Here is a 72,089-nt window from a genome sequence, read left to right as displayed (position 1 = left end):
AATTTGCATAGAGGCTGGCTTCCCCAATGGCTCAGACAGTAAAGAATCTGCCTCCAATGTGAGAGACCCAGGTTCCTTCCCTGGGTTGGGAAGATCCCCTGGAAAATGGAATGGCTACCCACTCCAGTACTCTTGCCTGGAGAATTCCATAGACAGAGGAGCCTGGTGGACTACAGTCCACAGGGTCACAAAGAGCTGGACACAACTGAACAACTAAGACTTTCATATAGAGAAGGTTTGGAAGTATGCTTTATCTGATCTGAGTTTTCTCATACTGGATCAGTTCCCCATCACATTGGCAAACTGAGGCAGATCATTAAACATGTTTACTTCAGATTTTCACAGGAAAATTATCTACATGACCACTTCAGTTCAGTTCAGTCACTCAGTCGTGTCCGACTCTTTGCCACCCCATGAATCGCAGCAATAGAGGAAAACAAATTTCTGCAGAAACTGCAGTATATTCAAATGCTGCTTTGTATCTCATAACACTCGTACCCTGACACCATTATTGTATTACTAATTGACACTGACTTGTATAAAACACCAGAGATGAATGATAACCGTGGATGGGCAAACAGAGATAAAGAAAGCCCTATGAGATGCACATTAGTAAGAACCCAGTGTGGTGAAGAAAATGAATCTGACCTGGGCTGAAAGATAATAGTAGCATTAGCCAAGATATCACATAACTATTGATATTTAGAAGTCAAAGACTTACTCTCAGTTTGGATAAATGTTTCTCTCACACATGCATTTAAATGTCTTTTTTTCCTCAACAAAATGAATGGTATTTGTCTTTTCTTTTCTCCCTACAGACTGCCAGATTATTATAAAAGAGCATTTTATATAGGTGAGTATGGTACACCAATTGAAACACAATTGTATCATCATTTCAAGCTCAATAGGCACAAAATACATCTCTTACTTGGCAATTCCCAGACTGTTGTCAGGAAATAGACACAAATCAACTGAAAAGCTTGTATTTATTCATATCCAAGAAAGGTTTTCTTGTCAATAACTATGTATGAATTTTTCCCTAGTGATTTAAACAAAAGGAAGATCCAGAATGTTTTGGTAGTTTATTCTTATCTTCATTTGTATATCTACAAAAGAAGAGTTAATATTATATGATGCCAATATATTTCGAGCAGAGTAATACTCTCAGCTCAGCTATGACCTTTTCCCCTGTAATTAGTTCCAACTGAAATTAGATTCAGTAAAAGCATGGCTCCAATTAGAGCTAAATCAAAACAAAACTCAGGGCTTGATTACATATAGCAAAAGTGTGGAGGGAAAAAGAGGGTAAAAGAAGAGGCGATATTCTTCCAATTTAGTTCTGCAGATTGAACCATATGGTAAATCCTTTGAACTCTGGAGAAAATGTGCATTTATTTCCATACAGAGTTAGGTTAATATTTTCCATGACTCACAGAGATTTTGCACTCTCACCTCAGTTGACCAGTTTTCCAAAACTCTGCATGCAAAAAGCAAATCAAAAATTTTCAAAGTTCTGACCTAGGAAAAGATCTAGGTTCTCTAGGAGAAGAAAAAAGGGAAATCTTCAAGCTTGTTTTGAATAACCTTATAAAACACAAAGCCAAGATTATGAGAGTTATTGGAATGCATTTACTTATCTCACACTGAATAACTCTACATAGCTGCCTGACATGCAAGTCTATAATACAGCAGAATTTCTTTCTAAGTTCAGTTTTCTTGCCTGTAAAACAAACAGACAAGTAAGCAAGTAAATAAACAAAAAGGATGGTAAGAGTAAGTCCTGATTCATCATACTATAAACGTGAGTTACATTTCTTCTCTTTCTCTTATCAAACTTGTGTTGAGGCCCAAAGCCGGAAAGTCCACAGAATAACCAAAATATAGGCTTCATGAAATACAGCAGTGGAAAAATGGGCTTCAGAAAAAATGTTTGGGACTAATTATTGGGGAAAATAATCCAAAAATCCAAGTTAAGAAGCTGTGACAAACATAAGGATGTGTCTCACCTACAGGAACAAACAACTATTTCAGGTCTGAATTTGCCTTTTATTCACAGAGAGCCTATTTCGCACTGCTACCTGGGGATTTATGAACTCTCTAGTCCACAAGTATGAGATTGCATATTGCACAGCATCCAAAGACAGGACTCACTTTACAGCAAAAGAGGTGTAGGAATGGGCCCGTAACTATAGGATTTGCTAGTCATAGGTCATAGCACATACTATGGCAATGCACTCCAGTGCTCTTGCCTAGAAAATCCCATGGACAGAGGAGCCTAGTGCAGGCTACTGTCCATGGGGTTGCAGAGAGTCAGACATGACTGAACAATTTCACTTCACTTCACACCATCCAAAGGCAGCCAGTTAGCTTCATAAAACACTAGACAGTGAAAGTGAGGGCTTCCCTGGTGGCCCAGATGGTAAAGAATCTGCCTGCAATGCAGGAGACTCAGGTTCGATCCCTGGGTCGGGAAGATCCCCTGGAAAAGGGAATGGAGCTTCTAAAGGCACAACGTGCCAGCCTGAAAGAAACACTCCAAAAGGGATGAAGTGTCATCCTTCAACACAGAGTGCTGCTGCTGCTGCTGCTAGGTCACTTCAGTCTTGGCCAACTCTGTGCAACCCCATAAACGGCAGCCCACCAGGCTCCCCTGTCCTTGGGATTCTCCAGGCAAGAAGAACACTGGAGTGGGTTGCCATTTCCTTCTCCAATGCTTGAAAGTGAAAAGTGAAAGTGAAGTCACTCAGTCGTGTCCGACTCTTAGCGACCCCATGGATTGCAGCCCACCAGGCTCCTCCATCCATGGGATTTGCCAGGCAAGAGTATTGGAGTGGGATGCCATCGCCTTCTCCTCAAGACAGAGTAAACTTACTTAAATTAGAGATCTCTGTGTGACACTGTCTCTCCAAGAGAAGGAATACATGGGTTAGGGGATGAAAGAGTGGAAGCCTGAGACATCCCTGGTGGTCCAGTGGTTAAGACTCCCCTGCATGGGGCCTGGGTTCAATCTCTGGTCAGGGAACTAAATCCTACATGCAGAACTATAAAAAGATCCATATACCACATCTGGAAAAAAAAAAAAAGAGATCTTGCATGCCACAATGAAATGGAAGATCCCATGGGCTGCAACTAAGACCTGGCATAGCCAAATAAATAAATATTTTTTTTAAAAAAGAGTGGAAAAAAATAAAAATAAAAAAAAATAAAAAAGAGTGGAAGACTTAACCTCTCTTCCAATGACCCACCAGGTGACCTTGTGCTTTCTGCCCCTATAATTCTGGGGCTATGCAAGGTTAAAGATATTGGTCCCAAGAAAGGGCAAACTCTAATGAGCAGACAGCCCCCGGTTTCATTCTAACTACAAAATACAGCCTGCCCCAGGGCCATCTGGACTCCTTGTGTCCAGAGGCCAGGAGATGAAACCAGGAGGCACCATAGTGGCAGGGGCAGTCAACCCTCCTCAGTAGGATATTAAACCACCACAACCCACTGGGCATCTCCAGGTGCTCTCTGGCCTCAGAATGACCATGAGCACAGACATATAAAAGCCCTAAAATATGAAGAGTACTGCGTGTTCAGATCATTCAAGACAGAAGGTTTGGTCATGTCACCAGGTAAGCCACACAGACTTGCCAAAGTGCAAGTCAAGAGAATTCAAGAAGTGATCATAAAGGAGCAAAAAGTGAGTATCAGCAGCAGCCCCAAGATCAACTTCAGTGAAAGGAGTTATAGTTCATCTCATTGGCCTCCTTCTTTTTGAAATTCCCCTCAAGAAGAAAGGCTGCAGAGTTTGGGAGTTTGCAACTGATGTCTGTACACCATTGAAACTATATATAAAATAGATTAACTAATGAGGACCTACTGTGTAGCACAGGGAACTCTACTTAATGCTCTGTGGGGATCTGAACGAGAAGGAAATCCAATAAGGAGGGGATAAATGTGTATGTAAGTTGGAGAAGACTCTTGAGAGTCCCTTGGACTGCAAAGAGATCGAACCAGTCCGTTCTGAAGGAGATCAGCCCTGGGATTTCTTTGGAGAGAATGATGCTAAAGCTGAAACTCCAATACTTTGGCCACCTCATGCCAAGAGTTGACTCATTGGAAAAGACTCTGATGCTAGGAGGGATTGGAGGCAGGAGGAGAAGGGAACGACAGAGGATGAGATGGCTGGATGGCATCACTGACTCGATGGACACGAGTCTGAGTGAACTCCGGGAGCTGGTGATGGACAAGGAGGCCTGGCGTGCTGCTATTCACGGGGTCACAAAGAGTCGGACACGACTGAGTGACTGAACTGAACTGAACTGAAGGCTGATTCACTTTGCTCTACAGTAGAAACTAACACAACATTGTAAAACAACTATAAGTTGAGTTCAGTTCAGTCGCTCAGTCATGTCGGACTCTTTGCAACCCCATGGACTGCAGCATCCCAGGCTTCCCATCCATCACCAACTCCAGGAACTCACTCAAACTCATGTCCATCACATTAGTGATACCATCCAACCATCTCATTCTCTGTCCTCCCCTTCTCCCGCTTTCAATCTTTCCCACAACTATACCCCTCCTCATTTAACTTATATGCAGAGTACATCATGAGAAACGCTGGACTGAAAGAAGCTTGTGCTGGAATCAAGATTGCCGGGAGATATATCAATAACTTCAGATATGCAGATGACACCACCCTTATGGCAGAAAGTGAAGAGGAACTAAAAAGCCTCTTGATGAAAGCTCAACATTCATAAAATGAAGATCATGGAATCTGGTCCCATCACTTCATGGGAAATAGATGGGGAAACAGTGGAAACAGTGTCAGACTTTATTTTGGGGGGGCTCCAAAATCACTGCAGATGGTGACTGCAGCCATGAAATTAAAAGACGCTTACTCCTTGGAAGAAAAGTTATGACCAACCTAGATAGCATATTCAAAAGCAGAGACATTACTTTGCCAACAAAGGTCTGTCTAGTCAAGGCTATGGTTTTTCCAGTGGTCATGTGTGGATGCGAGAGTTGGACTGTGAAGAAAGCTGAGTGCCAAAGAATTGATGCTTTTTTTTTTTTTCATCTTAGGTTGAGCTTTATTTCACATTTTTGTTGTTCTTTTAAACAAACTTTTTTTTAACTGTACAATATTGTATTGGTTTTTCCATACATCAGCATGTGCTTTTGAACTGTGGTGTTGGAGAAGACTCTTGAGAGCCCCTTGGACTGCAAAGAGATCTAACCAGTCCATTCTGAAGGAGATCAGTCCTGAGTGTTCTTTGGGAGGAATGATGCTAAAGCTGAAACTCCAGTACTTTGGCTACCTCATGCAAAGAGTTGACTCATTGCAGAAGACTCTGATGCTGGGAGGGATTGGAGGCAGGAGGAGAAGGGGACGACAGAGGATGAGGTGGCTGGATGGCATCACCGACTCAGTGGACGTGAGTTTGGGTGAACTCCAGGAGATGGTGATGGACAGGGAGGCCTGGCATGCTGCAATTCATGGGGTTGCAAAGAGTTGGACACGACTGAGTGACTGAACTGAACTGATACTCTGATAAAATGTATTTTTTTTTAATAAAGGCTGCAGAAACCATGAAGGAGTTGTTTCCAAAACCTCTGCAGAAAAGTATATCTGTGTGGCACACAAGTGGAGAATGTGTCAAGCAGATCTCTTATAAAAGTCTCAGAAAAGGTGAGAGCCTTCAAGGACCTCAGCTTTAGAGGTCAATAGACCTTCCATCTAGAAATCTGTTATTACCCTGGCTCAGAGCCCATTTTTCTAGTCTTTATTTTTCATCCTATAAATTATCAGACAATGAAAATGATTGATTCCGCTTGGCTTGGATTGCATGTGTAACTCTGCTCCAGAAATCTCTTCCCAGTCGGGGAGGGGGCTGGTTATGAGTCTCGACCCTAGAGAAGGCGCCCACCGAACAGACCCTCATCGGCTAAGAAAATCAAAAGCAATCCTTTAAATCAATATGACAAAGATACCCTCTACAATTCCTCTGATGCAAAACAATCCACTTTCTTCAGAAGCAGCTTTCCCATCTGGAGATAGTTCTAAATATTTCTCTCTGTCCCTGGGTATTTTGGGAACTGCATGTGGCCACTGCCTCTTAAGGTAACACAGATGATATCTGCTGCCTCTCAGAATTTCAGTAAGTGACCAGAAATCTGTAATCTTTTGAGCTTCTGGAAATTTCATCGTTTGATGTGATTTCAACCACTTTTTTCTGTCATTCAATCCATGCCCCATGCACTACTACAGATGAGGAAAACAGCTTAAAGATAAACATGCCATTCTCCAATATCCATTTAGGTTACTTACTTGCAAGTGTTGCGATGCCAGTGGTTATTTTGGACAGGGCAAATCTCCACTTAAGCCAATGAGGGGTGACACAGAAGGAGAGAGGTTCAAATCTGTCATTTTTTTTTTTCTGCCTGCATTTCCATTCTGTTTCCTAAACTTCAATCTCTCCAGAATGTAGTGTCCATTAGGATCCTGCATCTAAAAGAAAATTTTGATGCTCAAAGCTTTTTATCATTTCTTTCACAAATGAAATTCACAGCCCCACAGTGCAAAACATCACTTGGAGTAAATCCCTTTGGAGACACATGATAGCAGTATTTAAGTTTTATCATAATGGAGCTTCATCTGCAGATTTCCAACACAGAGACATTCTGGATTTCTCTGGCCACTTGAGAAAGTACGAGCTAAGAAAATTCTTGGAACTGTGCCACAGACATTGACAGGAGCAAAAAGAGCCTAACTATCAGCTGAGGGGGGAAAAAAATGGGAAGTAGGCAAAAAGAAAGGAATACTTACGGAAACCCTCTGAAGGCCAGACACTTGGCATCCAAGGGCATTAACTTATTTAACCTTTACAAGGAGCCTGATAGATGGGTTTTAATCTTACTGCCTGCAGGTGAGGAACCGAGGCTCCGAAAGAGTAAGCAACTTGCCAATATGGTCATACAGTTTATACACTGAAGAGATGGGACTCAAAAAAACTCATTCCATCATCAAAGCACACATTTTCAAAAACACAGCAGGGCCGAATCTCTGGTCTTACCAGAACACGACTCTTCCCCTTCCCTTGCTGTTGAATATAAGAAATCATAGGTGCTATTGAATACAAGAAATTAAAGGAGGCAAATATGGCAGGACTCCACAGTGAGTGCAAGTGCTGTGCCTCACAACAATGCTTATAGGGGCAATAAAGACAAAAAAGAAAAGAAAAGACAATTACAGTTTAAAAGCTAACCGAAAGGGTATAAAAGGTTAGTGGCAAGATTATCTAAAGTTCTACCCTTATCCCTACCTTCGTGTATGGTAAAACAGAGAAAAATTTATGTCCATATGGCAAGAACTAGAGTTTATTAAACAATGTTTTGTCCTTCATGTTTTAAATTTTATATCTTGTTTAATCCTAACAATCCCCTCATTCAGAGAATACCGTTCTCGTTTTACAGATGAAAAAACTGAAGCCCAAAGACAGTTTAACAACTACAATTGTTCAGGTACAAGCTACAGAAAACCTGACTCACAGTGGCTTGGGCAAGTAAAGCATTGTTTCTCATGAAACCGGAAGTCTGGGTGGGCAGCAGAGGCTCGTACAAAGAGTCCACACAGCCAGCACGGATTCAGGCTCCTTCTGCCACTCTGTACACCATCCCCAGCATGTGGCTTTTATCCTTATTCTTTCAGCATATCTGCTGGACCTCTGAGCATTGTAAATACATTGCAGGGAGAGAGATAAAGAAAGACGGAAGAGCAAAAGGTAAACAGAAAAGAACCATGCCAACCAAATCTGTCCCTTTTTATCAAAAGGATAACAGAGTTTCTGAAAGCCATACCCAAAGCTTAATCTTCTTGCTCAGAACTACATTACTTAACCACCTATCTCTGTAAGAGAAACCACTGAATTGAATATTTAGAATATTCTAAACTCCACTGCAGCCCTAAATAAAATCAGAATTAGTAACGAGTTAATATTTGGGCAAAGTGCTTAGAATAAGATCTGACTCCTAGTAAGTGACGTGTGTTTAACATATGAAGAAATGAAGGAATTAAGTAACAAAAGAATGAATAAATAGGACATTGGGTAGGCAAACAGAATTATTTAACACAGATAAAAGACTTGCTTAAATTGCCCAACTAGCAAATGGTAGTGATGTAATTCCATTTTGAGTTCTGATTTCAAAGGATTTTTTTTTTTACTTTTTTCTTATTATAACATAAAAATACCCTCTCAGTAATCACTCAGTTGTGTCTGACTCTTTGTGATCCCACAGACTGTAGCCTGCCAGGCTCCTCTGTCCATAGGATTTCCCAGGCAAGAATACTGGAGTGGGTTGCCATGCCCTACTCCAGGGGATCTTCCTGACCCAAGGATCGAACGTGGGGGCAGATTCCTTACCATCTGAGCCACCAGGGAAGCGATCCCCACCCCCAGTCACACACACACTCTTAAATTCCTATGTGACTATGTCTGCAAATGTTATATAATTTTCCTGAGTGCTGCTTAAAATATTAGATTCCAATTGCAGAACTGGTTCTAAGAAAATAGGCATGCCAGTCTAAACAATTTCATTCTCTGGTGGGTTACTTAGCCTTTAAAAGGCAGGCTGAAAAAATATCACAAATAGCACTGGCATTCACAGCAGCTCGGCCCTGGCTTAATTGTAATTGTGTCCCTAAACCTAGTGAAAGTGAAAGTGTTAGTCGCTCAGTAGTGTCCAACTCTGTGACCCATGGCCTGTAGCCGCCAGGAATTTGTAGGAATTTCTAGAAATTTCTATGAAATTTCTAGGCAAGAATACTGGGATGGGTTGCCATTTCCTTCTTCAGGGGGTCTTCCTGACCCAGGGATTGAACTCAGGTCTCCTGCATTGCAGGTAGATTATTTGCCATCTGAGCCACCAAAGAAGCCTAGAGCCACTGATAAACTGGAAGAAGCACATGACTCCCCAGCATAGACTGACAAAGGAGTGCTTGAGTGTAATGTGGGGACTGCCTGTTATTAGCCAGACTTCTAGCCCCTCTGGTTTTTATTCCTTAGGATAGCAAGTGGTCTTGGCGTGCTGTGTCACCTATTGGCAGTGCATCCGTATATCAACAGGCGGGTAACCTCCTTTGTTTGACCTTCAGCATCCTTAAATGTCAAACATCACCCTCCATATACAGACGCATCAGGTCAACTCAGGTTTATCCTAGGTGCCCAAAGAGAGAATCAAAGATCAGCCCTTATAAAAATTCATTACTGATGAATATTGAAATATTACAGGGAAATTAATCAATATTATTAAACATCAAGAGATTAAATGCTGGCTCATTCTATGAGAGATGGAACCAACCACCACAGAAGACCTCTTAAAAGTGCTGATTGGGATTGTTTAAATATACATGTATATGGATGTGAAAATGACTAACTTTTCAAAGGTCAGTCAAGGATAGAAAGCAAACAGAAAGCTGAGTATGAAGGGTTCAGTGGCACAGGAGATTGTCCGCGGCCCTTCTCAGCAGTCCTGTCTCACCCACAGGATTCACACTGACTCTCCCTGAAGTACCCCTGTACTAATCAAGGAACCGGAGCTTGGCCTTTCTCTTTAGCCGAGATCCACTGTGAATTCAACGGCTATCCACTGCCTAGGTCGAGACCTTGAGAATCAAATCAAATAATGAAATCCCATTGGTTCCTCAAAAGAAATTACTGTTTTCTTTTCATGTGGATTATGACTTGTTTAAACCCCAGTGACTGTTCAGTTTCTGCTCACATCAGACAAATATTTGCTAATTAAGGGTAAGAGGAGATAGAACCAGAAGGTCAATCAGCTTATTCCTTGCTAGAAACCATATAAGGAGGTTTATATCTATGAATTCTATTTTACAAAACAGTAGTTCTTGTCTTGTCTTCCATACACACTGACACCGTTCCTGTTCTTTAAAACATGCCTTCCTCTGTGAGATTATTATTGTGAGCCCCAAAGTAAGAACAAAGAGTGATTTCTGTCCTGGACACTCATGAACTATTTCAGTCCGAATCTTAGATAATCTTCAGTTCATGCTCTGGAATTAGATTCTCTGAGTTTGACTATGGTTTTTACTACCTACACCCAGTACGGTCTTGAACAAGACATTTCACCTGGTAAAGTCAGTTTCCTTTTCTAAACCATGATGAGCTTGCTAATATAAATACTGCAGACTTTCAGTTAGATGTAGGATCATACATGTCAAGTGTTCAACCTAACTCTTAGGTACCTAATAAATATCCAATATGTAAGATTAGTAAGTCACTTCAGTCATGTCCAACTCTTTGTGACCCCATGGACTATAGCCCACCAGGCTCCTCTGTCCATGGGATTCTCCAGGCAAGAATACTGGAATAGGTAGCCATTTCCTTCTCCAGGGGATTTCCTGTCCCAGGGATTGAACCCATGTCTGTCTCCTGCACTGGCAGGCAGGTTTTTACCACTAGCACCACCTGGGAAGGCCAAGGTTAGTTATAACTTAAAGCAAAACAAAGCATACTTTTCTAGGTACTGAATCTTCTTATAATGGATTTACAGTGGACTCATATCCAATATTTTCCCCATCACTCTGTTCTCTCAGGAAATTAATAAACTACATAATTATATGAATATGTTTCAAAGATTCCAAATAGATCTTAATTCAAAGCCAATTCTCTAACACTCAGTGGCTCCATCCTCTGATTAATGGCTTTAGTCTTTTCCTTTTATTCTGGAATGGAGTGATCTAATAGAAGGAGGGCAGTTCTACCATCAGAGTGGTGAGCATTATCTATTCCAAGATAAGAGGTATGATCTTCAGGGGATGTCAGAGTCCCCTGCTCATAAGCCTCAGTACATAGATGGATATGTACCAAGGTGCCTCTAGTTTGCTTCAGTAAAACCTCCCTTTGAGAGACATTAATTAAAATATTTAGGGATCACAGCTGAGTCTACAATTTGAATGGAAGCCAGATACTGAAAAAGGTCTCTCTTCCATTGTGCTATTTACTGCTGGTAAAAATATTCCAGCTGAGGCTCAGAATGCTAAAACAACACTTCAAAGATGTCATGCATTTAACATCCTCCTGCCCCACGGGGACCAGAGAAATGAGTCATGATGTAAAGTGGTCCTCCTGCAGACATTCTGGTGCTACAACAGTAAAATGGAGTAAAAGAGACATCCTGGTCTCAACAATAAACCCCATAGCACAAAAGGTCTCTCAAACTACAGTGACGGGTCCAAAGTCCAAGTTATTGTGCCAATAGGCCAACATCTGTGACTTTTCCAAATATCACTGTGTCAAATGCACCAATAAACACTGATGAATCATTTCACTTCCAGAATTCTCTTCTAATCAAGTAATGAGAACTGACATATCTCTCACTCTTGAGTCTCTATTTTACCCCCATTCAAATCTCTCTTTTAAACCTCACATAACCACCTGTCTGTTCTTCAGGAATACCTCACACATTTAAACCATTACTGCTTTGTAGGCTGGCTTCCTGTATGTTGCCTGTTCAAGTACATGGCAGCATGATTTCTCCAATGAACACCATCCATGACTGCTTCTTCTCCCTTAGTTGCTGAGTACAGTCATCATCTTTTCAATGTCAGTTTCTTAAAAATTCATTTTCTACATCCTAATTCCACTCTCCTACTACCTAGGTCCAACTATATCATCATCTATACTTTGTATCATGGAAATAATTTCTCAATTAGCTTCTCTGTCTACTTTTTTCCACCAATGCAGTCTCCACAAAGCCACCAGTCACCTTTCACAATGCATTTCTAATTATGTTGCTCTCAGTTAAAACATGCTAAAGACTTTTACTGCCTTCAGGATAAGGAACAAACTCCTTGCTGCTGCTGCTGCTGCTGCTAAGTCGCTCTGTCGTGTCCGACTCTGTGGGACCCCATAGATGGCAGCCCAACAGGCTCCCCCGTCCCTGGGATTCTCCAGGCAAGAACACTGGAGTGGGTTGCCATTTCCTTCTCCAATGCATGAAAGTGAAAAGTGAAAGTGAAGTCATGCAGTCGTGTCTGACTCAGAGACCCCATGGACTGCAGCCTACCAGGCTCCTCCATCCATGGGATTTTCCAGGCAAGAGTACTGGAGTGGGGTGCCATTGCCTTCTCCGAACAAACTCCTTTAGATTTTCGAAAAGTCTTTTCATGATCTGGCCCCAAGCTCTCTTCTCAAGAAACCAATGTTCCAGATGTACTAAATTGCTTATAGTTTTTCCAGATTGTCATGCTTTTTCTTGCCCATAGGTCTTTGTATGTGATGTTCACTATATTTAGAAAAGTGATCCTTCTCCAATATCTTCATTTATCCCACTAACTCTTACTCACCCTTCAGTTTTGAATCTAGTTTAACTTCCTTAAAGTTCTGACTTCCAGTTGTATCCAGTGCTTACCATATGCCCTCAGCACTTTTCACAGAATAATGTAATTGCCTTTTTATAAATTCCTTTCTAGACCTTTCCTTTTCTAAGATTCTTAAATTCAGCAATTGTGCTATGGCCTTACACATAGTAAGTCCACAATAAATAATTTTAATGACTATCAAGATATTTGTCAAGGTTTGATTACAGAAAGAGAAAATTGACAACTAAGACTAGCTATACAAATGAATAATAAATTTTGGCACATCTTTAAGGTGGAAAATAGTATTTTTCCTTTTCAAAGTAAAAAAGTTTTTTAAATGTTTTCATAGGTGGAAGCATAGAAATAATGGAATACTGAGTGAAAATCACAGATAAAATCTACATTAATAATAAGATATCAACATGATGGGTAGACAAATAACAAAGATAGGTAGGTAGGTAGAAAAATAGATAGGTGATAGGAAAAAAAGAGGATGGGAGGGAGGGGAGAAAAAAGAAGGAATGGAGAAAGAAAGAAAATATACAAATTTGATAACAGATTTATATTTGGCTTATGCATAATATGTGCTTGCTTGTTATGCCCTGAAGTATATCTCTGATTTCCTGTGATGAGTCAAGTAAAAGCATAATAGAAATGGGCCACAGTGAATATTGACTTTATTGTGGCCAGTATCTACAAGCAAAGCAGTCACATTTGCAGATGTTGAACATAACAGCTGGATTCTCAAGACAGAGCTAATGTTGAAAAGTTAGGTGGGTGGCAATTCAGGCATCAGACACTCACATCAAAAGCAGGAACAAAAACCAGAAAGCCACGAGCAAGTACAGAAAGCAGGGCTCAATGGCCAGGGACCAGCTGAAACCATTAACGATCTCGTCCATGGATCTGAGTGGGTCCGCAAAGCTAAAGGGATGGAACCAACATCTCAAGCTCTGGAAGCACAGAAAAATTCAAGTTCTAATTAGGAGCTGAAGTAGACTTGCATTGCATAGATTAGATATGCATGGTCAGAATTAGGGTGATCATAATTTGGGGACATGAAGGTAGGCATAAGATATGTAGACTTATTTCAATAAAACCCATATTGAATCCCACTAGCTAATGGAAATTAATTACCCCATATAAACTTATCTTCCTTAAAATGTGCATAAGGCCTATCCAGGAGATTCAGTAGTAAATGAAAGCATCACTTTTATATTTGAGAAGAGTGGGGAAGTGAGAGGCAGAAAAAGAGAAAGTAATTTTATGACTATTCTCAGATTTTTTAAAAAAATGCCTCAGCATTCTTTAGTAGTTTTCAAAATGGAACTAAATAATAAATGTTCTCTTTGTAAAGAACAATTACCTAGTTAATTTAAAGAGTGTTTTCTTATAAGGGTTGCAATTAAAAATAGAGGGCAAGAGAAATTTGCTTTAGCCATTTGCCATCACCCCAGGGTTTGTTGATCAACTTTATGCTCCATTTATGTCCCCATAAATCATACCGTAGAATTAAAAGTGTGCAGTTGACATGAATATTGCCCACTTTGCAAATGAGAGACAAGGAGGAAGGAAAACCTTTATGCAGAAGCATGAGTCTATCATACAAAAATTCTTTACAATTATTATCTCTGCTTCCCCACAAAAGTGAGATTACTCTCTTGGTAGATGTCATAGAATTGAGGCTTTGAAATGGAGATGCCAAGCTGTAAATTACATTTCTGAATCAATTATGCTTCTATCAGAAAGGCTATAAATAACATGCAGAATTACCAGATGTGTAATTTTTTGTTACACTTGAACATTTGGCACGTTTAGAATGTCTAAGTGAGGGACTTGGGTTAATCTGTGAATTTCACGGATTCATCTGACAAGACAGCAGAAAAGTGTGGTTGAGAATTACGATGACCTTGCTTCAAAGAGATTTATCACAACAAGGTCGAGTCAGGAATTTGCCTGCATTTTTTTAAAGGGATCTGGGTGGGAAATGGTCATGGAAAAGCCCCTTGGTGTTTCCATTGGCTGAATTCTCAGAAGAGTTGAACAAAGGACACATTTTAGTTTCAGGTGGCTTACTTGAGCAAAATATAATTCAATGATGAGCCCCTTTTTTTGACAGCTTTTACATGGATTTTATTTTCTCACCTTGAGATTTCTAAGTGAGAAATTGTTGGGCAGTTTATTATAACCAGTCTCAGCATCCAAACAGTAGGTACAGGAAAGGCCTGGAGTTTATCAAGTAGCCTCGGGCAGTGGCCTTATTCCTGGGTCTGGTACATTGTAGCGTTTTTCCCTTATGGCAGGTTAAGCTTTTATTCCTCTTATTGTTAAGTGCATTGAGTTATTAAATTTAGAAGCTGTCAGTAATAGGACTAAAGAAGAAAACTGCCTCTCTATTTATGAGACGATAGCCCCCACCTTTCCCTGAGAATTTCTGGGGACAGGTAGGATCTATTCTTTGTTACAGCACTGGAGGAAACCTGGCTTCCTTGGCAGAGTTAAGCAAATACCGTGCAATCAAATAAATTTTTACTGATCATGCTAGAACTGACTACCACTCTTAAAGCTAGCAAGTGGATTAGGTGGGTTGTTTTTTTTTTTTTTTCCCTGTCTCACAGCATAATAAACAGGAGTCTGGAATCATCTGGAGCCCAGCAGATAAAATATATCTAGGATTATGGTATTTAAAGCACCACACAGAGATTCTAGCCCAGCTTAGATTCCTCATTTATAAAATGGATATAATGGTATCTAATTTCCAACATAATTTTTAAGGTTAAAATAGCTAATTCTTGTCAAAATGCTTAGCATAGTTCTCTACTTGTAGTTGGTACATGAGGAAGTGGTTCTCGGTGTCATTTAGAGTCTTTTTATATTAATTCAATATGCTTTACCCAAGATTCTTTCTTCTACCTACAACTGCCTGTCCCAAGAAAGGAATGTAGGCTAGCAATTGAGAGCTTAAACTCAGTTAGTTTTGTTTCAATCCCAGTTCAGGTATGAACTCATCAGCTTCATAAGCTCCAGAAAATTATGTTAACTTATCCCTGCTTCCTCCTTCTCATCTGTTAAATAGGGCTAGCAATAGTAACCGCTCCAGAGAAATGATACTTTCCCTACCCAACTAGTGTTTGTTTCTGGATGTAACTGAAATACAAGAGGAAGAGCACTTGGAACACTTAACACAATAAATGCTGCTTCTATTATGAATATTTTTAAATATCTGAATCCATCCTCCCTCTATTGTGTTTTCAACAAACTTCCATTCACATGTTAACTCCATAATACATAAGAAGTGTATTTACTTCCCATTATGGCATTATTTACTTCCATTATTTTGGGGGGCTCCAAAATCACTGCAGATGGTGACTGCAGCCATGAAATTAAAAGATGCTTATCCTTGGAAGAAAAGTTATGATCAACCTAGATAGCTTATTCAAAAGCAGAGACATTACTTTGCCAACAAAGGTCCGTCTAGTCAAGGCTATGGTTTTTCCGGTGGTCCTGTATGGATGTGAAAGTTGGACTGTGAAGAAAGCTGAGCGCCGAAGGATTGATGCTTTTGAACTGCGGTGTTGCAGAAGACTCTTGAGAGTCCCTTGGACTGCAAGGAGATCCAACCAGTCCATTCTGAAGGAGATCAGCCCTGGGTGTTCTTTGGAAGGAATGATCCTAAAGCTGAAACTCCAGTACTTTGGCCATCTCATGTGAAGAGTTGACTCATTGGAAAAGACTCTGATGCTGGGAGGGATTTGGGGCAGGAGGAGAAGGGGATGACAGAGGATGAGATGGCCGGATAGCATCACGGACTCGATGGACGTGAGTCTGAGTGAACTCCGGGAGTTGGTGATGGACAGGGAGGCCTGGCCTGCTGCGATTCACAGGGTCGCAAAGAGTCGGACACAACTGAGCGACTGAACTGAACTGATGGCAGAAAGTGAAGAGGAGCTAAAAAGCCTCTTGATGAAAGTGAAAGAAGAGAGTGAAAAAGTTGGTTTAAAGCTCAACATTCAGGAAACGAAGATCATGGCATCTGGTCCCATCACTTCATGGCAAATAGATGGGGAAACAGGGGAAACAGTGTCAGACTTTATTTTTGGGGGCTCCAAAATCACTTCAGATGGTGACTGCAGCCATGAAATTAAAAGACGCTTACTCCTTGGGGGAAAAATTATGACCAACGTAGATAACATGTTGAAAAGCAGAGACATTACTTTGCCAACAAAGGTCCATCTAGTCAAGGCTATGGTTTTTCCAGTAGTCATGTATGGATGTGAAAGTTAGACTGTGAAGAAAGCTGAGCGCCGAAGAATTGATGCTTTTGAGCTGTGGTGTTGGAGAAGACTCTTGAGAGTCCCTTGGACTGCAAGGAGATCCAACCAGTCCATCCTAAAGGAGATCAGTCCTGGGTGTTCTTTGGAAGGAATGATGCTAAAGATGAAACTCCAATACTTTGGCCACCTCATGCGAAGAGTTGACTCATTGGAAAAGACTCTGATGCTGGGAGGGATTTGGGGCAGGAGGAGAAGGGGGCGACAGAGGATGAGATGGCTGGATGGTATCACCGACTCGATGGACATGAGTTTGAGTGAACTCCGGGAGTTGGTGATGGACAGGGAGGCCTGGCGTGCTGGGATTCACGGGGTCGCAAAGAGTCGGACACGACTGAGCGACTGAACTGACTGAACTGAAAGTAGTCATCATCCATTTTGAGTAACAGGATACAAAGTCCACTAGTGATTGGATATTAGAAGAATACTCTGTGTGTGTGTGTGTGAGTGTGTGCACGGGCGCGTGCTCAGTCCTGTCCAACTCTGCAGCTCTTAGGGCTGTAGCCCAGCAGGCTCCTTTGCCCATGGGGTTGTCAAGAATACTGGCAAGAATACTGGCATGGGTTGTCATTTCCTCCTCCAGGAGATCTTCCTGACTCAAGTATTAAACCCACATCTCCTGTATCTCCTGCGTTGCTGGCAGATTCTTTACCTGTTGAGCCATTGAGGTGGGCAGATATCAAAGTTAATGTACTTATCAGAAGAAAAATCAGGCTCAACTATCATAATAGGATGTACCCAAACCAAATAAGGTAAGAATATGAAGACTAGTAGCAAATCCTTCACAAAAGCAAGCAAGAGACACAAGGAGTCAGAGAAGACCATAGTCATGCACCTGTCAGATATCCTGGAGAGATGTTCTTGAAGGCACTGGGTCTTGCCCTAGAAAAAGGCCTCTTAAATATCCTGATTTCCAATTATTAGAAAATTTGCAGGAAGCTACTAATAAATAAATGCTTCTGATGTCTTAAAAGCATTGTTTTCTTTGATTTGATGGAGAGGAGCCTCAGAACACAATGCATGTCTCCTCAACAAGTACAAAATCACACATGGTTTTGGGCTTGCAATTTCCAAAAGGATAAACTATCTGAATCATTCACTGAGGGTGAAGTTGTCACATTAGAACTTGGCAATGCACCTGCCATCTTAACTGATGTATGAAGAAGTGTTAAACTGAGAGTCAAGGTTTCAACCAACTCCCAAACATCCTGCAATATTGCCATGAACATTTTACATATGGTTACCCTCGGAATGAAGAGTATTTTTTCCCCTTTAGGATAACAGTAACGAGTAGGATCACATTTCTGACTGACGTATAGCTGTCGCATCACATCACACTACACCAATCATTTACACATTAAGCATTTTTATTTGTTTAAAACATGGTGTTTTTCTCCCATCTAAATGACAGCTTTTAGGCAACAGAAGGAAAAACATTAAAATCTTAGTGTTTACTCTTTAAAGCATATAGTTATCAAAACCAAGTCATAAAAGGAAAATTGATGGGGCCAAATCTTCTCTTATGCCAACAGTGAAGTGTGAGTAAATAAAAAGGAAAATTGCAAATAAAATATATAAGTTCAATACAATTCATGCTAATATGAAGCAAGAGAAGGATGGCACCGGAAAAACTAGATGTACTTGCAATTATTGTTCAGTCAAATGTGGACCAACTGACTATGAAGACAAAAAGAATTATTCTCACAACTTAAATATTTTTAAAGATGTGGCCTGGGACTTCCTGGTGGTCCAGTGGTAAAGAATCCACCTGCCGATGCAGGGGACATGGCTTCGAGCCCTAGGCCTAGAAGACTCCACATGCCGCAGAGCAAGTAAGCCCTTGCAGCACCAGTACTGAGCCCATGCCTGGAGCCTGTGTGCTGCAACCGGAGAACAGCCACCACTCGACACAGCTCGAGAAAGTCTGCACACAGCAATGCAGATCCGACGCAGCCAGAACAATTTTCTAACAAGATAGGACCTGTGTATCGTGGGAAAGAATGCACCTGACAAAGCAAAAGACACAGGAGACGTGGGCTCGATCCCTGAGTCAGGAAGAGCCCCGGGAGGAGGAAATGCAACCCACTCCAGTATTCTTGCCTGGAGAATCCCATGGACAGAGGAGTCTGGCAGGCTACAGTCTTTGGGGTCACAAAGAGTCAGACACAACTAAGCAAGTGAGCGCTCATACACACACCCAGCATGAGTAACACACTAGTTAATAATGTCTGACTTAGTTTTCACTTTTTTTCATTGAATTTATTATAACCCTAAAATGAAAGGATTAATCTTGCACTATTCAAAAAATTTATCTTTCACCATTCAAAAAACTCTGAACCATAGAGTTTGAGTAATATGTGAGCATTTTTTGGATGAATGAAAAAATTCCATTGTTGCTGAAAATGTCTAATTGAGAAAATTTTATTAAAAACTACTTTTGATAATTCAATTTAATCTCAACATAGTTTCATGGGAGATGGCACATAAAGACAGGAAGATAGATTTATAGATTTGAAAATAGGAAGCAGTGACTGAAATGTTGCATTTGAACTGGATCCAGCTTTGATGAAGAATGGAAATGAGGCACCTGATGCTCTAATTCAGGCAGTGTTCTGGGAGAGCTGGTTCCCATGGGTTTTTACTAGAAAAGATGTATTTAATCGATAACAATGAGACTCTCAGTGTGAAAAAGAATATTAATGTCGTATATTCTCATTTACAGGGCTTCCAGGAGGCACTGGTGGTAAAGAACCCGCCTGCCAGCGCAGGAGACATAAGAGACGAAGGTTCGATCCCAGGGTTCAGAAGACCCCCTGGAGGAGGGCACCAGCAACCCACTCCAGTATTCTTGCCTAGAGAATCTCATGGACAGCAGAGCCTGGTGGGCTACAGTCCATGGGGTCACAGAGAGTTGGATATGAGAAGGAACTTAGCACACATGCATGCATTTTCATTTACATATTTTAATATCTTGTTTATAATAATATGTCCAATATTTTTTCCTCTAAAATATAGCTAGACCACAGAACTAATCCAGGCTCTGGCTGGCTGATTTACTCTGGTAGGCCCAAAATATAAAATTCAAATTTATTTATCTATTAGCCATAACACGTGGCTTATGGAATCTTAGACCCCAAATCAGGGATTGAATCCATATCTATGGTAGCAAAAGTACCAGGTCTCTACCACTGAACTACCAGAGAATTCCCTATAACTCAAATTTAAAGAATTATAATTAGGCTAATAGCGACTGTAATGTTTGATAATAACTGATTTTATTTTCTTTTCCCCCCTGCAGTTGACAAGGGGTGGAAAGACATGAGGGACAGCCCCTGTCTTTTTCTGGGGAGGGAGTTGGTTTGCCAGCTGTGAGCGAGCCTGCTGCAGGTAGGGTGGAGAGGGTATGCCTCAGGCAGACCCTAAGGGAACAGCTCTGCACCAGGGGGAAAGGCTCTGTGGCCAGGGTTTCTGCTGGGCATTTAGTCCTACTGCGCCCCCAAAGGCTGCAGGTAGGAAAGGCCTGAAGAAGGGATGGGGGCACAGAACTGGAAGGATAGAAAACAGTAGTAATTGATTCTGTAAGGTACTTGCACTAATGCCACACAGTGGGCTGTTTAATATGAACTTGTTCACCTATCACATGTTAGAAACAAGCTCCCTGTGAGATATGTAGACTTTTAAATGAAGCTCTAGACTCCTCCTGGTCCCTTTCTCTTTCCCTACATTTTGTAAGGATGCTGATATGGATTGGCCAAACTCCAGGATGATGAAACATGGCACAGATTTAGAGACTGGGAATTTCAAAGGAGTGAAAAACCAAGCATACTCATTGACTATGGAAGCCTCACTCATGTGGCTAATGGACATGGGCCTTGGAAATATTGGGAGCCACCCAGGGTATGCAGCCACAGCCACCACCATGCTATCTTCAGGTCTGAACTGCTTTCCTCCTTTCTTCAGGTGGCCATGCGCATACCTGAATGATAGGACCTAAGATACATGTTCTCGCTGCAGTAGGACATAGATAGAACTTGTCTAGGTAAAAGGAGTCCTCCAAGAAAAGCTAAAATGCGTGGTTCAAGCCAGACTTCCAACTGGTAATAACATATTTCTACTACTTCCGTACCAGAAACTCACAAGGAAGAATTTCTAAAACCTGTTTTCTAGAGGTTGCTATCTCTCTCTGAGCATTGTTGCTGTTGTTCAGTAGCTAAGCCGTATCCGTCTCCTTGCAACCCCATGGACTGCAGCATGCCAGGCTTCTCTGTCCTTCACTATCTCCCAGAGTTTGCTCAAATTCATATCCATCGAGTCACTGAGGCTATCTAACCTTCTTATCCTCTGCCACCCTCTTCTCCTTTTGCCTTCAATTTTTCCCAGCATCAGGGTCTTTTCTAATGAGTTGGCTCTTTGCATCAGGTGGCCAAAGTATTGGCACTTCAGCTTCAGCATCCAGTCCTTCCCATGTATATTCAGGATTGATTTCCTTTAGGATTGACTGGTTTGATCTCCTTGCTGTTCAAAGGACTCTCAAGCGTCTTCTCTATCACCACAGCCTAAAATCATTGATTCTTTGGCGCTCAGCATTCTTTATGGTCTGACTCTCAGATCTGTACACGACTACTGGGGTAACCATAGTTTTGACTATACTGACCTTTGTTGGCAAAATGATGTCTCTGCTTTTTAATACTCTATCTAGGTTTTCCACAGTTTTCCTTCCAAAGAGCAAATATCTTCTAATTTCATGGCTGTAGTCACTGTCTGCAGTGATTTTGGAACCCAAGAAAATAAAATCTGTCACTGCTTCTGCTTTTGGCCTTTTATTTGCCATGAAGTGATGGGACTGGATGCCATGATCTTTGTTTTTTGAATGTTGAGTTTTAAGCCAGCATTTTCACTCTCTTCTTTCAGCCTTATCAAGTATATGTCAAGACAATTTCCTATCTCTATGAAGAGAGAATTCCTAGAGCATTTTCCTATAATTCCTTTCATGAATGAAGGGAACAGGTTTGAGTTGCACTCTTTATCTTCTTTACATTTTACTTATCTCATATTCTGATAGATGATATAAGGAAGGGACTTCAAGCAAGGTCCCTGTCATTATGTTCATGACAGAATTATTAAAACAACCACAAGAACACAGTTATACAAACATAACTCATAGACTTCCTTAGCCTTTGCTCATGCGGCTAAATTAGCCACACAAATCAGTTTTCAAAGCCTTCAGAGACACCTCCCTATAATTTCACAAATTCTATGCAAAATGTCGGCATCACTAAGGAAAATGCCAACGATCTCCTACTGAAACAATTTGGGCAAATAATTGAATGCCAGCTTATGAAAATAATTTAGACAGAAAATGGATTCAAGTAAACAAACATTTAACAACTTAACCAGTGACCAACTGATCATTTTACCCAGCAATTCATAGAAAATTCTGAATTTGTGTAAAGTTCATTATTCCTCTACAAACAATTGTTCACCATAGTTTCACAGAAATATTCAAAAGATAAACAGTGCGCATTATCATCTGAAAGGCACAAGATAGTTCTCTGTTTTTCACTGCAATAAAGGAAACTAATACTTCATTCATTTTATTTTTCTGGGCTTTGTTGTTCTTTTTTGACAAAGTGCATTGAGTTGAATTTTTTAAGCCAGAGACCTACATTCAACTCCATATTAGTTACTCAATGTTTGACCCTGAGCAAACTGCTTAATTTCTCAAATTTCCACATCTGTACAGTGGGAATGCCTACAAAGTTGACTTACAAAGAAGTTTGCCTAGAGATCTAAATAAGCAAATACCTATTAAAGATGCTCAGCAAATGATGAGTCTCTCCTGCACTTCAGATCTTGTGCCAGGCATGGAAAATCTACAAAGATATTTAGGGATTGTCACTACCTTTAAATAGCTGAGTTTAGTAAGAGACTGTACTCAACCAATTAATTTTTATTATTATCAAGTAACATTATTGAGACCACAATGTGAAGGTTGAATAGGCTGCTATTCAACCACATCTGCCCCTTTCATCATTAGGTTCTTTTTTGCCCCAGTCAGTATCCAAAACAGAGGCCATTATCCTTGATTGACAAATCCATGCCATCCTCGGCAAGTTCACTCACCCTAATATACGTTCACTTGAATACGTGTTCTTTCTTAGTTAGGAAACAGGGAACTAAAGGAACTAACTAAACAGTAACATTTGTGTGAATAGAGATTATATTTTGTTAAACATTTTATTGTTAAAATATAATAGGTGTTTCAATAAATCCTGGTTGCATAAGTGTATATCTGCTTTGTTCCCAATGCTCTACTAGAGGAAGCTGACTGTATGCTTTCTTAGTTAATCCTACATACTACCCTGATACTGAAACAGAAATGCTAGTTTGTGTGGAGAAAACTGAGGTTCAGAAATGTTTATTAATTTGCCAACATCCAAGGAAATCCACCCTGAAGCTGAATCAACCCTTCAACGCTGAAGCTGAAGCTCCTACACTGGAAAAGACCCTGATGCTGGAAAAGATTGAGGACAGGATGAGAAGGGGGTTATAGAGGATGAGATGGTTGGATGGCATCACCAACTCCATGAACATGAGTTTAAGGAAACTCCAGGCAATAGTGAAGGACAGGGACAAGGACATGGCATGCTGCAGTCCATGGGGTCACAAAGAGACACAACTTAGTGATGTAACAATGAACACTGCGTACATTAAGAGACTGAGGTGGCATCTCTGTCAGATCTAGATAACTCCAAACTTCCTGTCTCATCTACTGTAGCATCCTCTCCTCCTGCGTGAGGCTGGGTTAATCACACGATTAAAAGATAGATAGTGCATTAGTAAAATTCTTTATGACTTTCTGCCCAGAAAATAATGCTAATTGACTAAGCATCCCCAATTAAGAGATGTAGTACTTATAATAACTAACCTCCATCATCATCAAGACTTTCAACTTTTATACAGTTCCTTAAAGTTTACAATTACTTTGCACATTTAATTTAGAAATATCAACTGACTTGCGCAGTGTCACATGATTATAAATGATAGGGCCAGATTTCTTCGTGGTTCTGAAGCCCGTCCATGAAATAATCCCTTATTCCCTAGAAAGTGCTAGCAGTGTTGAAGAGGGAGGTACCTTGGCTGCAAATTGCTTGAGAGTTTTCTTACAAACCGAAGGAAGGACTTTCTCTGAATTGTCCTCCTCTATTCGATTCCACTCAGCCCAGTGACACAAGTGAGCAAGACAGTATCTTGTGTTGGCACTGAAGGCTGGCAATGCGTCTGGAAACAGCTGTGAATACTGTAGAGTTTACTTCCTCGACACTTGATTGAACAGAGTGCTTCGCCAGCAAGTGTATTCTATATTCTCTCTTGATACCAACAAACATCTCAAAGGAACCATAAAACATTAATTCTGAAAAATGTTTAGGAGACATATGTAGTCTTTCCTCACCATGTTGCAGATGAAGAGTCTGAAACACAGAACTGACTTTTCCAAGGAAAAGTCAAGATTAAGACAAAATGAAAGGAAAAGTCAAGATTAAAAACAAAGTTTCTTTCCTTCCTCCCTCTTTTGCCTCTCTTCTACAATAATTAGTTGAGCATCTGTCAAATCAATCTAGGAATCAAAGGATACAAATTATTTTCCTATATCGTGTGTGTGTGTGTGTGTGTGTGTGTGTGTGTGTGTGTGTTCCAAACAGGGTCCTTGCCACTGAAGACACAAAGCTGATACTCTAGGAATTCACTATTACTGGAGAAACAAAGTTGTAAGCAAATAATCACTCAAAAAAAGCAGTTATAAGTGTCACAGTTGTGATATTTTCAGGAGAGAATATTGCTCCTGTGAGCCAGATCAGCTTGTTGATGCCCTCTGTTCCTTAATCTACAGCTTGTTTCCTCCCCATGGGTTGATTCTTATCGCCTTGACAATTGCAAACCTCCTGGGAGACCAGAGTGGATGACATGGTAACCTAGAGCGGACCTCAGGGACCAGCCACCATAGCCGTAACTATGACACTTTCCTTCCATTAACCCCCACTGAGTACTAAAGATGGAACATTTTGGTTTACAATTCCCTAAACACCTCTTGAGTTTTAGCTTGCCTCAAGAAGGACCACACATCAGAATTACACTTTTCCTAGCTTCAATGCCTTATACTCTGGTTATGATCCAGGGCATCCAGGTTTCAAACCTGTATTTTAAATGTACTGTTTCAAATATTCGGGAAGTTCTATTTGATTATTTTTTAACTTGGTGGAAAAGATTAAACAGAAATGGCTTTCCACTTAAGAAGAAGCTTAAGTAATTAAGCTTTTAATTACTTATGTAATTATTAATAAATAATTCTATGACATTATAGAAGTATAGAAGCTGGATTCTAATTAGTATAACTGGTGGGTACTCAACTTTTGTTTGGAAGAAGGCTTATTTGCCCACATCATCCAACATTTAGAGTTGATACAGGCCACTAGTGTCCATTTTTGCATTTAGTAAATGGTTAAGGCAAAGGGATTAAAGGTTTAACAAACATGTTCTTCCCTCCTCAAAATAACAAATCCATGATATTGAAAAGTATATAGAGAGAAATTTTAAAAAGAGCAGTTATACCTAATTAGGCTAGCTTGTAGCCAATATTTTTAAAAAGTAATGGACATAGTAGCACAATAACAATCACAAAACTCATTAAATATGCACAAAATATAATTAATATGTATCCACCTGAAACAGTCTTAACATCTAACTGCTGTGTACAATCGGGCCAATTATTTCCATGAGGAATAAGATTCTGTCAAGTTTCCAATACTGACATTTGTAATCACACGCTAACTCTGGTTTCCTAAATACTCAACATACTAAAGATTTATGCCATAGCTAACAATAGTCTCTTAGGCTCAGGAATAGTTTTTTGGTTTAAATCATAAAAACTTTTCAAGTCTGAGAGAAAGACAAACAAACAAAAAGTATGTTGGTGATTTTTGTATTCTAATCCTTATTTGCCATGTACTAATAATCCTTTTCGGAGAAGGCAATGGCATCCCACTCCAGCACTCTTGCCTGGAAAATCCCATGGACAGAGGAGCCTGGTGGGCCGCAGTCCATGGGGTCGCTAAGAGTTGGACACGACTGAGCGAGTTCACTTTCACATTTCACTTTCATGCATTGGAGAAGGAAATGGCAACCCACTCCAGTGTTCCTGCCTGGAGAATCCCAGAGACAGAGGAGCCTGGTGGGCTGCTGTCTATCAGGTCACACAGAGTCAGACACAATTGAAGCAACTTAGCAGCAAGCAAATAGTTATATTCCATTGCCGGAATAATAGTATAGATGCAAACAACTGGACCTGACATGATAGAAGAAAAATTAAAGAACTGATGTGAAGGAAGTCAGGAAAACATAAGAGGTGGCATTTGAGGACTGAATAGGAGTATTTTAGGTGCCTGTGTCAGGGAGAACAGGAAGAAGGGAATCCTAGGGGGGTTAAAGATCCACCTGTTGTCCAACTGTAAGTGAAAAGGAGAGCAGAGTGAAGGGACAGAGCTCACAGTATTCCTATCCCTGCATATTGGCACCTATATACAATTATTCATCAGGTTAGATGATACTTAAACTGTTCCTATCTGTGGTTAAGATGACTGGCCTCTTCCAAAGTGGAAAAGATTTTCTGCTTTTCCCTTTCCTGTTCTCCATTATACCTCACCTTTCATGCAGCTCCTCCCTCTCAACAGAAGCCCCCAAGTTGCTTCTACAGTACTTGTTATGCAGGAAGCTGAATGATGAAAAGCTATTCAAACAGCATAACACGAACTAACTATTCCAAGCGTATCTATTGACTGAAGAGATTTGCATTATGAACTAAGTCAGCGCAAAAAGACAATGGTAAATAGCAGCAAAAACAAAGAAATAGATTATTTAAATAAAGAAAAGGCGTTAACACCACCGTGTATCCATTTCTCCTCAGCTGAAATTTATCCTGGAGGAACTAATATGAACTAATATGAAAATATGACTTTCATGGTTTAAAGGAAATCCAGTGGAATGGAATGCTAATTCTGTTTCTCCAACAGAAAAATGAGAGAAGCATTCAGTTGAATGCATCCAGTTTCTGCGGTACACTCACTGTAAAAAGTCTGGAGATATAAAGAAGACACAGTCATTGCTTTCAAGGATATAACAGTCCTTCAAAGGACACAGATAAGTCATTGCAATGCAAATTTGGGGAAGTGCACAAAGGATGGATACACAAAATGTCATGGGAGGATGGAAAAGAAAGGAATCCTCCTACCGTATTTGGTTGATGTCGCATGGGGGAGGGAAGATAATTAAACATAAAAACTTAAGAGGTTACATTCAAGTCAGAAGATTAATAAATGGGAGTGTTGATGGGGGCTGCAGATGATCTGGGAGAGGACGGGACCTTCCAGGAGGAGGGAATGATGTACAGCGTTTCAAGAATATGAAAGACTGACCACAGTGATTATTTCTGTATAGAAAGGAAAAGAAGTATCCATGCGGCCTGATAGAAAGAAGTTACAGGGGAGTAGTGACAGGAGTCTAAGCTGAAACTACTTCATAGAGCCAGTTTGTGAAGAGCCTGCATGCCACACTAAGAAAGTTACAACATATCTGATGCTTTAAGTTATTAGATCTGCTTTTCAAGAAGAAAATTGAGGACAGGTGAGACAAGGGATTTTAGTTAGAGAGACTTGCAGGAACTTATTTCAATAATTTGAGGTGGGAGATGCTGTAACCGAAAACAGAATTTATATTGACTCGGGTAACTTTTATAATTTAGTCATAAAATAACTAAAGAACACTTACTGATGGCAAAGTGCTAAGCCCTTTCTCCTAGCCTAAAGCTCTTTTCTTTTCAAGCAAAAGCAGTAAAGAACTCCACAGGGATTTTGCTTCTAGGAGTCCCAAAAATCTCAACATATTCTCAAGACCCTGAACACTGCCTGGCAAAAAACAGGTATTTAATACTGTGTAGGACTGGAAAAAGTCAATTTTCATTCAAATTCCAAATAAAGGCAATGCCAAAGAATGCTCAAACTACTGCACAATTGCACTCATCTCACATGCCAGTAAAGTAATGCTCAAAATTCTCCAAGCCAGGCTTCAGCAATACGTGAACTGTGAACTCCCTGATGTTCAAGCTGGTTTTAGAAAAAGCAGAGGAACCAGAGATCAAATTGCCAACATCCGCTGGATCATCAAAAAAGCAAGAGAGTTCCAGAAAAACATCTATTTCTGCTTTATTGACTATGCCAAAGCCTTTGACTGTGTGGATCACAATAAACTATGGAAAATTCTGAAAGAGATGGGAATACCAGAGCACCTAACCTGCCTCTTGAGAAATCTGTATGCAGGTCAGGAAGTAACAGTTAGAACTGGACATGGAACAACAGACTGGTTCCAGATAGGAAAAGGAGTACATCAAGGCTGTATATTGTCACCCTGCTTATTTAACTTATAAGAGTACATCACGAGAAACATTGGACTGGAAGAAACACAAGCTGGAATCAAGACTGCCAGGAGAAATATCAATAACCCCAGATATGCAGATGACACCACCCTTATGGCAGAAAGTGAAGAGGAACTAAAAAGCTTCTTGATGAAAGTGAAAGTGGAGAGTGAAAAAGTTGGCTTAAAGCTCAACATTCAGAAAACGAAGATCATGGCATCTGGTCCCATCACTTCATGGGAAATAGATGGGGAAACAGTGGAAGCAGTGTCAGACTTTATTTTGGGGGGGCTCCCAAATCACTGCAGATGGTGACTGCAGCCATGAAATTAAAAGATGCTTACTCCTTGGAAGAAAAGTTATGACCAACCTAGATAGCATATTCAAAAGCACAGACATTACTTTGCTGACTAAGGTCTGTCTAGTCAAGGCTATGGTTTTTCCTGTGGTCATGTATGGATGTGAGAGTTGGACTGTGAAGAAGGCTAAGCGCTGAAGAATTGATGCTTTTGAACTGTTGTGTTGGAGAAGACTCTTGAGAGTCCCTTGGACTGCAAGGAGATCCAACTAGTCCATTCTGAAGGAGATCAACCCTGGGATTTCTTTGGAAGGAATGATGATAAAGCTGAAACTCCAGTACTTTGGCCACCTCATGTGAAGAGTTGACTCACTGGAAAAGACTCTAATGCTGGGAGGGATTGGGGCAGGAGGAGAAGGGGACGACTGAGGACGAGATGGCTGGATGGCATCATGGACTCGATGGACTCCAGGAGTTGGTGATGAACAGGGAGGCCTGGCATGCTGCGATTCATGGGGTCGCAAAGAGTCGGACACGACTGAGCGACTGAACTGAACTGAACTGAACTGGGAGCATGAATGAATGAGTGTGTGAATGAAACAAAATCTTACTTTTCACCTAACCTAGACCAGTTTCCCTAGGAACTAGACTTTGAGCAGAGATTGGAGGGCATGATATTCAGGGAAGAAGTCTCAGGAACAACACTTGTAAGGAAATGAGAGAAGCAAGCCTGGGTAGAGGAAGAAGATAAACCACAGAGAAGCCTCAGCCAGCCCTAGAGGATGTGCTGCATGGCTCCTCAGAGTTATCTTGCTCTTTTGAACCCTATGTCAACTAGTCATTGGATAAGGACCACATCCTTGGGTATATTTCCAGAGAGGGATTCAGCTCTGAACTGTTGCTGGCAGCCAACTTCCCCATCTAGAGAAATGCACTGTGTGTGCTCAGTTGCTTCAGTTGTGTCTGACTCTTTGAGACCGCATGGACTGTAGCCCACCAGGCTCCTCTGCCCATGGGGGTTCTCCAGGCAAGAATACTGGAGTGGGTTGCTGTGTCTTCCTGCAGACACGGGATCTTCCCAACCCAGGAATCAAACCCGCATCTCTTCTGTCTCCTGCATTAGCAGGCAGGTTCTTTACCATTAGTGCCACTGCCTCATTCTAAAGGAGGAGGTGGGTCTGTGTTGTACTGTAGCTTCTACTACCTCCCAATGAATAAAGGAGATGACAAATGATTGGCCGGAATTGATGGCAGGAAGGAGGCACAAGAAAGCAAAATCCCAGTTCTTCTAGTTTAGGTCCCAGAGCAATATAAGGTGTTTGTACAGGCTACAGGCTTCCCAGGTGGCACAGTGGTAAAGAATCCTCCTGCCAATGAAGGAAATGCAGGAGACCCAAGTTCAATCCCTGGATCAGGAAGATCCCCGGGAGGAGGAAATAACAACCCACTCCAGTATTCTTGCCTGGAAAATCCCATGGACAGAGGAGACTAGCAGGCAGACTACAGTCCATGGGATCACAAAGAGTCAGACATGACTAAGCACACACTCATGCGTGCACATGCAGGCTACAGCCCTGCACTTACCACATTCTGTTTGCACACTCTCCACTCCCCACCCCACCACCCCCAAATCTCTACAGGAATTAATATCCTAGTGTAGAAACTGAACAAGACAGTAATGCTTGTCTCACAATAATTCCCAAGGATTAAGCAAGATAATAAAGGTATTTTGGCCACCTCATGCAAAGAGTTGACTCATTGGAAAAGACTCTGATGCTGGGAGGGATTGGGGGCAGGAGGAGAAGGGGACGACAGAGGATGAGATGGCTGGATGGCATCACCGACTCGATGGACGTGAGTCTGAGTGAACTCCGGGAGTTGGTGATGGACAGGGAGGCCTGGCGTGCTGCAATTCATGGGGTCGCAAAGAGTCGGACACGACTGAGCGACTGAACTGAACTGAAGCAAGATAATATATTTCATGGTGCATGACACATAGTAAACACTCACTAAATGATTAAATGTCAGAGTTGTTTTGGAATGCTTGAATGACAGGACTGATTTCCTCCCTTTTTTTTTTTCCAGTTCATCTCCAGTAAGTTATTTTAGGGAATTAAAATTTCCAAGTCTCAAATATCTGAAGTTCAAAATTTCTTGAAGTTCGGGGACTTTCTTCTATAAAGTCAAATCCCAAAGTTTTCTACAGCATGGACATGAAATAAATACAAATTCATGGTTACAAAGAAAGGGTTAATTCCCCTGATGAGCGGGGCTCTCCTCTTCAATCACGTCAAAAGAGTGAGAGGACATCAGAGCACTTCTCAGACCTCTGAGTTTAAAGAAGTTGCTTCATCTCTCAGAACTCAAGTTGTTTCACCAATGGTAGGTCTTTCCTCAAAAGGTTGATTTGAAGAGTACATGAAAGAACACCCAAAATAAAGGGCCAAGTGAACTGTCAAGGGGGCACTGGCTATTTAAGGGCTTCAGACTCTAAACAATAACTTCCTTTTTTGCTCTTGGTCTCTGTTTAGTTTCCAAGAGACCTGGACTGAGTTGCAAAAGTTAATTATTCTTCTCATTGAGCTATATGAGATTATATCCCCAGAGATTCCAAATCAAACCAACAAAATACCATGAAATATCTCTACCTTATTATAAAGAGGGGGATTTTTATAAGCTATGAATAAAAGTACATAAATATTAATAGACATGATATATACAAAATTTAGGATTAAAAAACCTCTGGGAAGGTTATGAGGGAGAGAGAAATACAATTTAAGAGAGTTTTGGTTTGGGGTTTTTCTTTCTAACTGAAATAATTGTGGCAAAAGTTAAAAGTGGTAAAGCTGAGTTGGGAGTATAGGGATGTCAAATATATTGTTTTTCTTTTGTTTTTATTTGAACCATTTCTAATCATAAAACATAAATATGAAAAGAAGTCTGTTGGTTTAGAAACCTGAATGGCTGACAGCTGGCAAATAAAGTTGGCAGAATTAAGACAGAAATAAAGAGGAGAATTCAACAAAAAAGGATATAAAAATTGTGTGCAGTGTATGAAGATAGTTATGTTCTGTTTATCTGTAGTTCGAATAATGTGCCAGGTTATTGGCTTTGCCATGTCAACTTCCTTGAACCCTAACTTTGCACACTGCTATACAGTTATATTAATATGAGTATAGCCCTTGAGGGCAAAGGTTATAGCATCAGATAATCTACATTCAAGCCCCAGTTCCACCACTTCACTAGCTTTACTAAGATTTCTCAACTCTACCACTTAATTTGCAAAGTGTGCATGAAGATCTAACATAAGATTGTGTGATGAATAAGATAATGCATGTAAAGTACTTAGTGTAGTACCTGACACTTGATAACTGTTATCAATATAAGCAGCCAAGACTTCCCTTGTGGTCACAAGCTAAGGCTCCATGCTCCCAATGAAGGGGTCTCAGGTTCAATCCCCGGTCAGGGAACTAGATCCCACATGCCACAAGTTAAGTGCTCAGATGCCTCAACTAAGACCCAGGGCAGCCAAATAAATAAATTTTTAAGCTGCCATCATTTTTTGACCACTGCATTAATTTGCTGTGTGTGTGTGTGTGTGTGTGTGCACACTCAGTCGTTCAGTCATGTCTGACTCTTTGTGACTCCATGGACTGTAGCCCACCAGGCTCCTCTGTCTATGGAATTCTCCAGGCAAGAACACTGGAGTTGGTTGCCATTTCCTCCTCCGGGAAATCTTCCAGACAGAGATCAAACCCTCGTCTCTTGCGTGTCCTGCACTGTAGGTAGATTCTTTAGCTCTAGAGCCACGTGTGTTAGTTTGTTAGGGCTGCCATAACAAAGCACCGCAGATTGGGTGGCTTAAACAACAGAGATGCATTCTCACAGTTCCGGAGGCTGGAAGGTCAAGCTCACGGTGTCAGCAGGGTACTCTGTCCTGAGGCCTCTCCCCGTGGCTTGCAGATGGCACCTGCTCGCTGTGCCCTCACGTGGCCTGCCCTCTGTGTGCTTCCCTGCTGTCCCTTCTACTTAAAAGGACACCAGTCATATCAGACTAGGGCCTGGTCATAATGGCCTCATGTTAACTACTCCCCTCTTTAAAGACCTTCTCCCAAAAGCTACATTCTGAGGTACTGCAGGTTGGGACTTCGACATATGAATTAGGGGCAGGGGGACAAAATTCAGCTTGTAACAACCAGTTACTCTTTGCTATCTATTAAGCGTCATGCACAAGGCCAGAAGCTTCTTTCTTCTGAACTGGACCCAGGTGTGTTTTTAACTTTACTTCATAAATCTTTATACTCTTTAAGTCAGCTCCGGTAGTAGTTTACCTACCCTTATTTATTTTTTCCAAAACAGAAACAGGGTTCTTTTTTCCTAATTATTTCATAGATATAATGTATGTTCATTACAAAATACCCAGACAGTGCAAAATGTATAAAGATAAAAGGAAACCTACCCACAGTCCCACTACAAAGAAGTAATCACTGTTTCCAATTTTGTATATGGACAGAATTTTTTTTTTCTTTTTCTATTTACACATTATTTCTTTCTAAGTCAGTTTACATATACAAGTTTGTTATTTTCCAACATTGGGATTATACTCTGGCTATCCTCAATTTTTCACTTAAAATATTTTAGACTTTCTTCATGTCAAGAAGCATAAATCTATATCATAACAACATAATATTCTACATAATATTTTATAATAATATATAGTAGTTCATGGAGACTGTTTTCCAGCACTAACTGACAAATGTTTTTGCTATTTTAAAAAAAAATGTTCAGTGAGCATCTTTGTTAAAGCATTTTTTCCCTGACCATTTTTTATATACTTTCTTAGATTTAAAAAAATCATTTAAAATGTTAGATTTGTTGATACATATTTCCTGATTTCCTTCCAGAAACACGCTCCAATTATACTCTTTCTAAGTGCCTAACAGGTTAATATAATTGCCAAGAAACGTGCTGATTTTGCATCAATCCTTTCCTACCCCCCTGCTTTCCCCAACTATAACCATGCTTTTGAGAAGCCCTGTAATATTAATCGAACCAATATAACATGGCCCTTTCCCCTCAGAGTGAAAGGCTTAAACAGATGATACAATTTGCAAGAAACACATGGAAACATATATCCAAGTGCTAAATTATATGTAGTACAGATGCTAAGCACCCTGGGAGGCTCAACTTATTTTCTTCTGCTTTTAATCCCCAAACAGGGTTGAACTGAAACAGATCCATGAGTTGTAATGTGTTTGATATAAGGTACTAAAGTAATACCTAATCTGGCTCAACTCTGAAGAAACTGATGCAAAAATAGCCACTACCAACCACTCTCTACCTACACCTGGTACTATGATTACTTTAACTACTAAACACCAGTCGCGTTGATTTTCATTATTTTTCTCTTAAGGGTCACTTCTGAACTTGTTTTCTACTTGTTCTCTCTCACTCAAATGCTGCTCCCCTGGGTCACCACCCAATGACTTCTTTTCACTATTCAGGTTTCAGTGTCATTCATCTTACTCATGACATCCTCAGAAACCCCAGTACATACTTTCTTTTCATCATAATATATACCATGGGCAAGAATTATCTGGCTTGTTTTATGCTTGTTTCATATTGGTCTCTACATACTAGGATGTGAACTCAATAAATGCAGTGATCTTGGCTGTTTCATCCATCACTGTATAAAAGCCCGTACTTCTTATCTTTGAATGATGGTTTTCACATTTTAACATCAAGTAGTATACTACACAGTGTCATTTAGACTGCAATCAGATATAAATGGCATTGCCTGCACGTGCTCATACTTGGTCATATCTGCTTATATTGTCATCTCTTCATTAGAGCTGGTGTACTGTTGAAAACTACTTGCATGGAGTTAAACGCCATGTAAAATATCTTTGAAAATTACGTTACAATTTAGCATTGAATTGAATATACACAAAGCCATAGAACAGAGCACCAGAAACAGAACATATGTTTGATGTTAGTGAAACAAATAATAATAGCAAGAGAAATAATCACATTTTCATGTTTTTCTTTCAAACGAAAATAAGTGCATTATGGGGACTATGAAATGAAGGTCTATCCAAGAAGTTTAAACTGGGTCACATTTTGTTACTAAGACATATACAAAATCTGTGTCCATTACCTACCAAGCAAAAGATTTAAAAACCAAAAACATTTATGCACCTAATTGTAGACTTTCACAATAAATAAAAATAAATGCTGGAACTTCAAATAAAAGTAGACAAATCTACAACTACAATCAGATATAATTGATAGAAAAAATAGAATACTAGTAAAGATATACAATTGACCAAACATTCAAAGTGAAAGTGAAAGTCGCTCAGGCATGTCCAACACTTTGGGACCTCATGGACTGTCCATGGAATTCTCCAGACCAGAATACTGGAGCCTTTCCCTTCTCCCGGGGATCTTCCCAAACCAAGGATCGAACCCAGGTCTCCCGCGTTGCAGGCAGATTCTTTACCAACTGAGCCACAAGGGAAGCCTTGATCCTTCAATGTCAGCTCTTCCTATCATTGTGAAGCAGAATTCACCATCATTCAAAAATCAATGCAATTCATCTTACTAACATACTAAGAAAAACCTATATACATCTTAGTAGATATGGAAAATACATATGACAAAATCCAACATTAATTTGTGATTTTAAAAAAATACTCTCAGCAAACTACAAATAGAAGAGAACTTTTTCAACCAGTAAAAGCATCTACATAAAATTTACAGCAACCATAAAAAATAATGGTAAGAGACTGGATATTTCCCCCCAAAGAACAGGATAAGACAAGGATGTCCATGTTCATCATTTCTAGTCAGCACTGGGCAATAAGGCAAGGAGAACAAATAAAGGGCATCAAGTCCAGAATGAAAGAGGTAAAGCAGTCTTTATTCACAGAAGACAGGAGTGTCTATGTAAAAAACACGATAGAATGTGCAGTACAGCAACTGGAACTAGGAGGTGGATTTACAAAAGTTTCAGGATATAAGACCAACATACAAAAGACAATCGTATTTCTTTTACCAGCAGCAAACTACTGAAAGTTGAAATATTTAAATGTATCACAAAAGTATCAAAAATATTAAATGATTAGGGAAAAACTGGATAAAGTATGTGTAATATCTGAACACAGAAAACTAAAACACATTGTTGAGAGAAACAGAAGACCTAAATAAAGTGATAAATCATCCTTATGAGTCAGGAGATTCAATATTGTTGAAATGCCCATTCTCCCCAAACCAATCACATAATATCATAGTCAAAATTCAAGCAGACTTTTTCTGTAGAAATTGACAAACTGATTCTAACCCTTATGCGGAAATACAAAGGACCTCAAATATCCAAAACTACTTTGAAAAAGAATAAAGTTGGAGGATCAGCATTACTATTATAGAGCTATGGCAACCAAGGATGAGTTACTGCAAAAAAATTAACAAATAGAACAATATAACAGAATAACAAGTCCAGAAATCAGATTCAAACATATATAAACAACTGATTTTCCACAAATTCACAAAGACAATTCAGCAAGAAAGAATACTTTTAAACAGATGGTGGTGCAACAACTGGATATCCATAAACAAAGGCAAAAAATTGATCTATACTCACATCATATAGAAAAATTGACTCAGTGTGGGTCATGGATATTGTAAAAATTGAAAATCATACATTTCTAGAAGAAATCATAGCAGAAAATAGTCTTAACTTGGACTAGGGGAAAATGTCTAAGACATAACACACAAAAAAAAGGTCCATTAAAAAAATAAATTTATAAACTGGACATTGTATTAGTTAGCATTCTCCAGAGAAACAGAACCAATAAGCTGTATATGCTGGTGGTAAAGAACCTGTTTGCCAGTGCAGGAGACATAAGAGACACAGGTTCGATCCCTAGGCTGGGAAGATCCCCTGGAGGAGGGCATGGCAATCCACTCCAGTATTCTTGCCTGGAGAATCCCCATGGACAGAGAAGCCTGGTAGGCTACAGTCCATAGGGTCACAAAGAGTCACACATATATGTATATATAGAGAAAGAAACTTACTGTAAGGAATTGACTCATGCAATTATGAAGGCTAAGAGGCCTTAAGATGGGCAGTTAGCAAGTTGGAGAATGAGGATGTATAGTTTTCATCTAAGTCCAAAGGACTGAGAACCAAGAGAGCTGATGGTATAAGTTCCATTCCAAACGCCAACAGGCTTGAGAGTAAAGAGCCAATGTTTCTCTTCAAGTCCAATACAGAAAAGACTGAAAAGCGAAAGTTGCTCACTCATGTTCAATTCAATCCCATGGACTATACAGTCCATGGAATTCTCCAGGCCAGAATACTGGAGTGCTTAGCCTTTCCCTTCTCCAGGGGATCTTCCCAACCCAGGGATCCCACATTGCAGGCAGATTCTTTACCAGCTGAGCCACAAGGGAAGCCCAAGTATACTGGAGTGGGTAGCCTATCCCTTCTCCAGCAGATCTTCCCAACCCAGGAATTGAACCAGGGTCTCCTGCATTGCAGGTGGATTCTTTACCAACTGAGCTATCAGGGAAACTGAAAAGACTGAACATCCCAGTTCAAAGCAGTCAGGAAGGAGGAGTTTCCTCTCAATAGATTAGGGAATTGTCATTTTTGTTCCATTCAGGCTTTCAGTGGATTGGTTGAGGGCCATCCGAATTAGAGAGGACAATTGGCTTTGGTTAGTCTACTAATTCAGATGTTAATCTCATCTAAATACAACCTCACAGACACACCCATAATAATGTTTGTCCAAATATTTGGACACTACATAGTCCAGTGAAGATGACCCATCAAATTAACCATCACAGACTTCACCAAAATTTTACACTACTCCTTGAAAGAAACTCTTAAGACAATGAAAAGAAGAAAAAGACTTAAAGAAAACATTTACAAAGCATATACCTGATAAGGGTCTCATATTCAGAATATATAAGAACTCTTGAAGTTTATCAGTAAGACATCAAACAACTCAGTTTTTTAAAATGTGTAAAAAAATGGAACAGATGGTTTACAGAGAAGATGTATGAATAGCAAACAAGTATATGTTGAAACAATTCAACGTCATTAGTCATTAGGAAAAGGCAAATTAAAACCACAACTAGATACCACTACAAATCTATTTAAAGGGTTTTTTTTTTTTTTATGACCATACCAAGTATTGGGAAAGATGAGGAGGAACTTAAACTTTCAAACATTGATAATAGGAAAGTCATATGGTAGAATCACTTTGGAAACAACTGGGCATTTTCTTTAAAAGTTAAACCTACCGTATGATCCACCCATTCCTCTCCTATGTATTTACCTAAGAGAAGGAGTGCATATGTCCATATAATGACTTGTGTACAAATATTCATAACAGATATGTTTATAATAGTCAAAACCTGGAAACAACCCAATGGCTCATCACTGGGTGAAGGAATGAATAAATGGTATTCATACAAAGGACGGCTACTCAGCAATAGAAAGAAATGAATAATTATCAAAACATTAATTAATAAATACCACAATTAATAAGCACCACAAATAAAATAAACACAGCAAACATCAGTGAATCCCAAAATAACTGAAAGAACTCAGACCAAAAATAGAAAGTACTATATACTACAAGCAATGTACAGTTACAGAAAATATTAAAGTAATCTATATCACTAAAAATTCAGTGGTTGCCTAAGAACACGGCTGGGGCAGAGCGAGCTTGAGAGATGGGGATTACAAAGGGATATGGTGAAACTTTGGGGATATAATGGATGTGCTCATGATCTTCACTGTAGTGCTGACTTCATGGGTGTAGCATACATCAAAATTTATGATATACCTTAGGTAATGTGTAGTTTATTGTATTTATTTATACTTCAATAATGGATTCTCAGGTGGTGCTAGAGGTAAAGAAGGCAGCACCTGCCTGCCAGTGCTGGAGATGTAAGAGGCATGGGTTTGATCCCTGGGTCAGGAAGATCCCCTGAAGGAAAGCATGACAGCCCATTCCAGTGTTCTTGCCTGGAGAATCTCATGGACAGAGGAGCCTGGTGGGCTGCAGTTCATAGAGTCACAAAAGGGTTGGACATGACTGAAGCCACTTAGTACGCATGCATACTTCAATAAAACTACCCAAAAAAGCCTGCATCCCTAACATAACAATATTTTAAAGAGAGCAAATAAGAGCAAAAAAGAGAGTATAGGTTAGTTCCCCCAAATTAATATTTTATAAGGAGAAAAATAAAGCAATAAAAAAGCTTACCTCCAGAGATGTAAATAATATCTCATACAAAACATCCTCACTGTATCACTGTGTATGATACATATTTCTCTATTTAAAAATAAAGATCGTGGGGTTTCCCTGGTGGTCCAGTGGTTAAGAATCCACCTTGCAATGCAGGGGACACCAGTTCAATCCCTGATCCAGAGGATCCCACATGCCACAGTGGCAACTAAGCCTGTGCACCACAACTGTGGAAGCCCTTGTGCCTAGAGCCCACCCATGCTCTGCAATGAGAAGCCACTGCAACTCGAGAGTAGCCCCTGCCTGCCACACTAGAGAAAAGCCCATGCATAGAAATGAAGACCCAACACACCCAAAACTACAAAGAAATTGAATTTTCTTAAAAAATGAGTATAAAAATAATGATCCTGTTCATAAGTTAGCAAAAGAGTTTCTAATTTCTGATTTGTTTTAATGAAAATATCTTTAAAGTTATAAAACTAAAATCACATTGAATATATATTTGATTTTATAAAAAGGGAAGAATCTGAAATAGTACATGGAGGTACCCAAATATGTTTACCAGTAAACTTCTTCAAAAAATTAAGAAAACACATAATCATATAAATTTTATGTGAAGTATATAAATTTTAAAACGAGAAAAATAATAGTATATATTCCATATAATTCCATCCCAAAGGCACCTAATCTTTGTTTAAAAGCAAAACTAGGAAGACAGATATCAAAATGTATATCATTGAAATCATAAGCACTATACATTTTGTGTTGATTTTTTTTTTAGTATTGAATCAGTCATGGGGATGATGACTATACAGCATGATGACTATAGCTAATGCTATATCAAACATCTGAAAGTTGCTAAGGAAGTAGACCTTAAAAGCTCTCATCACGAGGAAAAACAATTAACCAAGTGTGCTGATGGATGTTAACTACACTTAGTACAGTGATCATTTCACAATATATACAAATACCAAATTATTATGTTGGACACCTGAAACTAATATGTCAGTTTATCTCAATTTTTAAAAATACTGAGTAGGGTATTTCTTAAGTCACAATAGAAACTCTACAATAAATTAGCTATTTTAGATTGTTTAATTTCAGATGGTTTTTATTAAACACTAGGTGTGAGGCTATTGTTCTTTGACTTCTTTAAAGCTTTGACTGCTCTTTATATAATAAGGATTGAAGGACACAGGCATGATCTTAATTCCACATTCTGTATTCCCCTCACCATTCAGTAGGACTAAAGAATGCTTCCAGTATTTTCTCTGCAATTTGAAGTCTTTCTGGGTTTAGTGTAAATAGTTGTAGGTCAGCATTTCAGCAACTTTTCTATAAAACACAAAATAGAATACGTCCAAATGCTGTATTTTTCAGCACTATTAAGTCCCAGTGTTATTAAGCTCAAACTTGAACTAGCCCTGTAGGGTAAATTGCAAGAAACACACTCATAAATTCTCTGTGAATTCAGTAGCATTCACTTGGACCGTGTGCATGCTTCTTGAATATTTTCAACAGGCTTGTTTTTGCTTTGGATTTTTCCAATATACATATACTTACTTCTAAATGTTATGTACATGCAAGCCTACCCATAATATACACTAAAAATACCAGGGGTGGGGGAGATCTTTTTAAAACATGAAACAAAGATGAAATTAGCCATGTTTTTAAAAATAATTTATTTGATGTATTATCGGAACAAGTACCCTTCTTATAGTCAATAAAAAATGTATCACTACGATTCAAAGGTCTGGCTCTTGGTGGAACTTATTTCAACACCAAGTTTTAGCTGCCATGGCATCCGGTCCCATCACTTCATGGGAAATAGATGGGGAAACAGTGGAAACAGTGTCAGACTTTATTTTTGGGGGCTCCAAAATCACTGCAGATGGTGATTGCAGCCATGAAATTAAAAGACGCTTACTGCTTGGAAGAAAAGTTATGACCAACCTAGATAGCATATTCAAAAGCAGAGACATTACTTTGCCAACTAAGGTCCGTCTAGTCAAGGCTATGGTTTTTCCAGTGGTCATGTATGGATGTGAGAGTTGGACTGTGAAGAAGGCTGAGCACGGAAGAACTGATGCTTTTGAACTGTGGTGTTGGAGAAGACTCTTGAGAGTCCCTTGGACTGCAAGGAGATCCAACCAATCCATTCTGAAGGAGATCAACCCTGGGATTTCTTTGGAAGGAATGATGCTAAAGCTAAAACTCCAGTACTTTGGCCACCTCATGAGAAGAGTTGACTCACTGGAAAAGACTCTGATGCTGGGAGGCATTGGGGGCAGGAGGAGAAGGGGACAACCGAGGATGAGATGGCTGGATGGCATCACTGACTCGATGGACGTGAGTCTGAGTGAACTCCGGGGAGTTGGTGATGGACAGGGAGGCCTGGCGTGCTGCGATTCATGGGGTCGCAAAGAGTCGAACATGACTGAGCGACTGAACTGAACTGAACTGATTCACTAAATAAGCTACCTCCCACAACACAGAGATCTCTAAAAGGGGGAGAAAACACATCACCAGCTTGCTAAATAAGTCATGATGTTCATTTACTAATCACACAGAGTTCACCTCATGTCTCAGGTGTATCATTTTTAAATACCTTGCTAAGGGGATTATTTCATACCTGTGAATCATATATCATGTAGTTTCCTAGAAATTTTCTTTTTTTTTTAGTTTACTTTTTCTTTGACTTGATTTTCTTATTGTTTCTGACCTCACTAAGTATTCCAACCGGCTTACAGGGGAAATAGAAGAAATGAGGCTCTATCATTTTCTACTGTTTGCTTTTTTTATTTTTGCATTATTGATATAACTTAAAATTCATGATTTCTTTACAGTAATCACGTTTAACAGCATTGCTGCTGCTGCTAAGTCGCTTCAGTCATGTCCGACTCTGTGCGACCCCATAGACGGCAGCCCACCAGGCTCCCCCGTCCCTGGGATTCTCCAGGCAAGAACACTGCAGTGGGTTGCCATTGCCTTCTCCAATGCATGAAAGTGAAAAGTGAAAGTGAAGTAGCTCAGTCGTGTCCGACTCTTAGCGACTCCATGGGCTGCAGCCTACCAGGCTCCTCCATCCATGGGATTTTCCAGGCAAGAGTACTGGAGTGGGGTGCCATTGCCTTCATTACTCAGGTATAATTGACATATAGTAAATTGCATATATTTAAACATGTACAATTTGATTAGTTTTGACATATGTATACATTCCAGAAGCCATCATCACAGTGTATTGATTATGCAACTTTATATTAAGTCTTGAAAACAGGTAGGATAAGTCTTGCAACTTTATTTATCAAAACAGTTTTGGCTATTCTAAGTTCATTGCATTTCCATGTGAATTTTAGAATCAGTTTATTTCAAAACACAAAGACTGCTGAGGGTTTGGGCTGTGACTGCCTTGGATCTATTAGATAAAGTGGGAATAATTTACACATTAATTTTGAGTCTTTGTTACTAGATTTCTGTCTATTCTCCTATCAAGTATTGAGAGAGATAGATTCAAACCCATGACTAACATTGTGGATTTGTCTAGTTATTAGTTGCAGTTCTATCAGTTTGCATTGTCATGTATTCTGACAATCTGTTATTAGGTGAGTAAACATTTAGAAGTATTATGTCCTCTTGATAAACTGACCCCTTTATCATTATAAAATCACCTTTTCCTTGATAAAGTCTTTTCTCTGAAATTCACTTTCTCTGATTTTAAAATAGTCACTCCAGATTTATTTTAATCAGTGTTAGCATGGCATGTTTCCCTTCTTTTACTTTTAACCCGTTTGTCACTTGAGATACCATAGTTACCTCTAACGTTATTATTAATATGATCTGATTTCAGTCTTACTATTTATTTTCTATTAGTCCTTTTATGCTCCTTTTTTTTCTGCCTCCTTCTGTACAAATTATTTTTATGAATCCATTTTATCTCCTTTATTGTTTTATTAGCCATAACTTTGTTTTGTTATTTTAGTGGGTTTTTTATTATTGTTTTGAGGTTTATGGTATTCATCTTTATCACACTCTACCTTCAAGTGATATTATACTGTCTATATAGTATTTTTAAAATAGTATACTTTCATTTCTTCTCTTCCCCTTTTATGTTATTACCATATTTCTTACTTTAACATTTATATTATAAACCCATCACAGCCCAATTCATTCCTTCCCCAGAGAGAAGCTAGGATATGGGGTTTTTCATTTGCTTGCTCTGTGTAGAGGCTAAGGGAGGGGCTATGGTGACTGCATGCTGCTACTTCAAACCACCGTTTTTGTTCCCACTGGCCCTCGGGCACCTAGACTATGCCAGGTGCCAGGAGCACTCCAAAGGCACAGGTGAGATAGAAGCCAGTACCTCAGGCAGTCCCCCCAAAAGCTGGAGTGTTGGGCATATAAGTCCATCTCTTTCCCTCTCTCAGAAGAAGCTGGACACTAGGGGTTCCTCTCTAATTGTATGGTGCTGTGCCAGGGGTAGGGATTATGGTTAGACAATTCTCAATTTTTCCTACTGGCTTTGAAGTGGCTGGTTTTGGAGCCTCTCAACTTGTTTCTGAATTTCTCATAGCGGGGTTTGTCATTAATTGTTGTTGAATCAATTTGCCCAGGGGGAAAATGGGGTCCCGGGGCTTCTAATTCCACCATCTTGCTGATGTGACCCCTCCTTCTCTCTTAAAAGGTAACATAAATCTTTGGGTGATGGTCAAAAAATGTACTGAAAACATTATGAACTGAACTAAATGCTATGAAACAACACAACGTTTTTCACTTAAACCATTTAACCAAAAAAAACTGATTGACTATATGAGAAGGAAACACTTTCTTGAGGAAGTGAATAGATAAGCAGAGGAAAACTTCTCCAAGAAAAGGAGTTGCACCTGTAACAAGAAGAAGAAGGGAGAATCGGAACAAGAGCAAGTCTGAGGCAGGATGGGGCCAGGGAGATGGCAGGGGCCTGATCAAGCAAAGTCTGGAAACCTTAGTAAGTCATTTTAGACTTCGTTCTGACAGCAATCAGAAACCATTCCATGACTTTCAGCAGAACACAACACAATAAGGTATGGGTTTGAAAAGACTCGTTTTTGTTTTTGTTTTTTGGTTCTTTCTAGATAAATCAGAAGGAAAGCAGTAGGAAAACCTAGCTGTCCTTGGCCTAGATTAGTACATTGAAAGGATTCTCTCAAACAAATAAGAGAAGAGAGAAGAAAAATCACACCAAGTATCAGCCCGCAGAGTGCATATGGTTGAGAGGCCCCCGCTGAGGAAGGGTGAGAGAGAAAATCGACATGAGGAAGTATTGTACGTAGCTAGACGCACCCTAGACTGCGGACTACCACCAACAACTGAACTCCACTCCTGACTCGGCCACTTATCAGTCCTGAACTTCCAGACAAGTCAATTATCCCTATTCCACAGATGAAGAAACTTCAACTCTAAGAGGCGAACTGTACCTACCTCACCCAGTCGTAGTGTGACATGTAAACCTCTCAGCATTAAAGCTGCTGCTGCTAAGTCACTTCAGTCGTGTCCGACTCTGTGCGACCCCATAGACGGCAGCCCACCAGGCTCCCCCGTCCCTGGGATTCTCCAGGCAAGAACACTGGAGTGGGTTGCCATTTCCTTCTCCAATGCATGACGGTAAAAAGTGAAAGGGAAGTCGCTCAGTCGTGTCCAACTCTGAGCGACCTCATGGACTGCAGCCTACCAGGCTCCTCTGCCCATGGGATTTCCCAGGCAAGAGTACTGGAGTGGGGTGCCATTGCCTTCTCCCAGCATTAACGCTAGCCCCACCCCGCCCAGCAAAAAGTGCACCAAAAATGTTAACTCTTAGGTGTGATGGTGTTGTAAAACTAAGCTTACTCAGCAAGGCTAAGTGATGTATGCTCTAGGTCACACAACTGGTAGCTATAAAATTGTTCTTTTTTTTTTTTTTAATTACCTTCTCAACACACATAGATCATTCAGCGTAAGAATTATACTGATTTATACCCCTTCAAAAAATGCCAATTTCCCACACTGGTACAAATGTCAAAATTTGTCATTTAAAAAAATATCAATTATTAAATAAGATTTTTAAAGATTTGGATTCTATCTCAGGACTTCCTAGCAAAAAATAAAGATCCACTTCATACACAAATGTTAATTTCTGTGGTACTATATGACTGTAAAAGTCTAGATCAAAGGTTACACCGACAAACAGAATGTGGACTACAATATTATAAAGTCAAAATATTCTGCTGTCATATGTTTCACTATCTATTATCATTTTGCTTTCATACTTTGACTTGAATTGATAAAGGCTGTATTGTTCCTCAAAATAATATATATTTGAAACTCTAAATAGGGAGCATGGAGATTACACATACATAAAATATCATTTGTATGTGGAATCTAAAATACCTATATAAATGGGCTTATTTACAAAACAGAAAGAGACAGACTTCAAAGACAAACTTAAGATTATCAAAGGGGAAATGTAGGGAAGGGGAAAATTAGGAGCATATACATACAATTATATATAAAATAGATAATCAACAAGGATGTACTGTGTCCCACAGGGAACTCTACTCAATATTCTGTAATAACCTACATGGGAAAAGAATCTGAAAAAGAATGGATATATGTATATGTATAACTGAATCACTTTGCTGTGTACCTGAAACTAATACAACTTACAATATTAAATCAACCTAAACTTACAAATCTGTAAATCAGCTACAGTGGTTGTTGTTTAATCGCTGTCATGTCCAACTCTTTTGCGTTCAGTTCAGTTCAGTTGCTCAGTCATGTATGACTCTTTGCAATCCCATGGACTGCAACACACCAGGCTTGTCTGTCCCTCATCAACCCCCAAACCTTGCTCAAACTCATGTCCATCCAGTTGGTGATGCCATCCAACCATCTCATCCTCTGTCATCCCCTTCTGCTTTCAATCTTTCCCAGCATCAGGACATTTTCCAATGAGTCAGTTCTTTGCATCAGGTGGCCAAAGCATTGGAGCTTCAGCATCAGTTCTTCCAAAGAATATTCAGGACTGATTTCCTTTAGGATTGACTGGTTTGATCTCCTTGCAGTCCAAGGGACTCTCAAAAGTCTTCTCCAACACCACAGCTCAAAAGCATCAATTCTTTGGTGCTCAGCTTTCTTTATGGTCCAGCTCTCACATCCATACATGGCTACTGGAAAAACCACAGCTTTGACTAGATGGACCTTTGTCAACAAAGTAATGTCTCTGCTTTTTAATACGCTGTCTCAGTTGGTCACAGTTTTTCTTCCAAGGAGCAAGCGTCTTTTCATTTCATCGTTGCAGTCACTATCTGCAGTGATTTTGGAGCCCAAGAAAATAAAAGTCTGTCACTGCTTCCATTGTTTCCCCATCTATTTGTCATGAAGTGATGGGACCGGATACTATGATCTTCATTTTCTGAATGTTGAGTTTTAAGCCAGCTTTTTCACTCTCCTCTTTCACTTTCATCAAGATGCTCTTTAGTTCTTCTTTGCATACTCCAATATAAAATAAAAATTAAATTAAAAAAAATCTTTTAAAAGCATATGCACCTTTAATTGACCTACAAGTTAGTGCACAATACCAGTTTTTCCTACTAATATGCTTCCCAACATCAAAGTGACCTTCAATGGAATATTTGGGGGGGCAGCTCTTTCAGGTGGGGATGCTCCCAACTTTGAATCTATCTCGTCTCTATACAGTATCTCAATTTCCTTGGAGATATTCCAGAAATTGGATATTATGAAAAAAATATTTAGAATTCAAATGATTGTCTCTGATTAAAATCCCAGTAGATGTGCCTTTTAGGAAGACAATTTCTTGAGTGCAGTTATAATTGGACCTTTTTTAAGTTTCTTAATAATTTACATTTTCTATGCTTGAGCCAATGTAATGATAAACTGAATGACAGCCAAACATATCCCTATTATTTGAGTGTAAGAATCAAATTCCATGAGGATAGGGCTCAGACAGTGCCCTGTGTTTCTACTTTTTCTGCTGCCTCTTTAGACAAATCACATGAAGGCAAAAACTCATCCTGTTTGTAATCAACAGCTCAGTCTCTAATACCATCATAGCTTTCTCTGTAAATGTTGCCTGGGAACTTGAAAACGCATCTTAAAATATACTTTTCAAGTAGCAAGCATAATTGGTGTAACATAAATTAGTCCGACTAATATTCAGACTGATGATGTTTATTTTGACCTTGTTCAGACACTCATCACACTCTTATGTGTGACTCAGATATAGAAATAGCTGATTAGTGGTAATGGGAAATCTAACTTTCAAAATTCAATAGTGACCCTGACCCTTGAATTTTTCCTTTAGTTCAAAAAACTGAGTTCAGCTCTTTACATCAAGGTTAGGTAAAATGAAATTATTTGTTCTATGTGCAGTCTAGGGAAGTTCTCAGTTGATGTTCTATAACCAGGGTCAAGTCCATAATAAGAGCCAGGTCTCCACAATGGGGATAATTTAGGTTTATGCAAAGGTGAATCTATCCCTTAAAGGATTTGGGGAGCATAGGATGGGAGATCTGCTGTTGTTGTTCAGTCCCTACGTCACGTGTGACTCTCTGCAACCCCATGGACCACAGCAAGCCAGCCTTCCCTGTCCTTCGCTATCATCTTGACCTTGCTCAAACTCATGTCAGTTAAGTCGGTGATGCCATCCAACCATCTCATCCTCTGCCACCTCCCCGTCTTTATGCCTTCAATCTTTCCCAGCATCAGTGTCTTTTCTTATGGGTCCGTTCTTCGCATCAAGTGGGCAACATATTGGAGTTTCAGCATCAGTCCTTCCAGCGAAATTCAGGCTTGATTTCCTTTAGGATTAACTCATTTGATCTCCTTGCACTCCAAGGAACTCTCAAGAGTCTTCTCCAGCACCACAATTCGAAGGCATCAATTCTTTGGTACTCACTCTTCTTTATGGGAGATACAAGTATGTTAAAATGAATATGTCAGAAGTGGTTTTTTAATCAGACAGGTAATTTTTTCCTTTTAATGTTTTCTAAGCCTCAGAATTAAACACGCCCCTCTGTTGTTCTATGCATAGCCCTTCTCTTTTTTTATTAACACTTCATTTTTGTTTTTCTCTTCACTGCCCATTTTCTTTCTCCTCTCTACCCACAGTCTTGGCTGTACACATAACTTTGTAAAATATAGGCCATTTTATGCATCTTTCTGCTTTCAGTTTATGTGAAGGCTGCTTAATTTATAATTTAAAACTGTGTATTTCAAATCTGTCTCATGACTGGGACCCAGCATGGTGCCTCAGAGCCCAGCAGGTGGGGCTGGCTGCATACTTGGGACCATGGGGCCTGGGCAACCTTGAAGGATCTGAAGCAACGATGTGAACCAAGGGACTGGATTTGTGTATGGGAGGACGGCCCCTGAAGATCATGGGGCAGTGCAGCAAGGCGGGAAGGGTCAACACTTCCCCAAACCCGGGTGACAGACCACAACAGAGTCACTGAAGACCAAGAGACCCGTGTTATTTTTAACTTTTTGTTGATCTTCCTGCAAAAGAAACTTCTGCCTATTGAATAGTCTATGTATTTAGTGAGAATTTAAGACATGAAAAGTGTGTTAGTTGCTCAGTCATGTCCCACTCTTTGCGATCCCATTGACTGTAGCTCTCCAGGCTCCTCTGTTCATGGGATTTCCCAGGCAGGGATACTGGAGTGGGTAGCCATTCCCTTCTCCAGAGGATCTTCCCAACTGAGGGATAGAACCCAGGTCTCCTGCATTGCCTGCAGATTCTTTATCATCTGAGCCACCAGGGAGGCCAATTAATTAACTTAATAAAATCTGTCTACAAGTTTTACTATATGATCCCATACACTGTGATATTTTACTTATTTCATCAGAAACAGACACACAATTTACCTGAGATTTTTAACTATCACAAATATTCTGAAAGCCAATTAAAATATAAAAGATCAACAGAAAAACCACAGTGGCAGGACCTGGAGAAGGGCCAGGACGCTAATGCTAGCCATATACCTTTTACAGACCCCTGCGACATTTTTAATGGGGTAGATTCTTAGTCCATAGATCATGTCATTTTTCATTTCATTACTAAGTTCCAAATTTCTCTCCAAAATGACTTTATCATTTATAATATCTCGGCCAGCAATGCCAAAAGATAAGTGTCCATGACATCATCAAAATTTGGTATTTTCTGATGTTTCATTGTGTTTTCAACAATAACAGGTAAAACAGTAATAGGTGAGATAGTATCTTATTGTTTTCATTTGCCTTTTTCCCATTATTGTGAGCTTGTATATCTTATCTTGCACTTGTTTATTGTTGCAGTAGGATAAGCCACTCCATGCTGAAATATGAATGGTAAAATTCAAAATTTATACCTTTCTTGTTGGGCAAGTCTACAGGGCAACTCTCCCAATGATTGGTAAAGGCAGCTTCCACCTCATGACTCACTACCTCAGCCGATAACTCCAACGCTGCCACAGAGTGGGAGAGAGGATGCAGGAGATTTTCCAGGTCTTTCCCACCTTAGCCCAGACGTCACACACTGGGCTAAGTCACTCAGAGACCGTCGGCCAGAACAAGCTATGTAACTCCAAGGAAACCTAAGAAATGGAAGGACTGTCTGCCACAGTGATTTAACTTTCCAACAAGTCTGTGTGCTTTGGGTTGCTATAATGCTTTTTATGCCTTTATAATAAAGGGAAAAAATGTAAGCAATGATCAAGGAATCAATGTTGTATGTCACTGCCAGAGGTAATCATGTCTGTCCTCTGTTCACAAGCCTTTGATGGTTCCCCACTGCCTAATAAGCTAAATTTCTTGGCCTAGTTTTCTCTCCAGTAACAGCAGATCCAATTTAGGATGACCATTCAAGCCCATAAACTTTTGATCAGTTTTTATTCAATCTTTGCATTAGTTGGAAGACAGTGATGGTCCCTTAAGAATTGGTATAGAACTGAATGAAATTTAATAAGGTGCCTGACAGTTATGTGACTGTGATTTGTAGAGCTTTCATCTTATAACCTTAAGCAATATTGACCTCAGAGAAGACTAGATAGGATGAGGGACAAAAACCATGAATATGTTATCCATCTCTGTTCGAACATTCCTACTTGTTAACTGCCCCGATAGAAGTCTAAATTCATTTCTGAATAAAGCTTGTACCAATTTTCTTTTGAGAAAGTTGATTCATTGTCAAGACTTTCCATATATAATATGCAAGAAAAGATGATGGGTAAATGGATTTTACAATGTGTACCTTGACAGATACTATGAGGGTCTAGGAAGGGGGAAAAAATGAAGTGTCATGGGGTGATTCTCAATAGGACAGCCTCCGGGATTTGGGAGATTCCTTTAACATACCCAGGTTTACTTTGAACCCCAAGAGATAGTCCTGATTCTCTCAAGCAGAAAGGACACATTTTGAAACTATGCTCTTCAATTACTACATTTCAGTTGAGCACACAATACAAATAGCTCTCAGGGTGAGCTGAAGTGTCTGGAAGTTTGCAAGCCTGCTTTGAAAAAAAAAAAATGTACCTCTGCTAGATTTTGTGAAACGTCATTTCAATTATTTTTGCACAATAGCAATGGAGAAACAACATTTCCTCTGATTAGCCTGACACGTGGTAATTTGGGTAGAGCTTAACTTATCTTCTACTAGAACAAATTGTCTTTCTGCCCTTATTTATACAGAATGCTGTTATTTTTGCTTCTTTCATTTGTATAATCTGCAGCCTGGTTTCATCTTAAATGCTTGTAATTGGGACACCGAGGTAGGCTTTCCCTGGATCAAACTCAACAGCTCAGAAAGCAAAATGGTGTTTGGAGGAGCAGTGGGGGGTAAGATTCAGCACAAACATAAGACTTGTTAAACAAAAGCCAAGGATGATTTTTTTTTAATACTCTGAGAGAACAATAAACTAGCAAAGAATTTCCAACTTAAAAAAAAAAGCAGAAAAAAAGGAAAAATGAAGAGGAAATATTTCCAATGCAACTTGATTTCAATTCTACTTTACACCGAAGACTGTTTCCTCACTCTCAAATTTACATCTATAAGTTTAGACCAGGAAAACTAAAAATCTGGTCTTGTCCTAACAGGAAAAGTTCATATGTGAAGTTGTAAGTCCTCTTTAAAAAGCATTGACACATTAAATGGCATTCAGATATGGCAATTAGCCTTGAGAACATGTAAACACGTACACGATTATGCATGTAGATGTGAATTTTATTCCCTTAATTATGCTACATTTAATTGGACCATTCTGGAGTAGATCATAGAATCAGACAAAACCTAGAGTTTTAAAGTCACCTCAGAGATTACTTCAGCCCACAAAGCTTATTTATTTTCTCTCTCTGATATGCTTTGATTCTATTGACTTAAATTAAATTTTATTCAATGTCAATTTGGCCTTTGTATTTAATATCTAGATGAACTGTTTTCACACAAAGGCTCAGCACTGAGCAGAGAAAATAAACAGAAAAGGAAACTTTCTGAGCACCTAAAACTGGCCAATCCCTCTGTTAATCCTTTTAAATGTATTAACCCTCACAACTATCACCATCCTCACAAGTATCAAATTTTATACCTAATTAACTTAATAGTTTTATATTTTTTTTGCTCTTACAGTTTATTTTTCAAAAAATTAAAAATGCTCCTCATAGAAATTGTGAGAAGATTTTTAGAGGAAATGACAAATAATTCAAAATCTACAGTTGAGATATCACTATTAATCTTCTATTCATTTTCCACATGGAAGTCTTAGTTTTTAATGTAATTGGAATCACACAGGTTATATAGTTTCTTGCCCTTCAATTTCTACTGAAATTATATCATCAGCATTTTCCTATATCATTACAAACTCTCCATCCATGATTTTGAAGGGCCCATTATGTTTCATCACTGAATGCACCATAATGAGTCTAACCCCTTTGATGTTCTTATGGGTTGGGAGGGACTTAATTTGCTTAGAATCTTACTCTCTATGAAACCAGGTTGCATCTACAATAGTAATGCTGTGAACTGCTGTGGCCACAGCTTCCCTTTGAGGTCACTGGTGTAACCCATTGGAAATCTAAAGGTCGGCACAAAAAGTGTGTTCGCAGAGGATGAGAGCTAGGGATGATCTGGAGAGACATTTAAGAGTCAGCAGGATAGACTGTGCTCTGCTCTCTTATTCACTCTATTATTACAGCCAAAATTTTAAAGAATTAGGTTCAAGACACTGAGACATTTCCCTTCTGGGCTCCAGATCTTCCTGAAGCCTAGTCAAATTGTGCATACCTCCACAAACTTATAATTCTTCTTGTTTTCTTTTTTTAGTCAGTTTTTTAGTTACATTGTTTACAATGTACAGAAAATGTAAATATTATTTACAAAGTACAACAAAAAGAGATCTAATACATATTTACTAACAAAGCTATTTACTGTCTGTAACAAAAATGGTATATAGACACTTTTGAGCAGACCACTTTGGGATTAAAATAGGTTAGTTCATTTAAAATAAATATTGACTCTCTGGATCATCCCCGTGCACCAGCCCCAAGCATCCTGTATCCTGTATCGAACATATACTGGCGATTCATTTCTTACCTGATAGTATACATGTTTCAATGCCATTCTCCCAAATCATCCCACCCTTTCCCTCCCTCTCTCATCCAGAGAGATGATATGGGGTGGGAGGTGGGAGGGGGGTTCAGGATTGGGAACTCATGTACACCCGTGCCTGATTCATGTCAATGTATGGAAAACCAATACAGTATTGTAAAGCAAAATAAAGTAAAAATAAAAATTAAAAAATAAATAAATAAAAAATTAAATAAAATAAATATTGAAAAAGTAGGGTCCCTCTATCCCAACAAGACAAAAGACAAGGACATGATAATTTCCGACCCAGTTCCTACAAGGAATGGCAAAAATAAATGGAAATAGCATAGTAAGGATTATCATAAATGTTAAAATACTGTCTTGTAAGAGGAGATAGATTTGTTCCCTGTGGGTGTATAGCTTAGAATTGAAACCAAAATATAATTTTGTTTAATATAAGAAGAATGATCCAAAAATAGTGGACTGGGGGCTTCCCTGGTGGCTCAGTGGTAAAGAATCTGGTAGAGGCTAAGTGGTAAAGAGGTGAAGTCAGGAGACCTATTCCTGGTTTGGGAAGGTCTCACAGCAATTAAGGCCATGCGCCACAACTGCCGAGCCTGTGCTCCGGGCCCGAGAGATGGGACTACTGAAGCCCGTGCGCCCACAGCCTGTGCTCTGCCGCAAAGGACACCATCGCATTGAGAAGCCTGCATGTCACAGCTAGAGAGTAGCCCGTGCTTGGCGCAACTAGAGGAAAGCCCTCACAGCAAAGACCCAGCACAGTCGTGTCCGACTCTTGGCGACTCCATGAATCGCAGCACGCCAGGCCTCCCTGTTCATCACCATCTCCCGGAGTTCACTCAGACTCAAGTCCATCGAGTCCGTGATGCCATCCAGCCATCTCATCCTCAGTCATCCCCTTCTCCTCCTGCCCCCAATCCCTCCCAGCATCAGAGTCTTTTCCAATGAGTCAACTCTTCGCATGAGGTGGCCAAAGTACTGGAGCTTCAACTTTAGCATCATTCCTTCCAAAGAAATCCCAGGGTTGATCTTCAGAATGGACTAGTTGGATCTCCTTGCAGTCCAAGGGACTCTCAAGAGTCTTCTCCAACACCACAGTTCAAAAGCATCAATTCTTCAGCGCTCAGCCTTCTTCACAGTCCAACTCTCACATCCATACATGACCACTGGAAAAACCATAGCCTTGACTAGACGGACCTTAGTCAGCAAAGTAATGTCTCTGCTTTTGAATATGCTATCTAGGTGGGTCATAACTTTTCTTCCAAGGAGTAAGCGTCTTTTAATTTCATGGCTGCAGTCACCATCTGCAGTGATTCTGTAGCCCCAAAACATAAAGTCTGACACTGTTTCCACTGTTTCCCCATCTATTTCCCATCAAGTGATGGGACTGGATGCCATGATCTTCGTTTTCTGAATGTTGAGCATTAGGCCAACTTTTTCGCTCTCCTCTTTCACTTTCATCAAGAGGCTTTATAGCTCCTCTTCACTTTCTGCCATAAGGGTGGTGTCATCTGCATATCTGAGGTTATTGATATTTCTCCCGGCAATCTTGCTTCCAGCTTGTGCTTCTTCCAGTCCAGCGTTTCTCATGATGTACTCTGCATAGAAGTTAAAGAAGCAGGGTGACAATATACAGCCTTGACATACTCCTTTTCCTATTTGGAACCAGTCTGTTGTTCCATGTCCAGTTCTAACTGTTACTTCCTGACCTGCATACAGATTTCTCAAGAGGCAGGTCAGGTGGTCTAGTAGTCCCATCTCTTTCAGAATTTTCCACAGTTTATTGTGATCCACACAGTCAAAGGCTTTGGCATGGTCAATAAAGCAGAAATAGATGTTTTTCTGGAACTCTCTTGCTTTTTCAATGATCCAGCGGATGTTGGCAATTTGATCTCTGGTTCCTCTGCCTTTTCGAAAACCAGTTTGAACATCAGGGAGTTCACAGCCAAGGATGAATACATAAATAAACTTCTGTAAATGGACTGGGATGCCTCGGAAGTACCAAGTTCTCTGTGACTGGAATACACAGGTATACACTTAATAATCATTAGATGGAGATGTTCAGAAGAGAAATCAAAATACTGGCTTTTTTATAACTGCTCTAGTATTGACATTCCAACTGACTTACAAATTTGATGTTTATTTTTCTTTCCTCATTATACTAGAAGCTACAATAACAATAAGTTACCTTCTTAAAGCTTAAAACTGTTTCCACTTTTTACCTTTTTTCAAACTGGCTTTTCTTTGAGGGGGCTTGGACAAAAGTTTGGAAGAAATGTTACCTAGTGATATGCCACCAAGATTCTTTTTCCAAGAAAGTATCACCGAGAGTGAACATATATGACATTTTTTTTTCTTTTTTTATTGTGGTGAAATACACATTACATAAAATTTTCCATATTCATGGGCTTTTTTAAGTGTACAGTTCAGTGGCATTAAGTACATTTTTTTTAATTTTATTTTATTTCATTTTATTTTAATTTTTTTTCGGTTTTTTATTTTTTTAATTTTAATATCTTTAATTCTTACATGCGTTCCCAAACATGAACCCCCCTCCCACCTCCCTCCCCATAACATCTCTCTGGGTCATCCCCATGCACCAGCCCCAAGCATGCTGCATCCTGCATCAGACATAGACTGGTGATTCAATTCTTACATGATAGTATACATGTTAGAATGTCATTCTCTCAAATCATCCCACCCTCTCCCTCTCCCTCTGAGTCCAAATGTCCATTATACACATCTGTGTCTCTTTCCCTGTCCTGCATACAGGGTCGTCATTGCCATCTTCCTAAATTCCATATATATGTGTTAGTATACTGTATTGGTGTTTTTCTTTCTGGCTTACTTCACTCTGTATAATCGGCTCCAGTTTCATCCATCTCATCAGAACTGATTCAAATGAATTCTTTTTTACGGCTGAGTAATACTCCATTGTGTATATGTACCACTGATTTCTTATCCATTCATCTGCTGATGGACATCTAGGTTGTTTCCATGTCCTGGCTATTATAAACAGTGCTGCGATGAGCATTGGGGTACATGTGTCTCTTTCAATTCTGGTTTCCTCGGTGTGTATGCCCAGAAGTGGGATTGCTGGGTCATAAGGGAGTTCTATTTGCAATTTTTTCAGGAATCTCCACACTGTTCTCCATAGTGGCTGTACTAGTTTGCATTCCCACCAACAGTGTAGGAGGGTTCCCTTTTCTCCACACCCTCTCCAGCATTTATTGCTTGCAGATTTTTGGATCACAGCCATTCTGACTGGTGTGAAGTGGTACCTCATTGTGGTTTTGATTTGCATTTCTCTAATAATGAGTGATGTTGAGCATCTTTTCATGTGTTTGTTAGCCATCCGTATGTCTTCTTTAGAGAAATGTCTATTTAGTTCTTTGGCCCATTTTTTGATTGGGTCATTTATTTTTCTGGAATTGAGCTGCAGAAGTTGCTTGTATATTTTTGAGATGAGTTGTTTGTCAGTTGCTTCATTTGCTATTATTTTCTCCCATTCAGAAGGCTGTCTTTTCACCTTGCTTATATTTTCCTTTGTTGTGCAGAAGCTTTTAATTTTAATTAGATCCCATTTGTTTATTTTTGCTTTTATTTCCAGAATTCTGGGAGGTGGATCATAGAGGATCCTGCTGTGACTTATGTCTGAGAGTGTTTTGCCTATGTTCTCCTCTAGGAGTTTTATAGTTTCTGATGTTACATTTAGATCTTTAATCCTTTTTGAGTTTATTTTTGTGTGTGGTGTTAGAAAGTGATCTAGTTTCATTCTTTTACAAGTGGTTGACCAGTTTTCCCAGCACCACTTGTTAAAGAGATTGTCTTTACTCCATTGTATATTCTTGCCTCCTTTGTCAAAGATAAGGTGTCCATATGTGTGTGGATTTATCTCTGGGCTTTCTATTTTGTTCCATTGATCTATATGTCTGTCTTTGTGCCAGTACCATACTGTCTTGATGACTGTGGCTTTGTAGTAGAGCCTGAAGTCAGGCAAGTTGATTCCTCCAGTTCCATTCTTCTTTCTCAAGATTGCTTTGGCTATTCGAGGTTTTTTGTATTTCCATACAAATCTTGAAATTATTTGTTCTAGTTCTGTGAAAAATGTGGCTGGTAGCTTAATAGGGATTGCACTGAATTTGTAAATTGCTTTGGGTAGTATACTCATTTTGACTATATTGATTCTTCTGATCCATGAACATGGTATATTTCTCCATCTATTAGTGTCCTCTTTGATTTCTTGCATCAGTGTTTTATAGTTTTCTATATATAGGTCTTTAGTTTCTTTAGGTAGATATATTCCTAAGTATTTTATTCTTTTCGTTGCAATGGTGAATGGAATTGTTTCCTTAATTTCTTTTTCTACTTTCTCATTATTCATGTATAGGAATGCAAGGGATTTCTGTGTGTTGATTTTATATCCTGCAACTTTACTATATTCGTTGATGAGCTCTAGTAATTTTCTGGTGGAGTCTTTAGGGTTTTCCATGTAGAGGATCATGTCATCTGCAAACAGTGAGAGTTTTACTTCTTTTCCAGTTTGGATTCCTTTTATTTCTTTTTCTGCTCTGATTGCTGTGGCCAAAACTTCCAGAACTATGTTGAATAGTAGCGGTGAAAGTGGACACCCTTGTCTTCTTCCTGACTTTAGGGGAAATGCTTTCAATTTTTCACCATTGAGGATAATGTTTGCTGTGGGTTTGTCATAGATAGCTTTTATTATGTTGAGGTATGTTCCTTCTATTCCTGCTTTCTGGAGAGTTCTTATCATAAATGGATGTTGAATTTTGTCAAAGGCCTTCTCTGCATCTATTGAGATAATCATACGGTTTTTATTTTTCAATTTGTTAATGTGGTGAATTACATTGATTGATTTGCTGATATTGAAGAATCCTTGCATCCCTGGGATAAAGCCCACTTGGTCATGGTGTATGATCTTTTTAATGTGTTGTTGGATTCTGATTGCTAGAATTTTGTTGAGGATTTTTGCATCTATGTTCATCAGTGATATTGGCCTGTAGTTTTCTTTTTGTGTGACATCTTTGTCAGGTTTTGGTATTAGGGTGATGGTGGCCTCATAGAATGAGTTTGGAAGTTTACCTTCCTCTGCAATTTTCTGGAAGAGTTTGAGGAGGATAGGTGTTAGCTCTTCTCAAAATTTTTGGTAGAATTCAGCTGTGAAGCCGTCTGGACCTGGGCTTTTGTTTGCTGGAAGATTTCTGATTACAGTTTCAATTTCCGTGCTTGTGATGGGTCTGTTAAGATTTTCTATTTCTTCCTGGTTCAGTTTTGGAAAATTGTACTTTTCTAAGAATTTGTCCATTTCTTCCACGTTGTCCATTTTATTGGCATACAACTGCTGATAGTAGTCTCTTATGATCCTTTGTATTTCTGTGTTGTCTGTTGTGATCTCTCCATTTTCATTTCTAATTTTATTGATTTGATTTTTCTCTCCTTGCTTCTTGATGAGTCTGGCTAATGGTTTGTCAATTTTATTTATCCTTTCAAAGAACCAGCTTTTGGCTTTGTTGATTTTTGCTATGGTCTCTTTTGTTTCTTTTGCATTTATTTCTGCCCTAATTTTTAAGATTTCTTTCCTTCTACTAACTCTGGGGTTCTCCAACTCTTCCTTTTCTATTGCTTTAGTTGTAGAGTTAGGTTATTTATTTGACTTTTTTCTTGTTTCTTGAGGTATGCCTGTATTGCTATGAACTTGCCTCTTAGCACTGCTTTTATAGTGTCCCACAGGTTTTGGGTTGTTGTGTTTTCATTTTCATTAGTTTCTATGCATATTTTGATTTCTTTTTTGATTTCTTCTGTGATTTGTTGGTTATTGAGAAGTGTGTTGTTCATCCTCCATATGTTGGAATTTTTAATAGTTTTTCTCCTGTAATTGAGATCTAATCTTAATGCATTATGGTCAGAAAAGATGCTTGGAATGATTTCGATTTTTTTGAATTTATCAAGTTTAGATTTATGGCCCAGGATGTGATCTATCCTGGAGAAGGTTCCATGAGCACTTGAAAAAAAGGTGAAATTCATTGTTTTGGGGTGAAATGTCCTATAGATATCAATTAGGTCTAACTGATCTAATGTATCATTTAAAGTTTGCATTTCTTTGTTAATTTTCTGTTTAGTTGATCTGTCCATAGGTGTGAGTGGGGTATTAAAGTCTCCCACTATTATTGTGTTATTGTTGATTTCCCCTTTCATACTTGTTAGCATTTGTCTTACATATTGCAGTGCTCCTATATTGGGTGCATATATATTTATAATTATTATATCTTCTTCTTCGATTGTTCCTTTGATCATTATGTAGTGGCCTTCTTTGTCTCTTTTTACAGCCTTTGTTTTAAAGTCTATTTTATCAGATATGAGTATTGCCACTCCTGCTTTCTTTTGGTCTCTATTTGCGTGGTATATCTTTTTCCAGCCCTTCACTTTCAGTCTGTATGTGTCCCTTGTTTTGAGGTGGGTCTCTTGTAAGCAGCATATAGAGGGGTCTTGTTTTTGTATCCATTCGGCCAGTCTTTGTCTTTTGGTTGGGGCGTTCAACCCATTTACGTTTAAGGTAATTATTGATAAGTATGATCCCGTTACCATTTACTTTATTGTTTTGGGTTCGGGTTTATACACCCTTTTCGTGTTTCCTGTCTAGAGGATATCCTTTAGAATTTGTTGGAGAGCTGGTTTGGTGGTGCTGAATTCTCTCAGCTTTTGCTTGTCTGTAAAGCTTTTGATTTCTCCTTCGTATTTGAATGAGATCCTCACTGGGTACAGTAATCTGGGCTGTAGGTTATTGTCTTTCATCACTTTAAGTATGTCTTGCCATTCCCTCCTGGCCTGAAGAGTTTCTATTGAAAGATCAGCTGTTATCCTTATGGGAATCCCCTTGTGTGTTATTTGTTGTTTTTCCCTTGCTGCTTTTAATATTTGTTCTTTGTGTTTGATCTTTGTTAATTTGATTAATATGTGTCTTGGGGTGTTTCGCCTTGGGTTTATCCTATTTGGAACTCTCTGTGTTTCTTGGACTTGGGTGATTATTTCCTTCCCCATTTTAGGGAAGTTTTCAACTATTATCTCCTCAAGGATTTTCTCATGATCTTTCTTTCTGTCTTCTTCTTCTGGGACTCCTATAATTCGAATGTTGGAGCGTTTCATATTGTCCTGGAGGTCTCTGAGATTGTTTTCGTTTCTTTTAATTCGTTTTTCTTGTTTCCTCTCTGATTCATTTATTTCTACCATTCTATCTTCTATTTCACTAATCCTACCTTCTGCCTCCGTTATTCTACTATTTGTTGCCTCCAGAGTGTTTCTGATCTCATTTATTGCGTTATTCATTATATTTTGACTCTTTTTTATTTCTTCTAGGTCCTTGTTAAGCCTTTCTTGCATCTTCTCAATCCTTGTCTCTAGGCTATTTATCTGCGATTCCATTTTGATTTCAAGATTTTGGATCATTATCACTATCAATATTCGGAATTCCTTCTCAGGTAGATTCCCCACTTCTTCCTGTTTTGTTTGGTTTGGTGGGCAACTCTCCTGTTCCTTTACCTGCTGAGTATTCCTCTGTCTCTTCTTCTTGGTTATATTGCTGCGTTTGGGGTGGCCTTTTTATATTCTGATAATTTGTGGAGTTCTCTTTATTATGGAGCTTCCTCACTGTGGGTGGGGTTCTATCAGTGGCTTGTCAAGGTTTCCTGGTTAGGGAGGCTTGTGTTGGAGTTCTGGTGGGTGGAGCTGGGTTTCTTCTCTCTGGAGTTGCAGTGGAGTGACCAGTAATGGGTTATGAGACATCAAAGGTTTTGGAATAATTTTGAGCTGCCTGTATATTGAAGCTCAGGGGAGTGTTCCTGTGTTGCTGGAGAATTTGAGTGGTATGTCTTGTTTTGGAACTTGTTGGCCCTTGGGTGGAGCTTGGTTTCAGTGTAGGTATGAAGGCATTTGATGAGCTCCTATGGCTTAATGTTCCCTGAATTCAAGAGTTCTCTAATGTTTTCAGGCTTTGGATTTAAGCTTCCTGCTTCTGGTTTTCAGTTTTATTTTTACAGTAGCCTCTAGACTTCTCCATCTATACAGCACTGATGATAAAACATCTAGGTTAAAGATGAAAAGTTTCCCCACATTGAGGGACACTCAGAGAGGTTCACTGAGTTACAAGGAGAAGAGAAGATGGAGGGAGTAGTTAGAGGTAACTGGAATGAGATGCGGTGAGATCAAAAGAGGAGAGAGCAAGCTAGCCAGTAGTCACTTCCTTATGTGCACTCTATAGTCTGGACCACTCAGAGGTATTTACAGAGTTATACGGGGAAGAGGAGAGGGGGGAAGTAGACAGAGGTGACCAGGAGGATAAGAGAGAGGAATGAGTAGGAGAGAGACAAATCCTGCCAGTAACCAGTTCCTTAGGTGTTCTCTACCGTCTGGAACACACAGAGATTCACAGAGTTGGATAGAGAAGAGATGGGGGAGAAAAGAGACAGAGGCCACCTGGTGGAGAAAAAGGAGAGTCCAGAGGAGGAGAGAGTGGTCAAGCCAGTAATCTCGCTCTCAGGTAAACTTGGGTAGTGAAGTTTGGGTTTTTAAATGTACAAAATTGACAACAAAAACCTAAGAGCAAAGATTAAAAATCTAGAGTAGAGGTTGGATTTTCAAAGGTACAATATTAAAGAAAAGCAGAAGGAAAAAGGAAGAAAGAAAAAAAAAGAATTATTTAAAAAAAAAAAAAACCCACCAACAACCATCCAAAGAATATATATGGTGTTTGCCTTTTAAAAAAAAAAAGTCTTTTTTTTAAATAGTAATAATAGGTTATAGAAATAAAAATTAGAGGAGAAATAGAAGACTCAACAATTTTAAAAAAGCTAGAAAAAAAAACAAAAACGCAAAAAGCAAAAAAAAAAAAAAAAAGGAATGATTCTAAAAATATTAAAAATATTTCTGGCCCTTCTCTGATGTTATGGGCCGTGTGGGCTCACTTCCAAGGTGGGTTCCCTCTGTTTAACTTCTTCTGTTTGCTGGTTTTTTAGGCTCACTAGTTCAGTCGCGCTGTGGGGAGGGGGGATGTTGCAAACAAATAGCACTGTCGTGTGCCCACAGTATCTCTGCTCCGCTTGACCTGTCCTTTCTCGCGGCACACAAACCGCTCCGGCTCTACGATGCTCAGCCAGGAACCGTCTGGGGCCGGCCCTAGGCTGCGTGCACTTCCCCGGTCCAAGCCGCTCAGGTTCGGCGCTCAGGCAGCCCTCAGAGGCACAAATGCGGCTGGGACTGCGCTTTGTGCCCTTCCCAGGTCCGAGTAGCTCAGGAGTTTGGCGAGCGTGATCTCCACAGCTTGTCACCTTTTCCGCCGCTGCCACTCAGCTCTCTGGGTGGACCGCTGGCGCACCCCGTGAAGCAGACTGTGACTGTCCAGCACCCCCAGAAGTCTTAGCAAAGGAGCCTGCTTGCAGTTAGGTACGTAAAGTCTCTCTGCAATTGCCCCTTTCCAGTCCTTATGGCTCTGGCTGCCTGTCCCCGGCGGGGAATGGTCTGCAGCCGGCTTTTTCCGTTCCGTCCTTTGTTCTGTGCTCGGTCCTGGCGGTATCTTATGTTCGAGCTTTTCACGTGGTAGCTATCCCACAGTCTGGTTTGCTAGCCCAAGTTAGATCGTTCTGGTTGCGCGTGGGGCGTTCCTGCCCGATTCTTGCAAAGCTCTGCAGCCCGCGCCTCCCGCGCGTCCCTGCCCTGCCCCCACTTCCCAATGGCGGATGCAGGCGTCTGTGCTGCTTTTCCGCTGGGGGAGTTACTGGTGGGCTTGTAATCTGTTGGTTTTAATTATTTATCTATTTTTCCTTCCTGTTACGTGTTTTCCTTCCCTCTGTGTTTCCAAGGCTCGCCACAGACTCGGCAGGGAGAGTGTTTCCTGGTGTTTGGAAACCTCTCTTCTTAAAATTCCCTTCCCGGGACGGGCTTCCCTTCCCAGGACGGAGCTCCCTCCCCACCTCCTTTGTCTCCTTTTTCGTCTTTTATATTTTTTCCTACCTGTTTTTGAAGACAATGGTCTGCTTTTCTGGTTGCCTGATGTCCTCTGCCAGCCTACAGAAGTTGTTTTGTGGAGTTTACTCAGCGTTGAAATGTTCTTTTGAGGAATTTGTGAGGGAGAAAGTGATCTTCCCATCCTATTCCTCCGCCATCTTTTCAGGTATGCCCATATATGACATTTTAGAGGGAAGGAAGTCAACATCTAGGAAGACAGAAGCAACTGGGTCAGAAATAGCACAGTGAACAAAGCAAGTGTTAAACTTCCATGGTGTTTTAAACTAGGCACGGGTCTTAATGGAATAGTGGCGGCCTTAAAGAGGGAAAATATGTTTATGGAGACCCTACTTTGGTAGCATTTTCATCTCAAACATTTACATAAAATTACAAAAATAAACTTTAAGGAATTCTATACATTAATAAAGACAGAATGTGTGAAATAAGTTCAAGATGTTCAGGAAACAAAAAAACTGAATTTCTGAAAATTTCAGTGTAAGTGAAATAAACACCTAGATGAGGAAAAACAATTATACTGAAGTATTTAACTCTTTTGTAGTATTTAACTCGAGCTCTCAGTAAGCGAATAATCCATTGCTCAAAATTTTCCAAGCCAGGCTTCAGCAATGCATGAACCATGAACTCCCTGATGTTCAAGCTGGTTTTTGAAAAGGCAGAGGAACCAGAGATCAAATTGCCAACATCCGCTGGATCATCGAAAAAGCAAGAGAGTTCCAGAAAAACATCTATTTCTGCTTTATTGACCATGCCAAAACCTTTGACTGTGTGGATCACAATAAACTGTGGAAAATTCTTCAAGAGATGGGGATACCAGACAACCTGACCTGCCTCTTGAGAAACCTATATTCAGGTCAGGAAGCAACAGTTAGAACTGGACATGGAACAACAGACTGGTTCCAAATAGGAAAAGGAGTACATCAAGGCTGTATATTGTCACCCTGCTTCTTTAACTTCTATGCAGAGTACATCATGAGAAACGCTGGACTGGAAGAAGCACAAGCTGGAAGCAAGATTGCCAGGAGAAACATCAATAACCTCAGATATGCAGATGACACCACCCTTATGACAGAAAGTGAACAGAAACTAAAAAGCCTCTTGTTGAAAGTGAAAGAGGAGAGTGAAAAAGTTGGCTTAAAGCTCAACATTCAGAAAACGAAGATCATGGCATCTGGTCCCATCACTTGATGGGAAATAGATGGGGAAACAGTGGAAACAGTGTCAGAGTTTACTTCTTAGGGCTCCCAAATCACTGAAGATGGTGATTGCAGCCATGAAGTTAAAAGATGCTTACTCCTTGGAAGGAAAGTTATGACCCACCTAGATAGCATATTCAAAAGCAGAGACATTACTTTGCCAACAAAGGTCCGTCTAGTCAAGGCTATGGTTTTTCCAGTGGTCATGTATGGATGTGAGAGTTGGAGTATGAAGAAAGCTGAGTGCCGAAGAATTGATGCTTTTGAACTGTGATGTTGGAGAAGACTCTTGAGAGTCCCTTGGACTGCAAAGAGATCCAACTAGTCCATTCTGAAGGAGATCAGCCCTGGGTGTTCTTTGGAAGGAATGATGCTAAAGCTGAAACTGCAATACTTTGGCCACTTCATGCGAAGAGTTGACTCATTGGAAAAGACTCTGATGCTGGGAGGGATTGGGGGCAGGGGGAGAAAGGGACGACAGAGGATGAGATGGCTGGATGGCATCACTGACTTGATGGACATGAGTTTGGGTGAACTCTGGGAGTTGGTGATAGACAGGGAGGCCTGGCCTGCTGCGATTCATAGGGTTGCAAGAAGTCGGACATGACTGAGCCACTGAACTGAACTGAACTGTGAGCACATTTCATGTTTCTTGGAGTCAAATGGACCCATACAACTATCATGGGCTCATGACACGGGGGCAAAGAGCATGAGCTTTGCAAACACACAGGGATGAGGTCAAAATCCAACTATGCTTTTACTACATTGTTGTTGTTTAGTCATTAAGTCATTCTCTGCCCATGGGATTTCTCAGGCAAGAATACTGGAGTGGGTTACCATTTCCTACTCCAAGGGATCTTTCCGACCCAGGGATCAAAAGCACATCTCCTGCTTGAGAGGCAGATTCTTTACCATTGAGCCACCTGTGTGCAACATGGCATGATTTCTTTGTGTTTCAACTTCCCCATTTGTAACTTGAGAGTTGTTCTGAGGGTTAAATGAAGAAACATATTTGATGTGTTTAACACAGTTCTTGGAAAACTGGAAGTGTGCATTATAAATGTAGCTAAGGTTTGAGTTTTTTAAAGATCTGGGGCATGCATATGTTCATTAATTAAAAGTTTACTGGCCCTCCAGGAGCAATTGCACCTGTGCTCTAGAACCCAGGAGCCACAACTACTGAGCCCATGCACCCCAGCTACTGAAGCTTGTGTGCCCTTGAGCCTGTGCTCCACAACAAGAGAAGCCACTACAATGAGAAGCCCACTCACCACAGCTAGAGTGGCCCCTGCTTGCTGCAACTAGAGAAAAAGCCTGTGAAGCAATGAAGACCCAGCACAGCCAAAGATAAACAAATACATGAAATTATGGGGGGAAAAAAGTTTACTGGCTCTCAAAGTTGGCCTCATCTATTCAACCATCACCATTACAGAGGCTAGAGATTTTCACAAAATTCAAGCAAACAGTGAACTCAATGATGGCATCCAAATAAAAAGGAACACCCCAAGTTAGACTCTGAAACCATGATGAACTTTTAATTCTGCTTTCTGAAGAGTAAAACCAAAATGGTCTTTGCTGTAAACAGATCTCTATGTGTTGCAATGTTGCAGTATGAAGTGAGTGATGGCAGCGTCCTAGGGTTCATTGGCATTAACCAAGAGCTCAATAGCAGAATTTGGGCTTCTCTGCACCAGCTGGGTTTCCTCTAAACCTATTACCTACAATTGAGTTAAACAGCAACCAAAATTCTTTAATTCAAATCATTTATTTTGATAAAATGTCTTCTAAGTCCAGCTTTCCAGGATTAAGGCAGTCTCTTTACTTAATTTCCAGCTCTGTTAGTTTGACAGTGTACCAAAGATAGAGCAAGACTTGGCAGGTGACCAGGGAAGCTGTGCACATGCTGGGGGCAATTTTCAAAAATGTTTTTCAAACTGCAATGAATCCATGTTGTCCTTCCTGGTATGTAATGATTGCAATGGACTTATACAGAGAAATATCAAAAATGTAGAGTTAGAGAGAAAATTCTTAACCGTCCATGGAAAAGTCGGATGAAAAAGTAGAGGATGTTAAAGAGGCATTTCAGCCAGAGAAAGAAGTATCCAGCCAAAGTCCAGTCCCTCAACCACCACATAATCTATAAATTACTGGAATGACAGCGGTGTAAATAAGTTGCTTAAATATCCTGAGTTCAATTTCTATATAACAGATAAGCAAAAGGAAATCCCAAGAAGTAAAATGGCTCACCACTTTCCAAAGTATACATCAATCTTCCAGCAGTACCAGAAACAGAACTATGGTTTCCTCACTCTTATGCTCTTTCTGTGTTACAGTTTAAAAGTGAGACATATACACACCAGTACATACAAAACAGAGAGCTGGTATGAAGCTATTGTATAACAGAGGGAACTCTACTCAATACTCTGTAATGATCTATATGGGGAAAGAATACTAAAAGGAGTGGATACATGTACGTTATAACTGATTCACTTTATCGTACAGCAGAAATTAACACATTACAAATCAACTATACTCCAATAAAAATTAATTTTGAAAAATAAAACTGATGTTACATCATGAAGACCATACCTTAGAAATGCATCTATAGAAGAAAAAAATATATGTATATATATAGCATAGACAGAGGTAGTAGAAAGTAGAGCAATGGTTAAAGCATTAATACCAGCAACAAACCAACCTAGATTTTTTTTTTTTTTTAGCACTGCTAGTTGTATGATGGCGAGTAGTTTGCTTACTTTTTCCTGAATGGGGCTTTGGTTTTAGTTTCTCATTAATTCTGAAAGATTTGTGTATTAGTTGGTTGCAGGGCAATGAGATATAAATATACCCATCTCATCCAGTTGTTGTTACATTCTTAAATAATATAACAAATGTAGAGTGCCTAGCATAATCCCTGGCACACAGAGGAGTATTAGTAAAAGGCAGGTCCTAGAGGGAAGGTCAGAGTTTTGAATATATCTTCCTCATCAGCTGGCAGATCCACTTCATTCTGAGATGGACACTGAACACCTTAACTATTCAAGAAGGTCAAAACTGATTATATTCATCAGTTAACTGTAAAGGGCACCAAAACAATATATTCATCTTCATACACAGATGAGGTGCTGAAGCTGACTGAATCAAATGTCTGGTGTTAGTGAAGATATGGCTGTGTGTCTTTTAAAGTATGTAAAAGCACAGGTTCAGGAAATAATCTGAGGAAACATGCATGAAAGTGGTGGAGCAGAACAAGACCCACCCAGGTCTACCTGTCAGAAGAGATCCCAGTCATGCTTACTGACGGCCATGGAGAAAACAGAAATCTTTCAGCCTCCTTCTGCGTATCTGCAACTAAACTACTTGTTTTTAATGTCAAATAAGATAATAGAAGTTAAATATTCAAGTAAAAAGAACTTCTGTCAATCAATACACTCTTGGAGGAAGTGTTATTAATTCTGACCATAACAACTTTTACCCATATAGATCCTAAATCCAAATCAAGATTGTCCCAGGGAAGCATAGGATTTTGTTGTTGTTGCTGGCAATTTCTTTCCGTCAGTACAAACTTGAAAGAACAAAAAGGAAGTGGAGAAAAAAATGCTCCATTTTTTGTGAGTTATATTCCTGCTTCTCATTTGGAGGATGGTCCTGAAGGAGTGATGTCCAAGTGTTCCTCAGAGCTAAGCCAAGGAATTATCATGGGCAGAGCTAAATTTTAAAAGCCTATATACTAAAGAGAAGTGTAGAGAAATTGCTCTTGATAGATGTAGGATTTTCTCTTTTTATTATTTGGAGATAAAAGGTAAAAGAGAGGGAAAAGATATATACATTTAGCAGTTTTCTAAATACTCTTCATCTTTAGACATCAATGTGGAAACAGAGGCAAGGGTGGCAAGTCTCTCAATGGCTTTGTTTTAGATGACATTACATAATGGCTTCTGAATTCCCTCACCTCTTCGTCCCAGCCACCAAAGCCAAAGGTCCATTCTCTGAACCCCCCATCTGTGTCCCTCTAGCTTAACTTCTCAAAACATCCATTTTAAAGGCTACAGACAGAAACACATAAAAAATCTCACCTCTTATGCTCTGGAAACTTGTTATTTAAAATGGGGGTCCCTGCTTGCACACTGTTGGTTACGAATGTATCTTGGTACATCCACTATAGAAAACAGTATACAGGTTCCTCAAAAAACTAATAGAGCTACCATATGATCCAGCAATTCTATACCTGGGTATATATCCAGAAAAGAATGAAAACACTAATTCAAAAAAACACATGCACCCCACTGTTCATAGCAGCACCATCTACAATAACCAAGGCATAGAAGCTCACACACACATATACACACAATGGAATGTTGCTGCTGTTGCTGCTGCTGAGTCACTTCAGTCGTGTCCGACTCTGTGCGACCCCATAGACGGCAGCCCACCAGGCTCCGCCACCCGTGGGATTCTCCAGGCAAGAACACTGGAGTGGGTTGCCATTGCCTTCTCCAGTGCATGAAAGTGAAACGTGAAAGTGAAGTCGCTCAGTCGTGTCCGACTCTTCGCGACCCCATGGACGGCAGCCCACCAGGCTCCTCCATCCATGGGATTTTCCAGGCAAGGGTATTGGAGTGGGGTGCCATTGCCTTCTCCGTAATCGAATGTTAGTCACAAAAAAGAATAAAATTATGCCATCTGTAACAATGTGGATGGACCTAGAGAATCTTATGCTTAGTGAAATAAGACAGAGAAAGACAAATACTGTATATATCACTTATATATGCAGTCTAAAAAATAATATAAATGAATGTACATACAAAACAAAAATAGACTCACAGATACAGAAAACAAACTTGTGGTTATCAAAGGGGAGAGGGAAGCAGGGTGGAGTGAGGGGGACAAAGTAGAGGCATAGGATTAACAGAAGCCTGAGGGCATGCTAACTTACTTCAGTTGTGTCTGACTCTTTGCAACCCTATGGACTGTTGCCGACCAGGATCCTCTGTCCATGGTATTCTCCAGGCAAGAATACTGGAGTGGGTTGCCATGCTCTCCTCCAGGGGATCTTCCTGATCCAGGGATCAAACCTGCCTCTCTTACATCTCCTGTATTGGCAGGTGGGTTCTTTACCACTAGTGTGACCTGGGAAACCCAACAGATATCAACTACTATGCACAAAATAGATGAACACCAAAGCACAGGGAATTATAACCATTAGCTTGTAATAGCCTACAAAGGCTATAATCTGAAAAAATACTAAATCACTATGCTGTATACCTGAAATTAACATAATATTGTAAGTCAACTATATTTAGATAAATAAAGCAGATTTTAATGAATTAATTAATTAATGTAAGTTTCTTGGAATTACTTGGCAGCTTGCTAGAAACACAGATTCTTGGGCCCCACTCGGAATCTGCATTTTAACAGGATCCCCAGGTGACCCCAAGTGCATGAAAGACTGAAAAGCACTGTTCTAGATAGGTTCACCATCCAGAGAAACAGCAAAGTCTTCTGTCTGTTCCTCTATTATGTCCAAGCTGAGCACTGGCAGCCCAAATTGCAAAATGATTATGTGTTAATAGTGCAGGCATTAGACAAGCCTAGCAAGCAACCCAATTCAAATGCATCTGAAATGACTCCACTCATCAGCAGGAGCACAGGCTGTGAATTTACACCTGGCTTGTGGAAACCATAACTATTCATCAGGTGCACATCTCTCCAAAGTGAGGAGTCCCTGCAAATGAGAGGCTGTGCATTCGTGACGATCATGGCCTGATGGTCTGTTAACACCATACTCTGAACGCTGAATTGACCTTACAATAGCGGGCCTTTTCTTTCCCCCCTGTAGTCAAGCTTGTGCCAGCAACCATCATTCTTATTCACAAACACTACTACTTCATATCTCAAAACATCTATCTTAGGTGACCCACGACATGTCTAGGATTAACCCATAAGCTTCAGCCATGCATATGTCATCAGTATCTATGAGAGAATGGCACTCTGGAAGTAATTCCAATGCTTATAGAATAGAAAGGGTATTACTCACACATTCCTACATTCGTATGTTCATTTCTCAAATGATAAATATTTCTTTTTCTCTCACTCTTTTTTTTTCCTCTTTCCAGCTTACTTCAAATGGTAAACATTTCTTCTTCTTCTTCTTCTTCTCCTCCTCCTCCTCCTCCTCCTCCTCCTCTGCCTTCTCCTCCTCCTCTTCCTCCTCCTCCTTCTTCTTCTCCTTCTCCTCCTCCTCCTCCTTCTTCTCCTTCTTCTTCTTCTTTTCTTTTTGTTGCGTTGGGTCTCTCTTGTGGTGCAAGGGCTCCAGACCAGGGATCAAACCCATGTCCCCTGCATTGGGAGGCAGATTCTTAACCACTGGACCACCAGGGAAGTCCCCAAATGGTAAATATTTCTTGAATAGTCTTTATATGCCATTTTGGTGACAAAACACATCCAGGCTTACAATTAACCTCAGGGAGGATGGATAAATTAACAGACAGAATGATACCCAATTATATGCACTAACTAGGGAAAACTCAAGGTAAGTACAAAAAAGATTCCTAAATAAAATCCTGAGAGATCAGAGCATGTGACCTAGAGAAGAAGACATTTACGTCAATGTGGATAAATAGCAATTATTTGATGAACACAGATAGAAAGGGAAAGAATGTACCAGATTAGGGAGTGGGAGGCAGAAGGTATGAAGGCCTAGGAAGAAGAGGGAACATAAAACAACTGGGGAGAATTCCATGGCAGTCTCGAGGTTAGGACTCTGAGCTTTCACTGCCAAGGGCGTGGGTTCAATTCCTAGTCAGGGAAGTGAGATCCTGCAAGCCATGTGGCGTGGCAAAAAAAAAAAAAAGGTGAGAAGCTAAATGGAGTAATTCATTATGTCTGTAGCACAGGAAGGGATCACAGATGAGAGGTTCAAAGGATGAAACCAGAGGGATAGCAGGGGACATGTCATGAAGAACCTCACAAGCCATACTAATGAGTTTAGATATTGAATGAAATGACAGTGGGAGACTCAGACCAACTTCTTGGATTTCTTTGGTTGCTCTTTGGGGAATACACTGGGAGCCACCCTTGATTTCCAGATCTTTTCTCTAGTTCTTGCAAATAGCCTTCTACATGTCAAAACCAGCCATGGTAAGACAAACCCTTCTCACTGCCCACCTCTTCTGCCTCCTATTCTTCAGCATCTCTCTCACTGACTCTTCTGCCTTCCTGCTCTACTTGCTTTTATGGGCTCATGTGATGACATTGGACCCACCTTGATACCCCCATGGTGATCTCCCTATTTTAAAGTAAGCTGATTAGCAAGCGCACCAGCAAAACAGCAGAACCTACATTCATGTTTGACTGAACAGCCAGAGGACAGGAAATCTTGGGAGACATCTTTAGAATTCTGCCTACCACCACCTTATAAAATAACTCAGAGGGCATGAGCAGGTTCTGGCATGATGAAGGCTGTGCTGTCTGTCTTGTGGATGGTTGGTCAGTGTGGTGAGTCTGATGCCCTTGGGAATCCTGCATTCCAGGAGCATTAATGCCAATCATATCAGTCAGCCCCAGAATTTCCTGGGAAGCACTCCAGGGCCCTGTCTCTCATTCTGTCACACTGGAGCTTCACATGTGACCCACTAAAAAAAAGGCAATAAACTGAGAAAATCACCACCACCACCACCCATAAAAGGAGGAAGGAGTAATTTTCTGAAAACCTAGTGTTGTTAGGCAGCATTCCTGGATCACAAGGGCAACTGTTCTGGGTTTAGGTTTCTGGTTTTCTTCCTGATATACCAGGAATTCACACGCACAGAAATGGAAGGAGCCCAGGTGCTGAGAGAAGAAGAAAACCCGATTTGTACACTCAGGTTTGTTATTATTTAACTGCAATTATGCTTTCAAGAGAGTGTTGCTTTAAGAACCGCCCATTTAATTTCTTAGACTATGAAAACCTTCAGGTAGAGTAATTGCCTGACATAGAACACCTAGGAGGCAAATTGAAATAAAAAGCCCTTTACTGAGTGGCAAAGAGAAAGTATTAAATGCTTGATTAGAAGCTCTGTCACTAATAGTGAATGCAAAGAAAAAAAAAAAAAAAGCCAGGTGAATGCTCCTCTCTTTACATCTTATCTCCCCAACCTGTCTTTCTCTCCTCTGTCACTGTGGAATGTGTGAATTCCCACTCCTACATTGGACACCACAAACAGGCTTTGAAATTCTGTTTTCCTTACTGAAAACAAGGAAAGACAATTGATTCAATTGGTCTGTTGAGTATTTTTCTCACTGAAATCTTTTCCTTAAAAGATTGCTTTATTATGCTCCAGCTTCATTACTACAAAGACTTTGAGCCTGACATACCTGAGGTCTGCTTCTTTCTACCAATATGACCTTAAGTAAGTCAAGGGAACCTTCTGAGCCTCAGATTTCTCAACTATGATGTGGGAATAAGAACATGCATTTCTTGGATAGTTAAGAGAATTAAAACACAGAAAATTTATCTGGCCCCTAGTCTATGCTCAAACGTTAAATCTCTTTTCCC

This window comes from Ovis canadensis, chromosome 14 (assembly GCF_042477335.2).
Source record: "Ovis canadensis isolate MfBH-ARS-UI-01 breed Bighorn chromosome 14, ARS-UI_OviCan_v2, whole genome shotgun sequence".
Taxonomy (NCBI): Eukaryota; Metazoa; Chordata; class Mammalia; order Artiodactyla; family Bovidae; genus Ovis; species Ovis canadensis.
This window is presented reverse-complemented; position numbering follows the sequence as displayed.